This window comes from Mastacembelus armatus, chromosome 2 (assembly GCF_900324485.2).
Source record: "Mastacembelus armatus chromosome 2, fMasArm1.2, whole genome shotgun sequence".
Taxonomy (NCBI): Eukaryota; Metazoa; Chordata; class Actinopteri; order Synbranchiformes; family Mastacembelidae; genus Mastacembelus; species Mastacembelus armatus.
The window spans coordinates 5,033,243-5,089,025 of record NC_046634.1 but is presented as its reverse complement, the minus strand read 5'-3'; the positions used below and the strand labels follow the sequence as shown (position 1 = coordinate 5,089,025).

General features: G+C 39.6%; 3 protein-coding genes across 4 annotated transcripts; 1 reads left to right on the top strand and 2 right to left on the bottom strand.

Moving 5' to 3' along the window:
• Nucleotides 1–1,018: 1,018 nt before the first annotated feature.
• LOC113127497 (sodium/potassium-transporting ATPase subunit alpha-1-like) lies at nucleotides 1,019–13,077 on the bottom strand. 2 transcript variants are annotated; one of them, XM_026302159.2, is made up of 23 exons: nucleotides 12,930–13,077; nucleotides 9,780–9,893; nucleotides 9,143–9,202; nucleotides 8,866–8,967; nucleotides 8,646–8,747; nucleotides 8,429–8,542; nucleotides 8,087–8,221; nucleotides 7,702–7,819; nucleotides 7,302–7,570; nucleotides 6,871–7,179; nucleotides 6,037–6,171; nucleotides 5,599–5,791; nucleotides 5,312–5,487; nucleotides 5,046–5,182; nucleotides 4,616–4,766; nucleotides 4,325–4,493; nucleotides 4,057–4,211; nucleotides 3,819–3,942; nucleotides 3,132–3,277; nucleotides 2,888–3,018; nucleotides 2,468–2,569; nucleotides 1,981–2,072; nucleotides 1,019–1,215 (listed from the first exon to the last, which is right to left on the bottom strand). In XM_026302159.2, exons 1-23 carry the CDS (start codon nucleotides 12,939–12,941, stop codon nucleotides 1,187–1,189), a joined length of 3,075 nt encoding a protein of 1,024 aa, XP_026157944.1. In that variant the 5' UTR covers nucleotides 12,942–13,077; the 3' UTR covers nucleotides 1,019–1,186. The 2 variants fall into 2 exon arrangements, with proteins under 2 accessions (XP_026157944.1, XP_026157945.1); XM_026302160.2 differs by lacking the exons at nucleotides 9,780–9,893; nucleotides 12,930–13,077 and having other exon boundaries at nucleotides 8,866–8,950.
• Nucleotides 13,078–30,713: 17,636 nt separating this feature from the next.
• obsl1a (obscurin like cytoskeletal adaptor 1a) lies at nucleotides 30,714–43,921 on the top strand. The gene is made up of 25 exons (XM_026302103.1): nucleotides 30,714–31,096; nucleotides 32,033–33,317; nucleotides 34,219–34,488; nucleotides 34,896–35,156; nucleotides 35,415–35,723; nucleotides 35,840–36,106; nucleotides 36,193–36,468; nucleotides 36,564–36,678; nucleotides 36,864–37,024; nucleotides 37,156–37,428; nucleotides 37,545–37,820; nucleotides 37,912–38,187; nucleotides 38,288–38,560; nucleotides 38,656–38,931; nucleotides 39,037–39,306; nucleotides 39,394–39,660; nucleotides 39,739–40,008; nucleotides 40,339–40,605; nucleotides 41,127–41,393; nucleotides 41,585–41,697; nucleotides 41,792–41,945; nucleotides 42,224–42,385; nucleotides 42,747–42,851; nucleotides 42,947–43,213; nucleotides 43,409–43,921. Exons 2-25 carry the CDS (start codon nucleotides 32,123–32,125, stop codon nucleotides 43,684–43,686), a joined length of 6,648 nt encoding a protein of 2,215 aa, XP_026157888.1. The 5' UTR covers nucleotides 30,714–31,096; nucleotides 32,033–32,122; the 3' UTR covers nucleotides 43,687–43,921.
• A 1,245-nt stretch (nucleotides 43,922–45,166) lies between these two features.
• Nucleotides 45,167–55,554, bottom strand: ctdsp1 (CTD (carboxy-terminal domain, RNA polymerase II, polypeptide A) small phosphatase 1). Its single transcript, XM_026302208.1, has 7 exons — nucleotides 54,734–55,554; nucleotides 50,410–50,558; nucleotides 50,062–50,163; nucleotides 49,537–49,593; nucleotides 48,922–49,014; nucleotides 48,558–48,743; nucleotides 45,167–48,117 (listed from the first exon to the last, which is right to left on the bottom strand). Exons 1-7 carry the CDS (start codon nucleotides 54,804–54,806, stop codon nucleotides 47,989–47,991), a joined length of 789 nt encoding a protein of 262 aa, XP_026157993.1. The 5' UTR covers nucleotides 54,807–55,554; the 3' UTR covers nucleotides 45,167–47,988.
• Nucleotides 55,555–55,783: the final 229 nt, after the last annotated feature.

Genomic DNA, 55,783 nt, shown 5'->3' with positions numbered 1-55,783 from the left:
AACATATATAAAAACAATTTTTATTCATGTGAGTGGGAGCTGTTCTTAAATCTGGTATCCAGTTACTATAATACTGCACATGGAACATACACAAAGCCATACACAATGACAGCAGATTAACAGGAAATGAACATGGGGGAGAGGACCTTCAATAACATTAATAAAAGTTTAGAACTCCCTCATTCTTACACCCACACACAACAACAATACCTCAAGTGTTTCCTAGGTGTGTGTCAAACTGGTCAGCTATGATGATACGATGCCGTGTATACACACACACGCACACGCACACGCACACGCACACGCACACACACACACACACACACACCCTCACACACACACACACACACACACACACACACCAACACAAGGGGTTGAGGGAGAAGGGGGTGTTCATAATGACCAGGGTAAACATGAAGTAGATAGCACTAGAGTGGTCTCAGTTCATTTTCACTGAGGGCCTCTTTGCATTAGCGGTCAACAGAGCAATCCAATGCAAACACCACTGTGAGAGACTGACTCTTGAGATCATGGACACACACAAATACTTCTCTGAGCTGACTGTCTTTAACATCTGGTGGGCAACAATAAAATCTTAGAAAAATCTGTTTCAAAATTGTGTAATCCAGTGTATTTTACAGTGTAGTACGTGTACTACTACATACTGCTATAGTGAATGTTTTTCACTTATTGGTGGTCACATTTTGCTGTGAAAATGTCCTAAAATGTCTCTTTTTCTGTGACATATAAACAACAGTGTTTCTCTTTATCAAAACTGTTTTATTTTTAATTCTTGCCACCTCTAACCTACCTAACCTACATATTCAACACCAGGCCTGAAGTTTGTGAACTGTTGAGGTAGATAATCCTCTTGCATGGATCAACGGACTTGGTACATCTACTGAACCATGCCACAACATCCTGGATCAAGTCCCCATAAAGCTGTTTTGCCCTATGTGCATCAGAAACCAAAGAAAAGTTGCATTCAAAAGAAACAAATGTGCAGGCAGCCTCAGTGTACAGTTGTGTTTAAATGTTTTATTGTGAAAAACATGAACATTATGTTGTTCATTTATCCATGTTTTGTGTTTTGAGGAGTCTTACTAACATCTCAGTCATATATGTAACTTGACAGTAAATAATGATGAAACACTGACTGTTCCCTCCGTGAGCATGTTGTGTTGACTCAGTAGTATGTCTCACTCTCCAACCAACCTAGAAACCAAAGGAGACAGAATTAGGGATGGGGTTTCTGGGATGTTTTGACTCACAGTTGGCGTCCTAATTATTATTATTATTTTTTTTGTCTTTCACAGAATCCAAGGAAGGCATCTGACAGGACTACTGATTTGGTGGCTCTTAAAAGTCTGCAACCTTTAACTCTGCACTCAGTCTGTAGTCTAGATCGGGGAGACATTTCATAAATCTGGCAATGCCACCATGAATTTCCTGTTAACACCGTTAAGAGATGTGTCCTGAAAAGACACGGACATTGTGGCATTTTTGATTACACTTGTAGATGAGAAATTGTCCTTGAGCTTGATTACAAGAGCTCCCTGACAATAAAAATGATAAATAAATTCTGACATTGTGTTGTCGTCACACAATTTTGATTATTCACCAAATCACCACTGCTCTCCGTTTGCTCGCTGCATGACCAAAATCTAAACTTTTCACAAAAATGAGATTATCTTTCAGCTTTGTGAAAATGCATTTCATGGGGTTTTAAACTGTTTATTTAGTTTATAAAGTTCTTATACCTTAAGAAATAATCATTCCAAGATGCCAAATATATAGATTTGTGGATTTTTTTGAACAGCAATATAATATCATGTAACAAACTATTTAATTTCTAAATAATCGGGGCCTACTCATCCCCTACATTCTTCACCAAATAGCAGAGAACAGTAACAAAAAATGTGTCTTACTACAAATCCACCTGCCTTGGGAAGCAAAAAGACGAGTCAAGACAGGGCTTACCTCCAGGGTTTCGTCTGAGAACATATTTTCTGCCTTCATCATACAACAAGATGAGGAGGGAGTAGGGAAATCCACAGAACCACCAAAATGGCCTGAAGTGTGGATGGAGAGAGATTGTATCACTAAAATGTGACAAGACCTTTGTAAAAGGTCGATCAGAACAGATCGACAATGTCAGAGCACTCTGACATTACTGCTCCAAATTTATGTTCAATTAAATGAATATTTGCTGTGACCAATTATTTCCACTGTATGTGGTAATAGTGCTGCTGAACATATCGCCAGTGCTTGGTGTACAGCTGGTGTTTCTCTGTCCAATCCTTTATAATTTAGCAGGATAATACACTCAGTATAACCATAACCATAACACTGTTTATGCATTTATTTCTGTGTTATAATGTGGGCCCGCTTTGTATTAGTTATGTTCTACTTCCATTTTGACAGAAAAATCGTAGCATGGTTTATTAAGTGTGTGTAGTTTACTCACTTGAGAGGGTACATTCTGAGGGCGACCTCCATACCCGGGCAGTATGACAGGAAAGCAGCCAAGGCTGTCTCCTCAAACAGACCAAAGATGAGGACACGGTTCCTGTGGAAACACAGAGTTAACACAGTTATTACAGTTAAAAATGAACTAAGGTGTGCTTTTTATGTAGGTCTAATATAAAAAAAGGAATACATACATAGTATACAGAGTATTGCTTTAAAAGCTGGGGATATTTCATAGTAAAAACAAATGATGAGACGTAGTTCAAACTAGTGATGTTGCCACTGATTTGTCTATAACCTAAAATATAAAATAAAAATAACAAGAGGTACAAAACGAGAGAGAGAGAAAATATTTGTATGAAAGGATGAGACCCAATACTGTACTTTACAGGTCCACAATGTGACCATGTGCACCTACGTCATTCCCTGGTGAATGATGGAGTTCCTCCTGGTCTTGGCAATGAGCAGAGTGGCCCAATGGACGACCACGACGGTGACAAAGTAAGCTGTGTGGCAGGTGAACTCTATAACCTTTCTCTGCTCATATGTCTGGTAAATAACATGAAAAACAGATTAGAACATCAGCAACATGTGACTGAACTATTTATTTATTCTGATAGAAGCATTATGACAGAATTACTAGTAACGTTACTGTTACTGACCCACTGCTGTCCATAGCTGTCTTCCAGGTCATCTATTTCTTTGCTGTTCCAAAACACTCTCAGCCCCACCAGATCCAATGTGCGGAACCCATTTTCAGCCATGATTACAAAGTATGTGTAGAACCCAGCTGTGGCCTGAATCATACCTACCAAAGAAAAGCACTAAAGCTTCAGCGAGTGATTATTATATGCAGCACTTCCAGAAAATGATAAAAAGTTTCAAATGAGGACAATTGTGTCTGCTGAACAATAATGAAGGAGACACTTGGTTTTTTTTCCATATCAGGGAAAGTAAAGAACAAGCAGATAAAGAACTGATAAATGCAATTAATGAATCTCGTTAAAGCTCTTAAGGTCAACAAATCCCATGATATGATCAATACAGAGAATTTATCCTAACAGTATTACCTACATAAGCAAAATCTGATATATATGTTTCTATGTGCCATAGGGCTCCACTGTTTTCCAGAAATCTAAAAAAAAAAAAAACATCAGTAAGCCACACGGCTGCAAAATGAAGAAACGTCACCCAGTGACTCAGTTTCTAATGGCCCAAGTACTAAACATTCACTGTTACTTTGGTCTTTTCACAGGACCTGTTGATGGTACACAAAAAATATTAAACCATCAACATTATCCTTGAATCATGCTAGGTAAACTTAATGTTAGATAAAAAATATTGTTTACCAATTTGTCCATAGGCCACGCTGATGAGTTTCTGATTCACTAGTTTGTCAGTCTTTGCATTCCTGGGCTGTCTCTTCATGATGTCACTCTCAGCTTTTTCATAAGCCAGGGAGATGGCAGGGACCTGTAGACAGCACAGATGTGACATCATCATGGCTGTCAGGGAGGATTAGTGGGCAGTAAAGAAAGGTGAGCAGCATGACACATTATCAACTCAGTCATCAGTCAAAGAGCTCACCACATCAGTTCCCAGGTCAATGAAGAGGATAGTGACGGTTCCCAGGGGCAGAGGGATGTCAGTGATGACGAAGAACAGGAAGGGTGACATCTCAGGGATTTTACTTGATAAAGTGTAGACAATGGACTTCTTTAAGTTGTCAAAGATCAGACGGCCTGAGAAAGTAATTTAGAAACTAATATTATTAGGAAAGTGAAAAAATCTACAAGGAACAGTGACACTTGTTACACTTTGGATTTCCACAGTTTAGTCTTCATGCAGGTCTGACCTTCTTCCACACCAGTCACAATGGAGGCAAAGTTGTCGTCCAGCAGGATCATGTCAGCAGCCTGCTTGGACACATCAGATCCAGTGATCCCCATAGCAACACCAATGTCAGCTTTCTTCAGAGCTGGAGAGTCATTCACACCGTCACCTGTTACAGCCACAATGGCTCCCTAAAGACAAAGGAAATAAGGGCAAGGTTTAGGTATTTTATAAAGGAAATAATTAGACAACACACAGCTCTGGATTCCAGTTTCAGTCTGTGAAAATGTCTGAAATTAGACTTTATACTGACCTGTCTCTGGCAACCTTCCACAATAATTAGTTTCTGCTGAGGGGAGGTTCTGGCAAAGACAATTTCTGTGTGGTACTTCAACACATCATCAAGCTGCTCTGGGGTCATGTTTTTTAGCTCACCACCATGGACAACACAGGCCTTGGCATCTCTGGAGAGAAAATCACAGCAGCAATAAGACAAAAGCTGGAAACCAACATCCTGCTTCTGAGGATGGGGTACAACCAGGACATTACACAAAGAGAAGACGCCAACTGGGAAAACAGTCTGCAGCAAATTGATGGTAAAAGGCGACTGCAGGGCTTTTTTAGTCAACTGTGATTTAACTTTGCATTTATTAGTACTGGTATTAGTCAAAGTTTGAGAACAGTTTCTACAGTTCAACTCACACAGAAAAAGATCCTTACTGCACCTTAAGAAGTAGACTAACCTGGGGTTGACCTCTGAAACTGGTACATTTAGGCGGGCAGCAATGTCTTCAACTGTCTCATTGCCCTCTGAGATGATCCCCACACCCTGAGCAATAGCCTTGGCTGTGATGGGATGGTCGCCTGTGACCATGATGACCTGAGGGAAGAGGTAAGATAAAACAATGTCCAGATCTTGAATCATTATCCAGACACAGGAAAGCCTCATATTTAAGATATCATAAAGGAGCAAAGTAATTCATCAATTAAGAAGACCACTCTCTCATACCTTGATTCCAGCGGTTCTGCATTTTCCAACAGCATCAGGCACAGCAGCACGAGGAGGGTCGATCATCGACATGAGGCCAACGAAGCAGAGGTTCTCAGTGGGGAAGTTCACCTCGTCAGTATCAAAAGCAAAGTTCTCTGGGAACTGGTCATCAGGCAGGCTAAAATGGCAGAAACCTGTATAATATAACAAGAAAATATTTGTCATTCACTCAAAGCACTTAACAGAGCTTATCACAAACTATTCAGGACAAGAGGCTTTAACAATGTAATATAACAAGATCATACCCAGTACTCTCTCTCCAAGTCCTCCCAACTCAACATAGGCATTCTGGAAAGCCTCTTTCATCTCCTCATCCAGAGGCTGCTCTTTGCCCTGCATCATGATGGTGGAGCAGCGGTCCAAAATCCTCTCGGGGGCTCCTTTCATCACCAGGAGGTGCTTGGATTCTCCAGGAGTTGTGTTCTTGTGGATGGAAAGCTGTGGGACAAGAGGAAAGCTGGACCTAAATTACTTTATTACTTACTTTTATTGTCAGTATCTAAAATGTTAAAAGCAATGTCTATTTTAATCGAGTTGATTTAGACAGTTACTAGTCAATAACAGGTCAATGACGGCATACTTGACCCCAGGCACCAAAGGGAGAATGTAAAAATGTATTACTAGTAAACATTTATTATTGTAGTCATATTTTTACAATGCTGGACTGTGTGTGAATTATTAACCTGATATTTGTTGGTGGAGTTGAAGGGGATCTCAGCAATCTTGGGGTATTTGTTTCTCATGTCATTAACAGATCCACAGCACAGTTCAATACACTTCAGCAAGGCAGCTTCTGAGGCATCACCAGCTACTTCTCTCTGTGAAGTCAAAGAGAAGACAAAGAGTTGGATCAGTGGGTTTGACCCAGATCAGAAAACATATTACGCCTCTTATTTATTTACAATATACATGACAACTAATGCAACAAAGTCAAACATGTTTCTACAAGAGGCAACAAGACTGACAACAAACTGACAAGAATTATACAAAACAATACTGAATACTGGAGTCTGAAGCTGATTGTGACCTGGCTTGCACAATAACATTATTATCACCATTTTAGCAATAATGAATATCTCACCTGATAAATATTCAACTGTTTTAATAGTATAATAAGTTTAACAAGTTTTAATAAATATTTATTACATTTAATGTACTTGCTATGCAGTTTGAGAAAGTAATAAATGTCCCAGCATTCAAAAACCTCACTGGATCTGTCTGGCCATCTTGCTGTATCACTGGCTATAAATTTCCAGAAAGGTCTTTAATTACATTGAGTGCTTTTTATAAACATCTGTAGTGCAGTTTGGCTGCGTTTGTATTTTATTGGATCAAAAATGCTCCTTGCCGAGTCAGAATGCCAAGACACCTCCCACACAGTCACTGCATCTGAGGTTTCATCTGGCTACAGGATCCAATTCAACATAATGTTGAAGACAAATATTCCATGAGGTACTGGGTGCAAATTCAGAAGGGATTATCAAGAGCAAAATGTGGTTTAATTAGAAGATGTTCACCTTCAATATAGGAATGTTTTCCTGCCCAGCGAGGCAGACGGCACGGTTGCAAAGTCCAGCAATTCTGGCCAAGGCAGCCCAGGTCATCGAACTGCTGTCGAAGGCAACCCTGCTTTGGTTCTCAGTGGTGTCAGCCTCATGGATCTGGTTGTCAAACCACATATGAGCCACAGTCATCCTGTTCTGGGTCAGGGTCCCAGTCTTGTCTGAACAAATGGTGGAGGTGGAGCCCAGGGTCTCCACAGCTTCCAAGTTCTTCACCAGGCAGTTCTTCCTGGCCATACGCTTAGCAGTCAGAGTCAGACACACCTGGAGACACAAACCAATGTTAATAGTGATAACATTTTGAGTTTCTACATCAACAAAATCATTGTGGAATAACAGAAAGTGTTGTGAGCAGAAAACAGTGTATCATACACAGCATGACTCACAGTGACAGTCGGAAGGAGTCCTTCAGGCACATTGGCGACAATGATACTAATTAGAAAGATAATAGCCTCCAACCAGGTGTATCCAAGGACGAGTGAGAGAATGAGGAAGGTAACACCCAGAAAAACAGCCACAGCAGTGATGATGTGAATAAAGTGTTCGATCTCAATGTTGATGGGAGTTTGACCGGATTCCAGACTAGAAGCCAAGGTGGCGATGCGACCCATCACAGTACGGTCTCCAGTGTTGATGACGATCCCTCTGGCGGTACCTGGACAGAGAGATTTTTTGAGTAAAATGTTAAAGTGACAATATGAGTTAAATATTATTTGACCAGCAGTATAAGAGGCATAGATAGTTGATGGACAGATGGATTTCTGTGCCAACCACATAAATCTCTACCTTCAACACAGTTGGTGGAGGAGAAAGCTATGTTCTTGGTTTCTAGTGGGTTGTCGTTGGAGAAGTCTGGAGTACGACTCTGTGGCTCAGATTCACCAGTCAGGGAGGAGTTGTCCACCTTGAAGAAGTAAAATGAAACAAAAATGTATGAATGAAATTTATTTTTAATGAAATGTTTCTGATGTTTGAATGAAAACGAAAGAAAGAAAAACTATTCAGAAAGTGTTTTAGAGGAAGTAAACTAATGTTTAATAAACACATCATTTCCCAAAAGACGCTAAGCAACATTAACTATGATGTATAGACATGCTGAGTGGGTAAATCAGCATTTCTTTGCCTTAGTATTTATTTGATCAGCATTAAAACAAGCCTTTGAGGTTCAGACCTTGCAGCCGTGAGCAGAGACGATTCTCAGATCAGCAGGAATCCTGTCTCCACCTTTAATCTCCACCACATCTCCAACCACCACGTCCTCAGTGTTAATACTCTTTTTCTCACCATCACGGACAACCAGGGTTTGCTATGAGGTCAAAGGTTAAATATACATTTTTAAGATAGTTTCTGAACAAAATTAGATTTCCTGAGTATTTTCTCATTTATCCCCAAGAAGCCAGGTAATAAATGCAAAATATGTCTACGCAGTAACACTGATGATTCTCCTTAGCGTTGTGCAAAGGCACTATTCCATTATTTGACTTTTTGTGTTTTGTTGCCAAGAAACTCTAACCTGTGGGACTAGGTTCTTAAAGAAATCCATGATCTTGGAGCTCTTGGCCTCTTGGTAGTAGGAGAAGCAACCAGTAACAAAGACAACAGTAGCAAGCACAATACCCAGGTACAACTACAGGACGACAGAAATGTTATGTTAGCTCACCCTTGGAAGTATTATTGATTGAATTTAGTTCATAGATAAATTGCATATACACTAGCAAAGTCCTCCTCACATTATCATGGACTGGTTCCTCATCGGTGGTAATCTGTATACTAAAAGCAATAAAGCAGAGAATAGCACCGATCCACAGCAGCATGCAGAAACCACCAAACATCTGCAAAGAGAATAAAACAATTTCTAAACTTTGATGGTTTGTCATCATGATTTAGCATTGAATTTTACATGGGAATGTTGCACTACTGACTGTGAATTTCAGGAAGAAGTGACTTTACCTGTTTGCAGAACTTAACCCATTCAGGTGTTGTGGGAGGAGGTGTGAGGACATTAGGGCCATCTCGGGCCAGGATCTCTTTTGCTCTGGAAGAGGAAAGACCCTAATTAGAGACAAAACACGAGAAAAAAAACATGGTTTAATTTTGTACTCTGGCTAAAACACAATAAGAGAGAAAGATGAAATATTCACCAGCAAGCAGTACAACTCCCGTGAGTTACTATCAGTCTGTCACACTTACACTGAAAAACACACCAACACACATGCTGAGTGCTCACCCTGTGCAGGTCAGTTCCATACTTTTTGTTAAGTTCATCCAAGGTTATCTTGTGATCATCCTATGCAGTGAGAGAGAGAGAGAGAGAGAGCATTGCATAAATCTGTTTATCTTTTCTGTTTATGTGTTTGACAGTTTGATGCAGTGGAGTGGACTTTTCCAGACTCAGTCCAAGTTCACATCAATATTAAGATGATCAAAATGAATCTGGTGTATGATGTGATCTGCTACAGTGTTGTTCTCAGGCCAGGTCCTTTTTCTTAATGATGATTTGGGAATAGATATAACTGTCAATACACTGACTCTGATATGTCAGTTGATTAATAGGTAAATTTTACGAGCTCCACAGAGACCCATCTGCACCCTTACTGTTGTACTGATGCCCAGTGCACCTTTAAAACCACTGTTCATTCAGGAAGCTGCGGTTTGTCAACACACTTGACAGTTAATCACTATCAGACTTTCTTTGCATTTCATACGACTAACTGTGAAGTCAAAGGAAAGGTTTATAACAGATGTGAGCAATGGCAGTGACATACACTGACCAACACATGGCCTGAATGAGATTAAGTATGAGGCAAGAAAAACCGATCCACTAAAATAAATAAGATAAATAATGATTTTTTTTTTTAACTCACCAGTTCAACTTCTTTCTTCAGATCGTCCATGTCCTTCTTGCTCTTTTTACCTTTCTTGCCTTTCTTGCCCACACCGTCTGAGGTTGGTGCGGGTTGGTATTCATCCTTACCTCTCTGGATCAAAAAAAGTGAGACAAAATGACTCAGCTCCTAAATAAGGCTGCCCTGATGCTTTTTGCTGCATTTGTAAGAGCATAAAGCAGTATCAACCAAAACATACTGTAAAACCTGTTAATTACTGTAAGGACTGTGAATTAGTTAAAAATATTATTGTATTATTATTAATAATAATGAGAACAAAAACATATTCAATAGCTGGTGACCAAACTTGGCAGTAGTGTTTAGGTAAATGTTTTGACCTATGACCTGTGAGCACTGACCCAGCCAGGCAAAGGGCTGTTTTCTACTCTCCCACTGGCACAAGCGTGACCTGTGTGTGTTTTGTGATCTGTAGACAATCTACAGGATAATCCATCCTCTCTCCATTTTCTATTGCTTAACTCTCTTTCTAGGGCAAGAGGTGTGGTAGACAGATGACTAGTCTGTCAAAGGGCTCACACATACAGACAAACACTCAGACTCAAATTCACACCTACGGGCAGAGTCACCAAACAACCCAACCTGCATGTCTTTGGACTGTAGGAGGAAGCTGGAGTACCAGGAGAACACCTACACAGGCACATGATTCAATCCTGGAACCTTCTATGCGAGGTATTAACCACAGCTCCAACATGTCACCTATCTACAGGATAATGTTAAACTACATACTTAGGTTTGTCCAGATAATATTCATATTGTCATAGCTATGGCAGAAGGCTGGGCCCTGTTGATAACTCATGGGTTTTACTGAGTTGCCTCCAATTAAAGTTCCAGAAGCTATCAAGACCTAACCACTGATGACCCCAAAAATTCAATAAAATAATTCTGTATCACATAGCTGAAAAGACCATCATTATCAATGTCACGCCCATAGCCAGAGTATGGACAAAGACCTATGGGAAATCCTCGACAGACGCAATATATACACCCAGAAGCATCTCCAGGAACAACTGAGTATCTGATGATGGGCAGTTGTATATGTACGTGGATAAAAATGTCACCTTCTAGCCCTTTCGTGATATTCTCAAACACGCATTCGTTTTTCGTCATGCACACACCCACATGTTGACACTCTCCTACTCTCTCTTCTCACATAGTCATAAACACTAGGTACATCCATTCATTTGCTTCAAAATTAAATCTACTTTGAACATTGAACATTAATCAGGTTCTACTCTTATGTCTCAGTGTGCTGTGACCTGCACTAAACTCCTCTTTGCATTTTGATTTAACTTTTTTTTAAATATTTTTTGCTTATTTGTTCATTCATTTCAATTTATTCGGACTTGGACATTTCATTATAAATGCTAAATAAAGTATTCTTTATCTCAGCTGTCATGCATTTTCTAAAAATCTCACAAAAACAAAACCTAGAACAAACAAACACAACATCTCACAGTAAAACAGTCAGGGTTCAAAGAAAAGGAACATGCTGCCAGACTAACAAAAACATCAGCAAAGTATAGAACATTAATGCAAAATGCAAGTAACCCAGAGAAGGAAACAGAATGAATTAAGAAAATGTTGAGGAGATGAATTTATAAATAAAAATAAAACTAACTGGAAACTTCTCCAGTTGTGAATAAGTGTACAAAACAGCACTCAATCAGCTCAGACATAATGCCACTGTATGACCAGTCTGCACATGGGTTGTCTTAGAGTCACTTCTAAAAGTGTCCTGAACTGTTAAATGTTTTGTACAACATTTCAAACTGTAGCAAGACACTGAGAAATAATTCCATAATGAGTTAGAATTAATTTAGCCACAGCTGCATGTTGAAAACTTCCATAATAGGAATTCAAGTTCCTGGCCCTCAATATAAGACCAGTCTTTAAAAAAGCATCAGTCATTATTGCAAGGAATCATGATCATCACTGAATCAAACTCTAAAATTTTTAACTGCTCTATTAACCAAACTAAATTCTGTGTAGGTTAAGATGTGGCAGACCACACACCACCGTGTTTTCTGGTCATATAAAATCCACAATCCCCTCAGCCTAACCTCCAGCACTGGATGGAATCACTGTGATCAGCTATGGGCAGAATATTGACTGTTAAAATGCTCTTGAAAATAACGTTTTCTCACTGCAATTTAACTCTTCACTCATCTGGTTAAAATGCTCTGGATCTATGGGAAAGAATCATACAAGTCACTCCTTAAAAAAACAAAATAAACAAAAGCAAGAAGGTTTAGACAACCCTCACTCCTTCCATTATCTATCAAACCAATAATATTGTTATATTTAAGTTCATCCGTCCTCACCAGTCAAATGTCATATACACACAGAAAAACACTGTGTACAGACATTTCTACATGGCATGTTTCAAAGCATTAACCACCCTCTTATCTAAAACAACCCTGCCTTTCTAGATAACCAAACACCACGGAATTTCTCTTCCTGCCACTAATATCACACTTTTTTTTAATAACAACACATGGGACTCTTTCTCTTCCTTTATCCAGAAGTATTCACATATTCAGCCTGTGTTAGTGTTAGCACAGTTTGTATCACCTTTGTTATTTTACATTTACTTAAAAAAAAAGAAAAAAGAAAATCAAAACTGCTAGTGATACGCTCATGGTGGCCCAGGAGTAAAAGTCTGAAAACAAAGTGTCATAGGCTCCATCATCTGTCGACATTAGAAAACCAACAATCCAAACTTCCTTACTGACATATTTTAATCTGGACTAAAGTGGTTGGATGGATGAACCAGTGTAACCCCTTTTATGCCAGTGAGCTGGTCTGGATCCAGTGGAAGGTCAGAAATAATACCAGTGAGTCATTTTGGTAGGGAGATGGTCAAAAACCTCGACCTGTGGGTTAGTCTGATGTGAATCTCAGGCCAGAAAATGCAGCCGGTGAAGTCACTTTGATTAGAAGATGATCAAAAATTTGGAGGCAGGTCAGCCACAAGTCAAAAAATATCCCCGACACGTTCTCAAATTTGGTCTGAGCTCAGAAATTTAAAAACATAACCAGCATCATTTAACCCAACATCCATATAGTCTAGGAAACCAGGCAAAAACGCGACAAAGGTCCAATACTTACTCCCAGCCCCATGGTTGCAATGTAAGTCTGAAAACAGGCAATCCACTTTTTATTTTAAATTGCAACTTTCCTATCCTGACCTCGCTCTCTTACACACACACACACACACACACACTTAGCCCTGCTGTGTCCTGTGTCTTCCACACTCCCCAGAGCAGAGAAGATAGATTGCTCCACATTAACTCCCCTTTATACCCACAAATGACTCATCTGCCCTGAGTGGAGCAGCCTGTGGGAGGATAGGTGGCGTGGGGTCAAGCTAGACAGGTGAGAAGTAGTGTTGTTGGGGAGAGGGTGTGTTCAAAACCAAAAGAGTGGAGAAAGAGCACAGGAGAAGTTCAGTCCCAATGTCATCACACAGTCTATGGCAGCCACTGTAGCTGCACCAAAGGACATTCATGACCCTGAAGTCTCTCTCGAAACCAAGACATTCCTGTTCCTGTTCATTGCAGGGAGTAGGAGGGAATGTCATCATTGGCTGGTGGGCGGATGTGTTTGATGTAAACTTCCGAGTGCTTATAGTAACTGGACTATTTTTAAAGGTAAAGACTGGCTCAAGTTACTTCTAGTCTATCAAACCAAACAGCACGGAATTGAAAACGATAACCTGAACCCAGCGTCATTTCTCTGAAGACACACTTGTGTAAACTGTGTTGTGCAACTCCCTGTTAATGCTGCCTCAAACTTTGAAGAACTGACTGGTGAGACCTGCAATTCCCATGAGAGCATCATTGATGCATTGATGTTTTTGCAACACACAAACCAAATGCTGGCTTTGCCACTACTATCACTAGTACTGTCTTAACCATTTACTAACCAACGAAATAAGTCTTTTATTTATAATTATTTTGGATAAAACCAAATATGTACTTTTCATAGCTAGGTACAGTTTTTTTCCAGTGTTCTTGCTCACAGCAGATGTGGAAAAATTACAAATCTTCATTTGATAAAAAAACAGCTTCAGTCAAAAACAAATCAATTGGTGTTAGACTCTAAATGAAACAAAACTCAATTACAGAGATTACCTTTTATCACTGATAATATGAACTAAGAATCTTGCCCAACTAAGTACAAAACTAGGCCGTATGGACAGTGAAACTAGTCCCACAATTAGTTGCTGAAATATTGTCCCAATCTGTAAAAATCACTGGCTGTGTAGTCTGAGGATTTGTCCTTAGGGGCAATTTGTGAATATTTAGGGACTAAATACAAACCAGCAAAAGACATGACATTACACCATTTACACATGACAGTGGTTTGATTTAGTTGCTTCACAAATTGCTGCACATTATTTGTCCAAGTAAATGTCAGCACTGGTTTGTACTTCTTGTCAGTTTTAACCAATGTGCTGATGCCAGGGAATCGAGTAATGTCTGAAATAGCTACACATCGTCCATTCAGACCACAAATACAGACATAGAGCCTGCACATTGCTCTCCCCCTCTAATCTGGCCAAAGATTACAGCTGCAATTAGAGGAATGAGAACGAGATGGAGGGGAAAAAGAGAAAGAGAGACAGTGTGAGAGATGCATTTTTCTAATTCTGATTATGTTTATTGTAATTGCTTTATTGTATTTGCAGATTTTTAAGGTCACTGTCAAAGCTGCAAACATGCATTTAAAACCAAACTTGGAATCAAATTAAAAAATTGTTTTTCATAGCTATGGATGCTGAAAAATCATTAAAATGGTCAAATGCAAAATTCTTTTGCCTCGAAATACAACTATGTCCTGGAAGCTTGGTATTTGAAATATCTACATGTGTCCTTTTAGTTTTTATTTTTATTAATTTCAGCACAAAGATAAACATGATCCCTAGTAACAGCAACAAAGAGCATCTGTCTCTCAAGTCTCACAGCACATACTGTACTTCTCTTCACAAGCTTGTGAATAGAAACACACACTCCCTCTCAACAGGTTAACCTGATACTGTAAACATCAGATTCTCATGTTGAATGGAGGATTAAAATTTGAAAACTGATCAGCACCTGCAACTCCATTGCAAACTGCCCCAAGTACAGAAGATGAAAGTTTACAGCAGCAGTGGTTTAGTAACAGTGCAGTGTTCTTATGTACACAAGGAAAGAAAGTAATCATGCTGGAACCACCTCAAGGCAATAGATGTTAAAGCTGCCGGTTTTTATTTTATGCTAGTCTCTTTGTCAGTCAGCCAACTGCTTTAAACAACTCATCTGCAAGTCCATTTCAATTCTGTATTATTTTTTGTTTACTAGTTTGCAGTCTTCTTCCTGCTTTTGTTGGTGCATTGTTTTCCAGGCATGGTGATTACAGACGTAGTGTGAAAGCACTAGTAGGACTGTGTATTGCATCACCCGCATGAATGGCAGCTGGACAGAAAATCAGCTTCATAGTGCAACAATAGCTCTAAATGTCTGCAGGGACCCTTCGAGTCAAGAATGCAACAGCTGATCAACTATTAGATCGAAAGACCACCAGGAAAACCTGTGGTAACTTCTCTTCCTGCTCCAGCAGAGCATAGTTTGGCTGAACATTGTAGCATACTGTAGTTCAGTACACTTGTAATGTACTGGGCTACATTACTGCTATTAATAGTAGAAACAAGTTGTGGAATTAAAATACAAATAGTGAGAGAAAAGAGACTTTTCAGGGACCATTAATAAAGACAAAATACATTTTTTTCCAGATTTTGTGAAAAGATTTTGATGATGCTTTTAACATGTTTCTCCTCACTAACATTGTTATAACTCTTATCTTATAACTTTTTGTGCACCTCTATTCCACCGTATGACATTGTGAGATCTAGCAGAACAGAAACTAACACAAAAATCAGATCAAAAGGGTGGAGTTGAACAGACAGAGGAGTGTCCTCACATTGGTGGCCTGTCTCCTTGTCCTTGCAAAGGGCACCTGCATTTTATAACAACAATTTCATTAAGGTCAGGTTTTCACAACTTCACAAACTCTACAGCACACGATGACGATACTCTTCTCCATTAGGAAAGAGCTCCCACTGCATTTAGGCCTACACAACCAAATGGTGTAACAGTTCTTTCCCATGAGCCATCACATTTCTCAGTATCTAAGGACTAGACTAACACACACACACAAACATGCATGGAAACCTGGACACTACTCACTACACACTACTTTTTAGTTGTTGTAACAGCTATAACCCATTTAGGCTATAGCTGTTCCATTGCCACTGAGTATGATTAACCACATCCGTGGATCTTAGCTAGCAGGATTGGACCATCTCGTCTATTGATTCACTGGATGCTACACACAATAATGTTGTGCATTATCAATCTGTAAAATTATGAATCTAAATTACAGCCACACTACTTTATTTTGTACCTTACACACTACATCTCTGTACTGGTTGGCACTGCACCGCCCTTAATTGTCCTTTGTCTTGTACATTTTGTAATGTACTGACTGTACTGCTTGTATATGTGCACTTGTCCGTCTTGTGGTATACACAAATACTTGTTGTAGAATTTGTATTTGTTTTGTTTGTTTTATGTAGCACCATGATTCCTGGAGGAACATCGTTTCGCTTCACTATGCATTGTATTCACTTTACATGGTTGAAATGATAATAAAAAGCCCTTGAATCCATGAACCCTCCTCCTTTACCTCAACCCTTGTTTAGGTAAAAATCCTCCTGGCAACAAAATAAATAAAACCCTCAGGAAAAGCAACAGAGGGGCAGATTTCCTTTCTGCGTCTCATTCACTTTCTTCACCCTACTCTTTCTCTACTCTTCTCCTTCCTCTTTTCACTTCAGCAAACTTTTTGTCTTCCACTGTTCTGATGTGACAGAAGGATCTTTGCACTTGTCTATGTGTCAGCTTCTGCAGCAGCAGTGACATTAGCATCACACCACTTCGTTTTCTTTCAACACACACACATAAAACACACACAAAAATGACTCACACTCCTTCATGCTTTGGAGTTTTCCACTTTCCACTCCACTGTTGTGATTGCACAACAGGGATTTCTACACACACACACACACACATACACAGACACACACACGCGCACAGGCACACATACACACACAAGCACATACACCTGCAATTCCTTTGCTGACTTCTCCATTTGTGCCCTCACAAGCTTCCCTCATGGAAAACTACCAGTGACCACACACAAAGCCATAACCAGATCTGTGCTAACTATGGACAGCAGTATAAGGTGAACAGAGAGAGAGGGGGTATTTGATCTTATTAATAAAATGTGATTAAAAACTAATCAGTTTTGAAAACTCACCAAGTCTTGAATGCACCAATATTTACACTCCCAACAGCCTTCAAACTATGACTGATGGCTTTAAACTACCATGCATGTTAAGGCTCCCTGCCAAGGAGTCTGTAATGGTTGTTAGAGGAATTTCAGGGGTTTATAACTTAATGGTCACATAGCAAAAATTTTGCTTTACTGAAAAAACTGTTGCTTTTCCACTAGTTATAATGTGCTTCCACAGGCTATTGCTTAGAGAGACACAAATTTTCTCAAAATATGTAACAGAAAAACAAAAATATGCAAGAAAAGATCAATACTAACATCAATGATAAATGTGATATTGAATGTGAAAAAGATTAACATGATTTGTTTAAATCCTTTTTTATAGAATTTTTATTAGAGCAATGTTTTTAAAATGTCCTGGCGTTTTTGTTTGACCCATCATTTAAACGTTCATTCCATTTAAAAGGAATAGAGAAGTCGAAGTACAACCAGAGGAGAAAGGTGACTTGTTGAATACTCACAATAAAACAACAAACACTGAGCTGCACTTGCATGTGGGTGTGTGTTTGTAATTCCATACTGTAGCAACAAACTACAGAACTACATTTACTGATCAACAGATGTCTGTAAATAATCATATTTAAAAGATTACATTCACACTTGGTTTATTTCTTCCTACAGTATATAACAAAACTGAGTTCACCCCTTGGCAATATCACTAAAATGTTAAAAGCAGCAAGCGGTACAGGAAGAGCCAATGCCATCCACATTTCATTATTTCCATAAGAACGCTCACAGAATGTTTGGCTCCACAAACAAATCAGGAGTGCTTAAGCATTAGAACAGATAATGTTAACAAACCTTTTTATCTTATTCTAGTTCAAATGTGGATCTTTGCTGTAAAGTTACATTGGAAACATGGAATTATCATGTTTAAGATACTTTATGTATTTTATATTGAAAGTGATTTTGTATTCCTTAAGTAACTTTTTTCACTGATAAGAATTTACAGACTTAAAAAAGACATCACAGTAGTGGAACACATCCATCCACCCACTCACCCACCCATCTACACAGATGTCCTCAGGTCCACTCCACCTGACCTGTCTGATGATTAGCAATCAAACTAGTCCACCCACGTTTACTGTAGTGTTATGAGAAAACCACAAACACACACACACACACACACACACGCTGCGCTTTCTGAGGTTGGTCGCTCATGCAGGGACATTCTGACCTAGGCCAGTGCAGCCTAGCAGCAAGGTCTCACGCATGATGTTCAAGGGTAGAGGTGTACTGTCCATACTGCTGGCATTATGGTGTGTGTATAAGTAGAAATTATGACTTGATACACCAGATCTGTGGTGTATCAATTGTACCAACATACAGTTGGTTGGAGAATAACTGGGTTGGCTACAGCTGCATTTGCAAACTCTCATTAAGCTTCATATCCCAGGACAGTTTTTAAATGGTGTGCGTTTGTGTGGAAGCAGAGTCCTGCTTTGAGCTGCCTACCAGCAAAATGTGCCTATGATGGATCAAAACAATTAAAAGGTTAACATCACATACTTTCCCAATCAATGCAACCAACCTGATATTCCTGAAGACTGGTAAAAGAGTGTAAGAAGGGGAGAATTTGTGCTGAAGGAGCCCTTGGGGTTTGATTTCAACAAGGAAAGTGCAGGAGGATTCTTTAAACACACATACACACACATGTTCAGAGGAATGGAAATGGATTTGCACTCAGTCTCTAGGGGCCAATATGATGCTGGATGCAAAGTAAAATATTTCCAGATCCCCTCTGAGCTTGTACTGTGGAAAAACCTACTTTTAGATTTAGACTCCTCTTACAGCTCTGCTGGATCACTTGCCTGGCCACACACACAACAACATGAGCATAGATATGAGTCGGGACAAAAGCATGGATTTCTCTCAGGGCCTGAGAAACCACTCTTAGCCTCTTAACAACAGAGCAAGAGAGACAAATTTTCTGTGGAGGGAGAGAGAGCAGCCCTGATGGATATTTGCACTACAAATACACACGGTCAGCAGAATTGGATAATTGCTCACAAGAATCAATATGTCTTACAAGCACGAAAGTCCTGACCTCCTTGCTTTTTTCACTCACATCTTATCAAAGCACACACAAACACAGTTTTGTATATTAAGAGTTATTGGTGATCCTTTAACACACTTCTGAAGAGACGCTCCTTTTGGGGAAAAAAAACGACCCACAGACACACACATGCACATTCGCCATCTTAACCCCATTACCCAGTTGCCATGGCAACAATCCACACCCTATGTACCAAGATAACCATTTCAGCAGTGACACATTTACACATGACCACAGACGGTACAGCATGTGCACAGCATTTTAGCCTAAAAAGAAGACAGTCAGCCAGGCCTGTGAACATGTTTATCTAGTATGCGTATGTGTTTGTGTGTGTGCGGGATTAAAAGGTTCCATATGATGGTGAGATTAGTTTAACTTCAACCAAATGACAAGATGTCAACCGCATCAGCTACTGCACTGTAACATTTAAGCAGTAATCTATTACTAATTTTGTTCAGCTAAATATATTTTCTGCTATATGCGTTTGTTTCATCATCTGTGTTTGAGAAATATGAGCAAAAGCCACAACTGTAAATTACATTTGACAATACTTGATCACATGCATGTACTAAAATTTGTGGATATTCACCTGATATTCCTTTTCATAACAAAAGAAAATTACTGAACATTTAAATTTATATTTCACAGGTTTTGACAGTTATAGGAAGATTTACTCTGTTGATTTACTGTTGATGAAACCTTTGTCTCCTACAGAAGATATGTAATCTATTTTGTATTTTGAAGAACTCAAATCACCACTGGATTATTTAAAGTTATTTATACACCTGAATGTTGCGTGGAGGCAAGGCCGTAGCTAGAGGATTCAGGGACCCCTGAAAAAATATTGATGTGGGCCCCCACCCGGTAACGAAAAAAAATGACAGTACCTTTCCTGATAGCGGTAGACAGTACTTTTCCTACAAAAATAAATCGGGCAGCAAAATGACAGTAGGCTACATTAACCTGTCATAAAGAATGTCTTGATCGACTGGGATACAGCAGCTCTTCTGGCCTCTCTCTCCTTCTTTTCAGATGATTTATGTTTTTGTTTCATTTTCAATCGGTCAGTCAGTCTCCTTCTCTTCTACCAAGTTCATCTCTAAGTTCAGCGGCTGTGTCAACACTACTTGGTCCTATTCACAAGCTAGAGTGGGACTAAATATTTATTGGGTCCCTCAGATGTTTGTCACTGACTGAATAATTAATATATGCCTCGTATTGGACTAAACCATTTTTAGGGAGGGATGAAGAGCAGATATTTGGAAAACTTCCTTCATCAAATTTCATGTTTCTGTGGTTTTCATTCAAATCTGTGGCATACAAGTAATATAAATATTAGAATTATTCACAGAACAGGTGCCTATAGAGTATAACTCCCAAAACTCCCTCCGTGGAAGCAATAAAAATACACAACTTTGAGAAAATTTACTAAAACAAAATCTACTTAGCATTGTTGGAATCAATTTTCATTTGATGATTGTGACAAAGATGAGAGACACTGTAACACACTGAGCAATTCATGTATTATTTTAATTTGGACTGATCAATATATGTATGTTTTATTTCATTCTTTTACACCAGCCCCACAGTAAAAACATGAATGTATTTGTGGGTTACATTTGGTCAAAGGTCTCAGAACAGCTTCAGTTTTGGAAAACTTTTTCAATCTGACCATGGCAGGATTTCCAAGGCACTATGACATTGTGAAGCTGGACATTTTTATTGGTTACCATTGAAATGAATGAGCATGTGTGTGTCAGAGAGGTTTTATACTCTGTCTCAGTCTGTTTAATTTGATAAAAAATTTACATCTTGTGACATTATGTAGGCTATTGATTTTCCCCCTCCCTGCTTCCTCTCCAGCTCTCATCCCATCTGTTCTTCTGCCTGTTCCTCTGTCACTCTTTTACACACACTTTTGAATAAAGCACTGACAACACACACATAGCCACACACACCCTCACACACACACACCCTCACACACACACACACACACACACACAGATATGAACACACATATAACAGCAGCACAACATGTGCCTATGGGATGGAGAGCTGCTATTTCACTCTGTACTCAGAGTTGGATGTCCTCAGGCAAACACATATACAATCATACAGACTCGTACACGCAAATCTTTCCTCTTGAACAAGCACACATGTGCACTGGATTCATATTACATAACTTCATTCCCTAATCTGACTTCCTGCCATTTAGTTATCCACGTGTGCAATGAATCACCAAGCTGCCCCAGTTTAACGTGGCATGAATGTGCAGCATGTCACATAAAATCTGATTATCATGCAATTATTACAGTAGCTGCTGTTACTTCCTGTCTGCACAAGATGCTTAATGAACATGATTAAGAAACAATAACAGCTTATTAACTGGTAGGAATTATAGCAGTGATGACAACTCACCTCACCGATACATCCATGATAAACACACTGTCAGAATAAAATGCAGAATGCTTAAGGCAATGTGTGTGAAAACTTGCAGCAAATTACAGGTGAGCTATCAAACATGATTAAGAACAACAGGATAGCCAATCAGAGCATTTGTATCCCAAATAACACTCATACCAAGAGGCAGCTGGTGGCAAAGCAAAGACAGAGCCAATATTAGGATCAGACGCTAACACATGAAGCACATCTTTAGCAGATTTCACACTGAGGCTATATGTGGATACAAAAGTTATACATGACATCACTCCCTTATCAGGTTCAAGATCATTAAGTTCAGAAAAACAGAACATCAGTTTAATTATGACAGCTGTTCACTTATTTCTAAAAGTACATACTGTCCCTCAAGCATCATTACCAGACTTCTTATTCAGCCATTACTGGTCAAACAGAACAGTTGGTCTTTGAAATTGCCAACTGCTTAGCCTTTCATGTATACTGCTGCCCAGGCACAAGGCAAATGTTAGTACAGAGTGCACATGGATGAGTAGGAAGCACGACTACATGAATATAATCTCATACACTTTATCTTTATTGTAAAACCTTAGTGAAGGATTTCGCTGCATTTGTTATTTAATCTATTTCTGCTGGTAACATAGGATTAAGATATTTAATGAAGCTTAGCAAAAGTTTAATCTGCAAAAGTACTTCATTCAAACTCTCTTTCAAACTGTGTCTTCATTCATTGTTCTGTCAATGCCACGCCTAATGGCTCCTTGCTGCTCTCCATTCATATTCTCGAATTCAAGAAAAAAATGTTGCTAGTTTACGTTAATCAAATAAAGCAACCGCTACTTTACATCAATGACATGGTAATATAAAAGTAAAAAACTAATTTTACTCTTGTTAGAATGTAATAGCCACTTAAAGCAACAACAAATCTGCCATGCTTTTTCGGAAATGCCAGAAAATTGCCTGCATTCAGGTCTATCACATTTTAAATAACATAAAAGCAGTTCTCTTTAAAGTTCGTTTGCAGCTCAGAAGAAATATAACTTGAAGGAACAAGCCAATCTGGAGCTGTTTTCTCTCTTTTTGTAAGAATAACAAATGTAAATTACATTTCAAGAGCTGTGATTTAAAATGCTGTAGTGGGATTGAGTTAAAAAAACGAAGTTCTCGCATGTTACATAAGCATGGCTGTGTGTAAATTGGTAAGATTTTGGGTTTTATGCAAATTTTTAAAATTACTGGACTCACATTTTCATAACACGCTGGAAAGTCAGAAGAAACTGCTGTTGAAGCACGAAATAGATTTTTTGCCTATTTTAAACTGTGTGTGACTATGTCTGAATGTGATAGGTGTAGATGTAACCATGGAGATCAGATAACAGGAGTGGCAAAGGATGTTTTTAGAAACAGTCTAATGAGAGAAGAAAATAACGATCTCTTTCTGTCTGTTCTCTTGGCATTCTGTCCTGTCTCTGCCTCACACACACACACACACACACACACACACACCCTCACACACACACACACACACACACACACACAGGAAACCCTGACATGGCAGATGACACTTCCTTTCTCTGTATGCTCTTTTTTCCTGATGAATGGACACTTTCAGTCAAAGTACACTGCATTAGTAAAACACTTCCAGTGTGTGTGTGTGTGTGTGTGTGTGTGTGCGTTTCTAAGAGCAAGAATGCTAACAATGATACACAATGTGTGTGTGCAGCATCACCTAGGGGAAGCCAGAGTTTCATGCTATCATTAGCTCTCCTCATGGGAGCAGCTGAGAACTGGGCCAACCTCATCTTTAATGAAACAGCAAGGAAAGATGTAGAAAAAAAGGTTTATGTGAAGCAAAATAAAGATCTACACTCAAACAGGAGCAGGTTAGAGGAGAAAATGTAACAAATTTGAGTTTTATTCATTATGTTTTCTTCTGTTCTGTGATTTCTTTACTGAAGGAAAAGATCCCAGCCAAATGTTTACTTTCTTAAATTGCTTTTAGAATCAGGTTTCAATACTTCCAACAAGAAGGAAGATTGCTGTTACAGCCACAGACATAAATCCATCCACTTAGAGTGCATTTTGAGAGACAGCTTTTGCAAGCACCCGCAGAGGAACTTTATTAGGTTTAGACTTGTGGCTAAAGTTTGATTCATGTGATGGCAGAAATCCCAGGTCTGGATCACCACCAGCAACGAATCAATTGTTCCTTGGCTCAGTGACCATCTGTCCAGCAAATTTCACAGAAATGCTTTCATATATTTTTGAGATGTCCTGCTGACAGGTGCACCAGTGGGTGAAAATTCAGCAGCTCATGTAGTCCTGCATGCATGTACATCTGATTTGAGTGGAATTACATCTCCAAAAACAGAGTTGAAAAACTACAACACTGGCAGAGCACCTTTAAATTTTCCTTTTGGTTTTACTTATGCTTGTTTTGCTGGTAGAGTTTGGAGAATTTCCATTCTGTAGTTATACATAAACAGCAACCTCAGACACTGTATAAGGCATCCTATTGGATTATGACATATCCTTCCTTTTTGTCGAGACAGACTAAACATCAGAATGTAGAGATTTTTGAGGGCAAAGGTTTTTTTCCTAAATCTGAATTGAATATCTAAGTAGTGGGAGTGCGAACTAGCTTCTCTCTGATCAGCATCCCTTTCAGAAAGTAAACTGCAATAAGTTCATGTGGAGGACAGTTTTGCTTGCATTTTACTTGCACACACTCACACAAGTTAGTTGCCATGGTAGCAGCATCTAGATTGAGCATCAGGAAGTGCGCCTTAAATAACCATCACCTATAGGGGCTGCCTATTGATCTATTCTTAACTGAGCATCTTTTTTTCCAAATAAACCAAGTGAAATATTTTTAATTGGTTTATGCATAAAAACTAAAAAGTCCAAATTTTCATGCAGGAGCTTTTACAGTTGTGTTTTCACCACTAACTGCACTGGCTTCACAATGAGCTGCTGTGCATGATGGTGACCGACAAGTGGTGGGGGTGTGGCTAAAAAAGTGCTGCCTCAGGACACAGACATACAAGCCTGCTTTCTAAAACTTTAGACACATAAACTTAAAATGTCTAAACTTCTATAAGATCCTTTCTTGAAATGTACAAAGAACTTTGCGTTCTCTGTCAAAGGAAAATATGAGACAATATGAGAACAGAAACAAAAACATGAGAGGACGTGAGAGTGGAAGAGGCCGAGGAGACAGATCAACTGAAGGGGCAGCGTCTGGCAACTGGGAGCCACAGGCGACCCAGTGACGTGACAGCATCTACTGCTCATCCATCTGTGTGTGTGTGTGTGTGTGTGTGTGCACTGTGATCATATGAAATTTACATCCACATCTGTCACTAAAGCCCTTTGTATATCATATGATGTTGCTTCAGTACAAATAACCGTGTGCTTTAAATCGCTCTCATCTCTGCTGCATTCAGGACAGCTAGCTCCCACTAACCCTTCACATTATCAACAGAAGGGCCATAAACTATCAATGTATTGTCATCTGTGCAACTATTTACATAAATATGAATGCATCAATAATTACCATCCAAAACTACATTTCTGGGCATCATTTCTGCCACTTTCTGCTTACAGCCACTTTCTCACCTGTTCATCACCCAGACCATCTTATGAATCTTTCCAAACTGCTATTCTTCACCTGTCCACCAGATGTCCTTGTACTTTCCCCAACAGTACTAATAAACAGATTCCTGCCTGATTTTTCTAGCCACTGGTTTCTACACTTAATAATTTACTGCTTGTACTGTAACTGATCCTGAGCCTGTTATCGGCTCCAGCCAACAGTCCCCCTCCCTGCACTTAGGTCAGCCACTGTGTGCTTTGTAGTCCAACCTGTGACAGAATTTAGTACTAGTAGTTTGTCTATTATGGTATCACTACTTTACTTTGATGCACAAATAATATTAAAAAAATCTTTAACTTTCTAAGACAGGACTTCTAGATTTATATGATCTAATTGATTAACATTGCAGACTATTATTTTTTTTTAAACACTTTTTGTGTTTACTTCTTGCAACTCTCGGTCATTAACTTTTGACTCTCCACAAAGGAAATTCCAGCCAGAAAAGGATCTACTGCAAATCTGAAAACTAATCCACACAGTCCTTCAAATTGCTGGACAAAAGCTGGTAATGCTCTGCCCTCTATCAGCTGTGTGTGTCTGCTTTCTCACTGAGCATTCTTCCATGTTGTTCTACATCTGCTTCTTATCTTGCATAGTCATGCAGTATTTAGCCAATACAACAGCCGACTCTCATAGGTCTGTATTTACACACAATGCAAACCCGAACTGAGCAGAGCTTCAGAGTAATAGCTGGCGAGACTGATATCTTAACCTCCTCTCCTGTGAGCTCAGCCATCGAGATCAACCACTGATTAAATGTAAACAAGAGAATAAATCTGCAATTAAATCTACATGCCCTCTTAAAAACAAGATTATAATCCAAACAGACTGAGACCAATAGAATATTGATTATTTTTAAACGGGACGGAATACCTTTTTGTGTGATTGTGAGTTTCTAGTTTCTTCTAAATAAAGAAAAATATGTATATATGTCTGTATCAATGGACAGATTAGCTGGACATAATATAGCACAGAAACTATCCTCAAGAATTCCACATTTACAGTGGGTATGTCTCGTTACCAGCCACTGTATTACAAATTTTGATCTGTCATTTTGGTTTCTTCTTTTCATACAGTATAAAGTCACTGGTAGTGACGACTAATTACCGAAAATACTGATATGTCTGAAAAATACGACTGGTCCAGTAAAATATGACTGGTCCTGCAAAATACAACTTTCTCTTCCTTTTGGCTACTCTCTTCAGGAGTCACCATGGCTTTTTCTCCAAACCATCTAACATGAGCTGTCCCTCTGATGGACTCATTCCTGATCCTATCCATCCTCATCACTCCCAGAGAGAACCTCAACATCTTCAGCTCTGCTACCTCCAGCTCTGCCTCCTGTCTTTTTCTCAGTGCCACTGTCTCTAAACCAGACAACATGGCTGGTCTCACCACTGTCTTGTCCACCTTTCCTTTCATTCTTGCTGACACTCTTTTGTCACACATCACACCTGACACTTTCCACCACCCGTTCCAACCTGCTTGCACACGTCTCTTCACTTCTTTTCCACACTCTCCGTTGCTCTGGACTGTTGACCCTAGGTACTTAAAATCCTCCACCTTCTTCACCTCTACTCCCTGTAACCTCACCGTTCTACTTGAGTCCCTCTCATTTGGACACGTACTCTGTTTTACTGCGGCTAACCTTCATTCCTCTCCTTTCCAGAGCAAACCTCCACCTCTAGATTTTTCTCCACCTGCTCCCTTCTCTCACTACAGATGACAATGTCGTCTGCAAACATCATGGTCCACAGAGATTCCTGTCTAACCTCATCTGTCTCCCTGTCCATCACCACGGCAAACAAGAAGGGGCTCAAAGCTGATCCTTGGTGCAGTCCCACCTCCACCTTGAACTCCTCTGTCACCCCTACAGTAGACCTCACCACTGTTTTACAGCTCTAATACATGTCCTGCGATCCTGCAAAATACAACTGGTCTATGAAAAATAAAACTGGTGTTTGAAAGATATGACTAGTGAAAAAAAAAAAAAAAACACGTCTGGTCTCTGAAAAATATGACTGAGCCAGAAAAATATGGCTGATCTCTGAAAGATATGACTGGTCACTGGAAAAACTACAAATGGTCCAGTAAAATATGACTGGTCTCTGAAAAATACAAGTGGGCCAGAAAAATCCGACTGGTCTTGGAAAGACTACAAATGGTCCAGTAAAATATGACTGGTCTCTGAAAAATACAAGTGGGCCAGAAAAATACGACTGGTCTCAGAATTACGCCTGGTCTCTGAAAAATACGTCTCTTCTCTGAAAAATACGACTGGTCCTGAAAAATATGACTGGTCTATGAAAAATACAACTGGTCCTGAAAAATATGACTGGTCTCTGAAAAATACGACTGAGCCAGAAAAATATAACTGGGATAGAAAAATACGACTGGTCATCATATCATATCATATCATCATATTAAAATTTTTCATATAAAGTGTGCAAACTACAATAATTTTCATTAAATTTAAAGTTTTCTCATATGCACACTTTCACACTTTGTTAGGAAAATGGGACTCACCAGCGCAAATTCACATACTTGCAATACCATTCACGACCACTAAGGGCACTAAACACAAATGTCCGGAAAATCTACCCTCTGTGGTCCAATTTTCTTTTAAAAAAAACTGCACTAGGCATATCAAGAGGCTGTTTTCTATTGATTGCAATGCTTGTGCCCGTGGGGACCGAGACCTAGTCCCCATGGGGAAAACCAGTCCCTACGGTGTGAGTGATATGTCAGGTGGTGGTCCCCACCGGAATAGAAAAACAAGAGCGCTCACGCACACGCACGCACACACACACACACACACACACACACACACACACAGATGTTGTTTATATTTTAAAAAAGCCCCCCTCCTGTCTTTCCCAGAATCCTGTGTTGTTGCTCCCAGCATGCATGAAAGTTGCAAGGAGAAAGGGGAGGAGCTTAAATGTCAGGGGTCACCTGACAAAATGTTTGATCTCTCTTTACCCTGCTCTGCATGTCTCTCCATCATCTACCAGCTCTCCACCTCCCCTTTTGTGTTTCAGTTCACATCCATTCTTCACTTTCAGCACTGTAATCCAGTTCAAGATAAAGGAATGGGTTTCTGCTCTTACATGTTTCTTGCCTGTACATGCACGTTGACAGGCTTCTTGTCTCTGGGGTCATACATGTTTCATCTTGGGAACAAAATACTTTTACACAATTCCAATATATTTAAAAAGAAAGAGCTTTCCTCTTAATTAGATCCCAATGACAAATATTAATTCAGTAATGCTGTTTCATCTCTAACATGCTTTGTTGGTAAAAATATTCTTTGTCTTTTTTTCTTTTTTCTATATTTGACATCATTTCAGATTTCAATTCAGTTAATGACTTTTCACTAAATGGACAAAAATGACTGACATTCTAAATCTGGATATCAGCTCTTATAAAAATTCTCAATGTGTGCACGTAAAACACTGCACTGGTTTCTGTGTGATGCAAATTCTCAATTCTTTCTTTTCCTCGGGTAAGTCAGAGAAAACTTCACTCATCTATTTCTTTTTTATTACATAAATCCAACATCTCTCAGGTCTAAGGTCTTAAAATAAATCTCTAGCTCCATCTATTGGACAATGTCATGCAAAACAGTTACACCTGGATCCCTGCTGCTTTTAATAAACCAGTCTAAAACAGTTTGAAAAACAATTGGATGCCTTTAAGATCACACAATCTAAAAAAATACAAAACCACAGGACTGCCCAGCACCAGTGTGGATCTATTTTTGATTCCTGAACTAAAGAACACTGTATATTAAGGGCAATGCTTTGAGGTTTAATGAGAATAGCTTGATAAAATAGAAAAAGCTTCCTTTGATTGCAAATCCTATAAAGACGCCTGTAGTCTCTGTCAGCTTTCGACACTGAAACCCAATCTGTGGACAAAGAGAAGCCCTGTGTTTGTGATTCCTGGTGCGGTTATCATACTCACAGGAACAGCTGAAGGGATGACTACATGGATGAGAATGTCAGAGGTACCAACAGCCTTAAATGGAACAGCTACTGTGGTCACCCAGATGACTCTGCTAATCATTTAGATATACCTGCTAGTTAGCAGACATCATTTGTTTCTTTGGACTCCAAAATGACTATAATAAACATTTGTTTCTTCTCTTATAATACGGCTTTAAGACAGTTTTAGAGAGCCTTTGTGTTTGAGATAGTATGTCAAGTACAAATTAGAAACTGTCACAAAGGGATCGAAACTATGTGACCTGAATTGAAGGTCAAATATTTCTGACGACAATTTGTTGTGTGCATGAGCGGCTTTGGCTGTCCAAAACACTCCACTTGAAGAGACAGCTTAGAGGGCTATCTTCTGAGAATGCAAAATGTCAACGCCAGATTCAAATCCGTTATTTCTGAGAGGCCATTCTTAAAAACATAAGTGCTGACACTTGTTAGGGGATAAAAATGTTTAATGCTCTGGATAAGTGTCCAAAAATAGTTTAGTGTGGATAGCTCAGACACCACAGTTCGGATTTTGACACTACTTGTGCAAATGACAAATAACCTGCCATTTAAAATTCACAAACTAAACTTGTACACTGAAGTCCATCTAACATAAAATGGACTAAACTCACTGAGCCATGTTAATAATGCATCCTAAAGGAAGGGACTCTAATGTCAGTATAGAAAAACATTAATAAACTGATCCTATGTTATACCAGTGTATGTGATATCTTCTGTCTTTTACCTTCTGTGTCTTAGTATGATCACAATGATCTTCTGGTACATACAGAGCTAAATACACAGCTGGATATTAATTGCTAGAAAATACAGTAACATGAAAGGCTTTGTAATGTCACGTGTAAGTCTCAAGGTTTGGTAAAGTCCAAACTCAAGTCTGAGTGCTCAACAAGCCATTATTTCTAATGACTGCAAAATGTGCTTTTCCATTGGATCAGACAAAGACCAAATGTTCTTCCTAATTTGATTAATCTGAAGAATTTTAAATCACCTAAAAGGTGAAAAAGTCTCTAATGTCAAAATAACTATGTTCAGTTCATTCTTTGGATCACTGCTCCAGATCAAGCTTTTTAATAATGCAGTGACCCTAATTTGACTAATCTTTATTTTATTTATTTATGGGTCACTATGACTCAAGAAGCACCAGCAGGCGGGGTGTCCTTGCTCCTGTAAGGTTTATCTCTGGATTTCTGTTGATCTGAGTGATCCATCGCAGAACTCTGCCTCTCATCTATCTTTAGTGAGCAATAGTCTGTGAATGGACAGCCTAACTTATCTGACCCACTGGCATCGAAGCTGCTACTATTTATAGGGGGTGGCTTGCAGTGGTAGCAGCTGCAAAAGCATTTAATACCCTCCCACTCCAACGCTCACTCTCTAGCTGTTAGACAATGTCAGTATAAGAGCCGATACGTAAACGAAGCACTCCACTGAAAAACTGGGGATTTTTCTATTGGACACCTGCAACCTGATGCCAAACCAATGGGATGGCCAAGATATCACAGAAGCCAACACGTATGAAGGAAGATTGATGTGACTTGTTTGTACTCTCAGGGACTAGTAGATGTTTCAAATGTGAACCTCTGTCTACAAACAACAAACCAAACCAGAGAAGCAGAAACAAGACCTGCCATTTCTACAAGTCAAAGAACTATTAAAAGAAGAGGCCGTATGAATGAAATGCTTTAATTTTTAAACAAAATATTATATTTGTGACAGGATGCTCTAAAGACAGTAACTCACAGGATTGGTAAGTTTAGTCTTTGTTCTTTGATAACTAAAACTAGAACATTGTCTAGTTTCTGGTTAATTTTATAAACTGCAGGATGTTACTTTCATATCTTACTAAATATTTTTCTCTTAATATTACGAACTGACATTTAGGCTTTCTTCATGGAAATATTTTCTATCCATATGTGTCTGTTTCTTTACTAATCAGATTTGCTAACTGAAGAGCTATTCTGTAGCAGAGACATGGGCACATGACTATTTAATCCAAGCTGTTCGGAGGATGTGCATCAGAAACAGCAGTGTGATGCGTCACACAGCACAAACGGCTGCAATTCTTCATGCCAAACAAAGATAGTTTAGACATGAGGCAAACAAATGAGCCACGTGAAGACTAATGTTTTCCAATGACTGCAACAAATTCAAACCTAAAACTGTCAGAATGTAAAAAAAGTCTTTATCATGAAAGAGGAATTACAGTACAACAAATACACAATAACTAGGAAATAAAGACAATTACGCTACAATTAACATCCATGCTCAGATTTGGCTCAGCTCTTGACTGCAGGTGTGTCGCTGCATAGATTGTGTTAAGTGACACATGGACTCCAGTGCCTTTTTTTGGATGGACTACTTTATAAATATACTCTTCAATGAGCTACAGCACCAGCTGTGAGCCTACCATGAGTGGTTATGTTTGCTCAAAACCCACTTAACTATTATAGACACCCCATTACAGATATTTACATCAGTCGAGCTTTGGTACTTGGGATATTTGAAACATTTCAATTAACAATTTAGTTAAAGCATGAAAAGTCCACTCTAACCAGTATAACCTAGATGCAAAGTGTTTACCTAGTCCAGACTTACAGACCAAGGAAGTTCCGCAAATATTTAAGATTTTTGGTAGAGTTTTTTTTCTATTTAAGCTTGTAAAACACTTTTCTTTTTCTTACAGCTCCTTCACCACAGATAAGAGAGTCATTCTCAGGCTATTCCATCACACAAGAAATTAGTTCAAACACCCCAGAGAGAAGGTGACATCACAATGGATATTTTTGGAGGTGCTCCTCGTGTTTTGGGCTACCCACGACCAGTAGTGGCAAAATGTGGCACAGATGCAACACTGAGGTGCCAAATCATTGGAGACCCTCGCCCTGATGTGATCTGGGAGCGTAAAAATGTCCAGATATTAAGTGAGGGACGCCACATGCTCAAAGAGGAAGGGAAAGCTTATATGCTGATTATTACTGGAGTAACCCAACAGGATGCTGGTCAATACATCTGCAAGGCTAGAAACAACATCGGTGAAACATATGCAGCAGCGTCCCTCAAAGTGGAAGGAGAGAACGAACCACAGGAAGAGGCAAATAGGCAATTAGGCGTCAATGAAGAAAAACAATCCATGAAAGAAAATGGAGACTTTCAAGACCACATCAATGGTTACTGCACAATGAAAAACAGTGAACACAAGAAAGAAGATGGGGAAGACATGAACAAAGAAAACAAGTGGACCAGCAAGTTAATTGCAAGACAAGAGGAGGTTGATTTAACGACTGATAGCAAACCACGATTTCTCATCAAGCCCCTCTCTCTGCGTGTGGATCGTGGAGAAGATGTTGCCTTCTCCTGCAAAATCTGGGGCACTCCTCTGCCACAGGTGACATGGGAGAAAGATGGGAAGAAGCTGAATGACATCTTTGAAAGTTCACACTTTAGCGTGAGCAATCAGGATGGTGGGTGGTTCCAGCTCAAAATCTATAGGACACGCATTCCAGACAAAGGTGTCTACACATGCAAGGCCATCAACTGTCATGGTGAAGTCCTGGCCGGTGCTGTCCTACTTGTCGAGCCCGTACCGGAGCGGAAAGAGAATATAATGTCTTTAGACAGTCTCACTAACAGCCAGTGGTCACCAAAGCACAGAGGCGGGAGGCTCAGTTTGTCAAGGGTCACGGAGGAGCCACCTGTCAATGTGTCTAAGGTCAAGAAGTTTGCAGTAGCAGAAGGGAAACATGCTAAGTTTCGCTGCCTTGTGACAGGGAAGCCGAAACCAGAGATAATCTGGAAGAAGGATGGGATTCCCCTGGAGCCTGGGAGGCGTCATCTGATATTTGAGGACAGGGAGGGTTACTACACACTGAAGGTTCTGTACTGTAAAGTGCAAGATACAGGGTTGTATGTGTGTGCAGCATCAAACGCTCTTGGAAACACCCTCAGCGTTGTTCACCTGACTGTCAAAGGTAGGTACAAAAAAAAAAAAAAAATTTAACTGGATACACACAGTGAAATTTATTAATGTAAACTATTTAAAAAGATATGTATTATTGATTGAAATGCCATTGGATGAATGGGTGGATAGAAAACAAATGCAAATATTATTAATATAAAACTGCTCTAGTGAATACTCTGAATCAGTCATTTTATCACTGATGCTTAAGATACTTATCCCCGACCAAAGAGATAGTTAGGTCTTTTAGCTGCAGTTGCTGGGGCTAACTGCTCTCTAAGCATTGTTTAAATCACAGTTATTCTTTGCTAATCCCTTCATAATGGGAATAAAATTCTTAGGGTCAAAAGATTTTTCATTTGCAATGTCCTACACTCTCCCAGCTGCCTCTATCATAACTGTCAGTTTAGTCTTGGGGTCAACATGTCAGTCAGGTAAGTGCACCAAAGAATCAAGTGAACTGTAGAAGTTTGGTAGAAAACGAACAGACATTTTACCTCCATTAAAAGGCAAATATTAAATTAGAACATTATTATGGCGTTATTTCAAAACCCTTACCAACAGTAACTTCAGATGTGAGTGTTAACGTAAGGTGGAAATCTAGTTTTCTAATGATAGTACCTGGGGAATTCATTTGTATCAATGACATGTTGCCATAGCCAAACTTAATATTCAACTAAATTCCCTTAAACATTTACATACTTATAACAATACAAAGCAACTCTTATTTTTTTGTTTTAAATAAGTGCATGTCAAATGAATGTTAAATATACATTTAAATATGTTGTAATTTGTTGCCAGTTATGTGTTTTAAACTATTGTGCACCATAAAATGAGACTTACAGTATAAACCAGCCCAATTATATTTGCTAACTTAAAAAGTGCTGTAAATACCTGTTTCCCTTGTTCTTCAGGCCCAGCTGTGCAGTTCAGGCGTCCATTAAAAGACATAGAGGTGAAGGAGAGGGATGTAGCTGTACTGGAGTGTGAGGTTCCTGACGAGTCGGTCCCAGCTGCCTGGTACCTTGAGGACCAGAGGCTGATGCCCAGCAGTAAATATGGGATGGAGCAAAAAGGAACCAAACGAAGACTCACAATCCATGATGTAGGGACAGACGATGATGGAGTGTATCTCTGTGAGATGCCTGATGGAGCAAAGAGCATTGCAGAACTCTCAGTTAAAGGTGTGTTGTACTTAATACAGAAGTGCAGGATTTGTAAAATGATATAACCATCATATGTCAAGTAACAGAATAAGCAACTACATATTCATTAAGTCTTCAATGGACACAAAATTCCTGCTATCACTCAGTTCTCACTCTTGAGGGTATTGATTTCAGCCTGATGAACTGAAGTTAAAGTTTAAAAGTTAATACAAAACTTTCCCCTGCTCCATCCAAAAACCTGATATATAACTCTTGGGTGGTGAAGTTCATAAATTCAAAATGATCATACTGCCTTTAGTTGCTTTCAAGATAGTTTTTTAAGACATAATTCACTGTTACTACTGTGAGCATTTGAACAGCAAATTTAAGAAGAACAGTGATGTACAATAGAAATGGACAAATAGAAATATATATATATTTCATAGGCACAATTGTTCGTAAACTTCCCCGGAAGCTGGAGGTCCTGGAGGGGGAGAACGCAGCATTCTGTGTGGAGGTGGAGGACGATGACATGGAGGTACACTGGTTCAAAGATGGTCTAAAGCTACATGAGACGCATCAGACAATCCTCAAGTCTTTTGGCAAAACCCATATTCTGGTCTTTGTTAATGTGGCTTATCAAGACTCAGGAGTAGTGACATTTGTCACAGGAAGATCCAAGACTTCATCACGCCTCAAAGTCAAAGGTACTTTTAACTTCTTTTCACACCTTCCTGGATTGGTTTGGAAAAATATAGTGAGGTGAGAAAATCCTCTATGAAAATAACTAGTGCTAAACATTTAAAATGATATTCACCTTTTTCTTTTTCTTCAAACCAGTTCTTCTACCAGTGTAGACAAAGACAGTGTTTTTTCATAGTTAGACTGTGGACAGTTAAAATGTTCTTAGTCTTCAATAATGATTCACTCTTACATTCTTCATCCTGTTTCTCTCTGTATTGTAGCCATGAGACACTGTCCCCCTATCTGCCCTGTGGGAGTCAAAATGGATGTTGACCGTCCCAACAGTGCCCTCCTCACCTGGGTCCCTGCCCCCAACAGCCAGACCTCCACACGCTCCATCTTTGTGCTGGAGAGACAAGAAGTGGGCTCTCAAGAGTGGCAAAAGTGTTTCACCTCAGAGAGCAGCAGCACCTCAGCGGAGGTTGCTGGTGACAGTGTGCCATGTGAAGGTGACTACCGCTTTCGTGTCTGTTGCATCAACAAGTATGGACGAAGTGGCCATGTGGAGTTTCCCAAAGTTGTCCATCTGGGTGAGTTACACACTGTGAAGTTGTTTTTTGTCTCAAAGATACAGTATGAGGCAGTGATCAGCAATGATGTGAAGAACACTGAATTTTTTTGTTGTTTGTTTGTTTGTTTTCTTCAGTACCTGGGCCCAAGATTCGCAGCCGCCTCCAAGAACGTGAGGTTGTGGAAGGAGAAGATGCTCGTTTCTTCATTGAATTGTCTGCCACAATGGTTGGAACATGGTTTCTCAACAGCACTCAACTGCAGCACGGTGGACGATATTCAATTCAACAGGAACAAACACAGCACACATTGGTTATCCATGAAACACGTGTGGCAGAGAACACAGCAGAGGTCACATTCATAGCCAATGGAGTCCGGGACTCAGCTGTGCTCAAGGTTAAATGTAGGTGAAAATAAATCTCTTATTTCTGTTGTCTTTAGCATGTGATGGGTGGTTTTCCTGTATTTATTATGCTTCTTTCTTTGCAGCTGCTGTGGTCAAATTTAATCCTTTGTCAGAGTTAGACAGAAATAAGAGAGTCCACATGGGTGACACCGTAGTTCTCTATTGTGAAGTTTCTCACCACTTTGCAAAAGTATTCTGGTTAAAAGATGGCCAGGAACTCCAGCCAACTGAGGACCTCAACATCCAATCAGATGGGAACATGAGGAGGATTGTGATCCAGTCAGCTGATGCATCTCACTCTGGAGTTTATACATGCAAAACATCATGGGATGTCATAGATTTCAATATTGATGTTGAAGGTAGCTAAAAAAGCTGAGATATTTCAAGTCTTGGTTCCATGTTCATACTCGTGTACCTTTTAGTCCAGCTGTTAACATCCTTCCTGTTTTTCCAGGCGCCCCTGTAGAGTTCTGTCCAGTCCCAGAAGAAGAGCTCCATAAGAGCAGCATGGAGCTGGACCCTGTAGTGCTGATCTGCCATGTTTCCAAAGATGATGCTGAAGTTGTGTGGTAAGATGATAAAAAGTGAATTATCTCGAACAAATGTAACATAAACATCTTTTTATATCTGCACTAACAACAGGTGAGCCATTATTAAAAGGAAAGGTTTATCCATGTTTTAACAGGCAGTTATGAGTGTTATAGTGAATTTGGTTTGTTTTACAGTTGCCTTTGGCTGATTTGGTGTGTCCTAGGTATAAAGATGGCTTTGAGATCGAGCCCAGTGACAACATCACTTTGCAAGCAGAGGGAACCATGAGGAGGCTAATCATCCGCTCTGCAGAAGCCTCAGATGCAGGCAGCTACACCTGCCAGGCGGGAAACAACAGTGTGGAGTTCACTGTCGGTGTGAGAGGTACTAGGACTTTTTTGAACTCTGTTAATCTGATTACTGTTTAAAAACACACTGAGGTACAGAACATCTACCTCACACACACGTTAGAAACAGAGCCAACTTCACTCTGCTTGTACTATCTACATACACAGAGCCACCAGTGATGATTGTGGAACCTAAGAATGATGTTGTGATGAAAAGCTACATCTCAGAGGATATCCATCTGCAGTGTGAGCTGTCCCGCTCCAGCGGGAAGGTGCGATGGTTCAAGGATGAACAGGAAGTGGAGAACAGTGACAAAATCCAGCTGATATCTGAGGGTCCTTACAGGAGGCTGACCATTCTCTGTGCATCAGCCGAGGATGGTGGAGAGTATGTCTGCGAAACAGATGGAGACACTGTCTTCTTTCAACTTACTGTCTCCGGTTTGTACTCACTTTTGTGAAATCTCGAGTATCTAAAAACACCACAAACACAGGTCCATAAAATTTCCAGTCCTAACCTTGTCAAATAAAAGTTACATTTCCTGTTTCTGCTCCAGAGCCACCAGTCCGAATCATTTCACCTAGTGAATCAGAGCTGGAACTGACCCATTTGGCTTCAGAGCGGCTGGAGCTCAGCTGTGAAATCTCCCAGTCAGATGCACATGTCCACTGGTACAGAGATGGCCTCGAGGTAGAGGAGGGCCCTAATCTGATCCTGGAAGCAGATAGGCTTCATCGCCGGCTAGTTATTCCCATGACCAACATGAATGACAGTGGAGAGTATGTTTGTGACACTGAAGATGACTCTGTTGCCTTCTTTGTCACAATTATAGGTAAGAATGAGGACATAAGGGTAAATGCATACACAATAAATTGATAGCATTTTTATAAATATTCTGCATTTTCATTCCTCCTTTGTTTCAGAACCACCAGTGACGCTGAGTCGTCCCCGAAACACACCTGACAAACTGGAGTGTTCCACTGGCAAACCAATTGTGCTGGAGATAGAGGTGTCCCGTCTAAGTGCACAAGTCAAATGGTGGCTTAATGGCAGAGAAATGGTTGAGAGCAGTAATGTCACCATCACAGAGGATGGGCTCATCCGTCGCCTGACCATACATTCTCCTAGCCCAGCAGATTCTGGGAGATACACCTGTGATGCTGTTGATGAAAAAATTGATTTCCAGGTCAAAGTTTCAGGTAAGAGGCAAAGTTTTGGGAGATGATTTCTGTTCCATAAAGAAATTTTCAAGACACATAATATCATAATGTGTGTCAATATGTAACTCTATATCCTCAGAGCCTCCGGTGAAGATATTAAGGAAGTCAGAGATCAAGACAAATCTAAAGTCCCTGATTTCTGATGACATTGTGCTGGAGTGTGAACTGTCCAGAGCCAGCACTGTCACCAAATGGTATAAGGATGGCTGTCGTGTTGAGGGCGAGAGGTTTTGTGAAGAGGAAGAAGGTGCTTTCCGCTCACTGGTCATCCTCAATGCTGAACTTGGAGACTCAGGAGAGTACTTCCTGGATGCTGGTGATGACAATATCAGCTTCCAGGTTATGGTAGAAGGTGAAATTACTTGATTTATTGTTTTACTGAAATTTGTTTTAAAAAATGACCTGAATAAGTCACCTGTCTTTTAACTTTTTTTGGGGGGCCCCCAGAGCCTCCAGTGACCATTGTAGGAAATTCATTTGACACCGACTACCAGGAGATGGTGGCAGGTGATGAACTAATCCTGGCCTGTGAGGTATCCCGTGCCAATGCCCCTGTCCAGTGGTACTGCAATGACAGACTGCTCTCCAGTGACGACCGTACCTACATTGAGAGCTATGGCGCTCTGAGGAAAATCATTATCTCAAATGTTCAGCCCTCAGATTCTGGGAAATATATATGTGACGCTGTGGATGATAAGATGATCACTGTTGTTCGGATTCATGGTACAGTACACACACACACACAGGGAACAGATGACCATTTTCTCTAAAGAAAAAAGAAAAGGCCTTATAAAAAAAATTAATACTGCTTCTTTTTTTCCACCAAAGAGCCTCCAGTTGAATTTGTGAAAAAGGAGGATGACATTGTTGTCACAGGCTATGAAGCAGAGAGTGTGACACTGATAAGCTATGTGTCCAAGGAAAGTGCTCTAGTGCGTTGGTTGAAAAACTGGACACCTGTTGAAGGTGAACGTTTCCAAGCATTAATGGAAGGAAAGAAACGTACACTTACCATTGGGCCTTTGAGGCGCTCTGATGCTGGCGAGTACACCTGTGACGTCAACACAGACCAGATCCACTTCAGCCTGCTGGTGAAAGGTTTCAATTTAGCTTAACCTTGTCATTAGCACTATACCCCACTTCAGTGTGGACTGTAAAAAGTCACAGTAACTGTTTTGCTCACAGAAATGAGAATCAAGTTTGTGAAACCACTCCGAGACACTGTGGCTCATGCTGATGGTATGGTGACTCTTCGCTGTGAGGTGTGCAAGCCAAAAGCAGATGTCCAGTGGCTGAAGAATGGAGTGGAGGTTGTTGCAAGCAGGAGGTTCTCCATTCGGGCAGATGGAGTAGAGAGAAGCTTGACAATCCATCGTTTAACCAGAGAGGATGCTGGGGAGTATGTCTGTGAGTCCAGGGATGACCGGACTGAAGCAATGTTGAGAGTAGAGAGTAAGTATGGCTGGATTTGCATCTGATTTCTGTCTTATGGTAGGAATCAGGTTAATGAACAGTCTTTTTTCTCTTCAGTGCCTCGAGTGGTGGAGTTCCTCACTGAGCTTCACAACACTACTGTGCTGGAAGGAGAAGATGCCACCTTCAAATGTGTGGTTTCACCTGAGGATATCCAGTTGATCTGGCTCATGGACAATGAGGTTATTACCTTAGGTGACCGTTTTCAGGCAACCCAGAATGGCCTGTGTCACACATTAGTGATTAAGAAGTGCCAGATGTTGGACTGTTCGAAGATTACAGCCGAGGCAGAGGGCAAAATAAGCAAAGCCAGCCTCAAAGTTCAGGGTAAGATCACTTAAGCGACAGGAGCGCCCGCGATCTCATTGGCATATCTATTTTTAAATGCTTGTAGAATTGCAACCAAATAAGATCGAGCAATAATTCTTTTTCCATATAAAATCGGAGATACACTTTCATAACATGTATTCAACTTGTCCCAGAGTGCTGTTTCCTGCCGAAAATGAGTTTGCATAAATCTAAGTGTATGCACAACAAAACTATTATAATGCAAACTGTGGCTTTGCTGTAGATCTGATCCTCTTTCACACTGTGGTTTTAATGAGTTGCAGTTCATTGTTCATTGTGACATTTATTCTCTCTCCTCAAAATATTCAGAGGCTCAGGTCATGTTTACTAAAAAAATGGAGGCTGTCATGGCAGAAGAGTTTGGTGATGCCACCTTGGAAACAGAGATCAGTCTGGAGACAGGAGAAGTCCAATGGATGAGGCAGGGGGTGGTCATTCTCTCTGGCCCACGACACACACTGGGCCAGAATGGCTGTAAACGCAGTCTGACCATCCACAACCTGACTCTGTCAGACCGGGGAACCTACCGCTGTGAGACACTGCACGATCGCACGCAAGTCAAACTCAATGTAGAACGTAAGTGGCCCAGGGTGGGGTGTGGATGTTTGATGTGAACATGGTACAGGCAAAGGACTCCTTAACTTTCATGGGCTTTTTATTACTATAATCTCTATCTGCATTAGGGTACATTACTTTATGACATTGAATGCATAACTTTTCTTTCTAATGTTTAAAGCTTGTGTAGGTGTTTCTGTACGGTGATAAATTGAGCTAGGTCTATTTTTAAACCATCTTTTGTTGTCCTTGAAACCACGTTCTTTCAAAATACAGCAAATGCATTAGCTATACCTGAAAGCACAGTGATTCTATTTAAAATGCAATGCTACCAAAATATGTTAATCCCAAAAACTCACCTCTATTTTTAGTATTTCATGCTTATATTAGGAATTATTTTTATCATTCATATGTTTGTGATTATATGGATGGTATTATTTAATTCTGACACCATTCCTGAGAAATACTACATTATTGTGTGTATTTAAACACTCTTCTCACAACAATACTCTTAGTGACAATACATTTCTCTTCCAATCAAGCCCGTAAAATCTCCATCCGAAAAGGCCTGAGTGACCAAGAAACCTTTGAACGAGAGACTGCCTCCTTCGAGGTGGAGCTCTCTCACACAGATGTGGAGGGAATTTGGCAGAAAGACGGCATCAGGGTGAAGCCAAACAACCAATGGTGGGTGAGCACCAATGGGCGAGTCCATGGTCTCACGCTGTCCAACCTCACTCTGGAGGACACAGGCACCATTGTGTTTTCAGCTGAAGGGCTGCGGACCACTGCCAGGCTCACCGTCAAAGGTAAACACTGGACAGTAAAGCTAAGTGGGTTATCTAACAGTTAGAGGTATACACTCAGGGTACTGTAAGAGGCCTTAGAGCTCAATTTTGAGAAAAGACTTGACTTTGAATTCCATTTGGAAATATTTTGGAAATATCCAGAAGGAAAAGACATAACTGTGAAACTGCTGATTTGTTGGTTTACTCGACAGAGACGCCAGTGTCGGTCCTGACAGCACAGACTGATGTGCGTGTGGAGGAGGAATTTCCTGCCACTCTGGAGTGTGAATTATCCAGGCAAAATGTCGAAGTCAAATGGTTTAAGGTAAAAAAAATAAAAAAAAAGTTCTCACTGTGCTTAACTATGTTGATTGTACTCATGACTCCTGACTTTTGTCCATTTGCTTTCTGTGAATCAGAATGGGACGGAGCTGAAGCCAGGGAAGAACTGTCGGATCTACTCCATGGGTCGTAAGCGGTTTTGTCAGATCTTGCAGTGCTCCCGGGCTGATTCTGGCACCTACACATGTGACACAGGGGATACCAGCACTTCCTGTTCACTGGAGGTTTATGGTAACTGTCTGAAAAGATGCTAACATAGCACCCATTCATTTAAAACAACAGGCTCTGCATACGTGCACTGATATGACAGTCTACGTTTCTGATGACATTTCATATTTCAAGGCTCTTCTAAAGCTGAATATTGTGCCAACAATGAAAAGGATGCTGAACTTATACTATACCTCCATCTAGTGGTGTTAATGAGAAGTTTAATCTGTTTTTTTAAAAACAACATGCCTATATCTTCCTGTTTGTGGCAGCTGATCTAAATCTCTTTACTAACCTCACAGAGCATGAGCTGGAGATAGTGCAAGATCTGGAGGATCTTTATATCCAGGAGGACCAGAATGCTGTCTTCATGTGTGAGGTTTCTCTGGAGGATGTGCCTGGGGAGTGGTACAAAGATGGTCACAAGATCCGGCCCACCAGCACCATCAAGATCCGCACTGAAGGTCAGAAAATGAAGAATTACTTACTGAGAGGACTGGGTGATTCTGATAAGTTGGAGAACTGAACATCCACAACAACTTTGATCACTTACATAGTAAGACCTGCTGTCTTACTCTAACACAACCTCAAAGTTTAAAATTTAAAGTTTAAAATTACAAGTACAGTCATAGTGGGTGCAGTGAGTGAAGTATGACTAAAAACCTCCCACAGGTGGACAATGAGGTTGAGGTATGTTGACTGTGAGGGATTTAAAACATTTTTCACATCATTTCCCAAAACAAAACACTGCATATTAGGTTCTCCACTCATTTATTTACATGTTCTTGTTTATCTGTGAGAATGATGGTTGTTGTTCTTTTCCAGGAACTAAACACTTCCTGCTGATATGTAACATTAAAGCTGAAGATGCTGGAGAAGTTCGCTTTGTGGCCAGAGATGTTGAATCCACAGCCTCCCTCGAGGTAGAAGGTAAGACCTTTTGTATCTAGAATGTTTTCTTACTGACATACTGATAGTTTAGCAATGTTCTATTCCAAATCCTCAAAAGTTTCCTTTCACTTCAGAACGTCCAGTTTCCATCATTAAACCCCTGCGAGATCGAACAGCCCTGGAGAAACACCGCGTGATCCTCGAGTGCACCGTTTCCTCGCCTCGCTGCAGTGCCACCTGGTACAAGGGCACAGAGGAGTTGGTTCCTTCAGATCGAGTGGAGATTGTGGATGACGGCTGCTCTCAAAAACTGGTCATCCAGCAGGTGGCTGTGGAGGATGAAGGCACCTACAGCATCGAGGTTGGGGAGCATGTATCCAGAGCTAAACTGATGGTGGAAGGTAAGTTGTTGGAGAGCTAAGGATGTGTGGTTCAAAATGAAAAGCGAAATACGTAGTTTTCTTCTCAAGCTTACAATAAACAACCTAACTACTGACTAAACTAAGAAGTGTGGCTGGGTGTGATGTTTTTTTTATCAGTACTAATGGATTAAAGGGACCTCTCTGTGCTTACCTCATACCTTTGCACTTCTGCAGCCCAGGCCCTTGTTATTGTCAGAGCGCTAGAAGACGTGGCGGTGAAGGAGCAAGAATCAGCATCCTTTCAGTGTGAGGTGTCTGTTGCCATAAACAAGCCTCCTGTCTGGACTTTGAATGGAGAGACCCTTCATCCGGGTCCCTCTATCCGCATGGAATCCCATGGGACGGTCCACAAACTCACACTGAGAGACACCACAATGGACATGAGTGGGACAGTCAGGTTTATAATGGGCAAAGCCAAGAGCAGTTCCATGCTCAGTGTTACAGCAGAGTAGAAGAGAGAGAGAGAAAAGCAAGAGAAAGTAGTAAGTGACTGGAAAAATGGGAAATCCTCAGAGAACTTTTTGAAATCCATGTGTTTTGTTTGGATGGCCTGGATTTCCCTCTTGAGATTATTTCACACTTTTGTTACACTGTAGATATTTAATTTCCTTATAAAAATTGATAGTTAACTGTAAATTCTTGTATCCTGAAAACCCTTTCAAAATAAAATCTACAGTAAGTGGTTAATTCCATAGAGTGAAACACTTTTTTGATATTTTCTGACTCAGGAGTCTTCCATGAAATTCCATTGGCACACTTAAAACTTCTCAACAAGATCTACTGTAAAATGTACTGATATACTGTAAAATCCATATACCAATTCTAAGATTAGATTTTGCATAATAACTATGACACTATGGCTAAAACTGTAGTGTTAGGGCTTAAAGGTTACTCCATTCATTAGTTTGACTAATTAATCTGCAACAATGCCAAACATTCTTTGGCTACAGCTCCTTCAAAGTGAGGGTGTGCTGCTTATATATATATTTTTATATATTTTAAGTTAACAGTAAACTTTTAATCAAGAAAATATATTAGTTACAGCCTCGATGAACACGTCGCTGCTTCCGTATAACGTAAAGAGCATAATTCTTCTGTGCCATGACGTCAGACTCCACGATCAAATCCTTCAATTTGGAGAAGAAAATGCAGCGCGTTTCTCTGCGTTGTTAATGGTCGTGCTTGTGCCTTTACGCACAACTAGAAAACAGTAAACGTTTACAGGCATTGAGTAGCATTAAGAGACGGATATTTCCCTGAGGTTGATGGAGACCAAAGCAGAGCTAAAACGAGAGCAAACGCTGGACTCGCCTTCATCCACCGAAAACACGGCTCTTCGGAAACGTGGGCTGATTGTGTAAACGGTTGCAGGTGGCGAAGTCAACAGCTGATTAACTGTGTGTACACACAGAGGCGGCGTCGACGTGACTTCTAACATTGTATATGCATTGTTTTATCAAATGTAACCTCTACGTCTATCTTGGTTGAAATTAAAGGACATTTGGGGATATAGGAACCTCACAACAATTTTAATAACACATCTCATTTCTGTTATGTATTAATATATTCTATAAAATACAACAATAGTGTGGAAAATGCCACCTTATTGCTAGATATGTAAGAAAAACTGTTCAAATTATAATATTGTTGAATAAGTATCTCATTTGACAATAGAAAACAACAAATCCTCAACAAAGTGAGCTGTAACTGAGGAGTATTTCCCATTCTTAAAAACACTGATCAGAATTTTTGCTGATTATTTGTTATTGACTGTTGATCAATGAGAAGTTACCTTATGTATTACTTCAGATTTTCTTGTTTTTACACTACATGGGTTCCGTGTTAACTGTGTTCCCAAGCCCAAGGGCTTACTCATGTGCTACTATTGTTTTCATTTTGTTTCTGAACTGAAGAAACACTCAACAAAACAGCAGCTGGCCCATCTTTCATTTAGCATTTATGGAAAAAAAATTACATACAGTCCATTTATAATTTGGTATTATAATACAAGTCAAAAAATTAGGTTACATCTATTGAATCATGAGTACAGTAACATGAATATTCCATATATTAATGAAATTTGTTTGCTTTATTACTGTGCAAAACAAAATATACATATCTACTGAATGTGTAAGAAGTACAGTATCAGCAAATGGGCCCCAAAGTGACACATTTATTTTATATGTAATTAGATAAATGAATATTCTGACAAATACTCCTCTGCCAAATCCTGACTTTAATCTAACTGACCAATGTTATGATGGCTTACATGAAATAATTACCCTGTTACGTGCCTACAATACTTTTCCTTTTACTCATTTGTTCTGGTTTCCAATCAACATATGACCTGTTAATGAGGTAACCAACCAGGTTACCTCATTGCTAAAAATGGCAAGAACAATATTTCCTACAGGTACAGTATCATTTTTGTATGGATTTTACATCTGTACTTATCTAGAAAAGAAACAGGCTAATTTGATTGACAAGAATTTGTTAAACACAGAAAAAATATGTAATAGTTCTTAATATGGTGGATTTTAATTGTCTTTCCATTGCCTTGGCAGAGTCACATCACAAACCTGCTATCGAGGTTCTTAATCAAATCCACCGTTTCATTCATCAGTGTCAACACATGGTATTGTCAACGCAAATGAGGGAGACAAGTCTTGAAGACCTGCTGGAGGCCTTAAAACTGGCCAGCTTATCACCACATAGCGCTAAAAAAAGCAGTATACACCAAATGTACTCCATGTCTGTTATCATTTTAAAGGAAAATTTCACCCTTGTATCACCCAACACTGCTACACACCATCACTTTTTGATAATGTATATTTGCAAGTAATTTTTTACATGCCAAAACAGTATGCAGGGAGTAATGCATCATTTTTACTCCACTGCTGCAAATGTAATTTTAAAGAAGAACACTGAAACTGATGATTTAGATCTAGTAAACTCCATGGTAAATGCACTGAAATTGTCTTCCAACAGACTCTCAGAAAGTCCCAGAAAGGGCTCCCAAGTGCAAGACTGTTTAATAACATTTGCTGGAAGTGTTTCAGGGTGAATTTCTCCTTTAAATCTGGACTGAATTAAAGTACTGTTGTTTTCAAAGGTATGCCTGTTCACCAGGTCTGGAGTCCTCATGGCAGCTCCCCCCTCAACACATATAACATAACAAAGTCCTGAAATTGTTTCCAGCCAAGGTGTACCGCTTAGGTAAAGAAAAAAAGCAAATGTACTGAAGCTTATGGAAACCAAACTGACAAGCCAAAAAACCTTTTCACAACTTTCTTTAGCCATTCAAATACCGACTGTAAATGCTGTGAGAAATTCAAGTTTTGTGTGTGTTGCTTTAAAACAAGTAACAAACCCAATCACACACCAAAGGAGCCACTGTTTTGACACAATATTAACAGCGTCCGATTCCCAGGTGGTTTGAAGTCAACCCTGGTCCTCTCGTTTCTAGTGTCAACTGGTTTAAAATGTGTTGACACAGTTGCTGATATATTATTGCATGATAGGTATCCATCAATCTTTAAACCACCTTTGGAAAGTCACAGCTAATAAGCATAGCAGCTGTCTGTCATGTGAAGATGGTTTGATATTCATATTAGTGTCAGGTTTTTGGAAAAAAAAACACTGCAGTAATTACCTGGTTTAGTGCTGACACTTCTATAAAAAAGCTCAATGTTTTGGTATATATAATACCAAATTTCACCAAGAAGAAAACTTAAAAAAATGAAAACTAGACATTGTTTTTTCCATTTATGCATGTTCTCAGGGATAAGAAAATGTACAGTTTCCTGCAGCAAAAGGACACATTTTTTTTCACTTGTTTCATTAGATACTAAAAGTAAAAATCAAAAAGCCCAATGATCCCCATTTATTTATGTAATGCTGTTTTTAAAAAGATGGGCTTAGTAAACAAATGGGGGTAAAATTTCTAAATTGCAGTGAAAATGGTACTGTGGACTATGCTTGTGAAGGCCTGTCTAATGAGTCACTACTGAATTTATCAGCACCTAACATAAGACAAGAAACTTTTTTCAGATTCATCCATAACACTGACATTAATATTCTAAAATACCTGAACACATCACCTTAAAACTCTAAAATGACACCCGAGCATCACATGCTTTTGACTGCAGACAAATAGTGTGATAACTGACAAAACTAGGGTGTGTGACAAAGATAATGCTATGCCAAAATGCTTAAAATATATCTACAGTACGTATAAAACCATCTGTTCTTTCAATGACAAGACTGATCAAGTTTATTTGCATGTAAGCCTCTCCAAAAATTCCTTTCCTCTTGATTCCTGCATTGGTTTGCAAAATCAGACTGCTGAATCCACGGGAAAAGTCTATGTCCAGTACCCATTATGTGTCCAGGGGATTCATGGCTCCAGACCTCCGCTTTGTTAACTCTACTGCAAATTTAGTGACACTGTAGAAATGTCCCAAAGCATTCATTCATCCTTTCATTCATCTACTCACATCAGCTGGTGAAGCGTGGAAGTTACAAGGCAATTTTCAGGCAGGTTTGACCAGAAGGTGGCAGTGATGATGCCTGCAAAGTCACTGAAGACTCTTAAAGACTCTTAAATGTGATGCTGGTTTGATACTGGGAAGGTGAGCGGGCTATGTTCTGGTGGGCAGCGGTCGCTGAAGCTGGTGCTAGAGCCTCGCTGGTCTGTGTATTTCTGTCTTTCTGTTACCGTTTTGTTCAGAGCTGAGATGAGAGGTCCAGCACTGTTAGCTTGTGGTCCCTTGGGCCTTGAGGACTGTGTAGACGTTGTCCACTTTACTCAGTCTCTCGAAGAATGGGATGAGGTCCAGCAACTCAGTGTCAGACATATCATCAAACCACGAGGCCACAGGCACCTGGACAAAACACAATTTCACACCAATAATAATAGTTATCTGTCAATAATACAACAATACAATACAATAATACTTTACTGTCTCTATAATTACTTTGCAAGATTTTTTTATATTGTGGATCCTTTGATTGAGTGTTGACTTTTTCATGACTAAACAAATAATGTAACATACTGAATTTGCCCACATCATACAGCGTAACAGTTTCGCTTGTATCAATCAACCAATTAGAACAGAGGAAAGAGTGGAAACATCAAAATGTACATTTTGGCAGGACATAACCTTGAATTAAAAGTGGATAAGGCAAAAGAAGAAATGCTCACTAAAAGTTAAAAAGTCTGAGAGAACTGGTACATTTCAGGTATCACAGCTGTTCTTTGTTCCACTCAAAGACATTGTCACCACCATGACTCAGGTACTGTGATCTTTCCAGTGATACTCACTGCATTGTCAGGGTGGAAGATGTAGGAGGCCGGGGAGTTGTCCACGATGATAACCTTGTTCAGGTCACGACCCAGACGACTCAGGTCTTTCACATAGTTTCCTCGGTGGAATACACATGACTCCCGAAAGAGGCGACAACGGAAAGCACCCCACTTGTCCAAGAGATCTGAAACTGGATCTGCATACTGAGCAAAGACAAAAAAAAAAAAAAAAATCAAGAGATAGAGTAGAAAATGGTACAGGTATACAGGTACTGCTATATTGCTCTCCCTCAGGCATTTCATCATGTTAACCTATATTGAGTCATCATATTAACTCACTTGCAAACTATTTATGGGGAAGCAGTTGGTAGGACTGTCTTACCTTGGCTAAACTAGCGGTGAAAAGGACACACTCGAACAGTTCTCCCATCCTCTTGAGGAATTCATCGACATGCGGTCGCTTCAGGACATACACCTGGAAAACACAGGAATCTTGAAGCCATACATTTTAAGGTACAACATGTTCCTACAAAACCTAACTGCCTGAGGATTGTGACTGTTTTCTGTGCTAATGATGAATGGATGATCTGAAGGTTTACTGGGCTTGTACAGAAAACACACTCCTGTAGAACACTGACACATAAACACTTGGCTCCAAAAGTAAAAACTGTTTCCTTAACGTTCCGCCTTCATATTTTTTCTTTCTGCTGTGTCGGCAGCTGAGGGTAGCGTTCCTGAACCAAGTCATCCGGAATAGGCTGTGCTTGTCTGAACAAACCTATCCTGGATTACTTGAATCAGGCCCAGACCCATGGTATGTTTTCCATCTCCAAGCGGCCATACCTCCAAATCCCTTAAATGCCAGCAGCACCTACTATACTCAGACTTTAAACTGGACAACTTCAAAGACTGTGAGACACTGACAGTGGAAGACAACAAATTACATTATGAACATTTTTTCTGAGTTGACAGAGTTAGAGTGTCATCTTAGCATTACCTGGTGCACTGCTCCATCTATTTCCACAGGAATGATGAAATCTGCATTGTTCACAGGCTGTTGGAAGGATAAAAAGGAATGAGTTTAACAAGGCATAGATGTTTCTAGACATAAACAGTGGAGAAAAAAAATACACCTTTGGTACTGTTTAAAAAATAAACTCGTGGTATTATTGAGGGCAGATGCAGGTTCAGTCTGCACTGTGTGTGTGTACATGGAGCAGCAACTGTGTTTATTCTGGTTAGGAACCTGCTAGTTTCGGTTTGGCATTTACTAACAATGACATAATTGTCACTGTCAACAGCCAACAACAACTATAGTGCAAAATGCAGAGCTCATAGTTTCTAGCAACCTCACAATGTAATGTGATCAAATGGGAGAACTATGACTATTAATAGCCTTTTGGTTTGAAATGAAAACATCTTAAAATCCTGCATCAGCTAGGAAATTAAATAAATATGTAATGTTCAATCTGCAAAGCTGCTTGTAGCTAATGCAGCAACATTTTCCCTTTACACTTCTTACCTTAAAGGAGCTGTGAACCAACGTCTCATCCAGATCTATAACCACACAGATCTTTCCAGAGTCTTTTGATTTAACAGGTGGTAGCAGGGGCTTCACCTGGATCTAAAAATGTCACAAAACGATATTTACCTGAGCCTGGACACAGCAATCTGAATTGCTGTATGCAAAAAAAATAAAACAACACTCGAAAGATGACAAAATTTGAGAGAAAAATAACTAGATCTAAAATGCCTGTGGACATCTGTTTTTTTTGTGACCTTCACACCACAGATTTTATCTTCCCATTTGCTGTCAAAACACAAAAACAAACAACCTCATGAAAATCTAGTTAGACAAAGGTCAGCACACCTTGGATACAGTTCCATTCTCTTCAACCAGCAGAGGGGCGTTATTGTTGACTGGTGGTGGCTCTGGCTGGTCCCGACACAGGCAGCAGAAAAGGCTGGAGAACAGGCCTCCGCTCCTGGGCTTCTTGGTGGACAGAGAAGGAGAAGAACCTGGAGAAATGTCACCAAGATTAGTTTTAGTCTCACACTCTTATCTCTATGCATCACTGTGGTATGACAGGCAGAACCTGTGCAGCTCAACAGGCACAAAACACTGCTGCTTATAAAGTCATATGGTAAATTCTAATATATTTATTTCTAAATCAATTATTATTGTTATTAGTAGTAGTATTATATTATCTTATATGCATATTCAACATCTTAAATAAAGACAGAAATAAGTACAGCTCTACTGTAATCCTTTAATCCACTATAATCCTGATGATGATTTTCCAAAAGTAGAAAATGTAAAAAAACAAAAAAACAAAAACGTCTTAAACATTTCTTCAGAACCCAGTGGTGGGAAAACATGTTTAAGAGGTAAATATGAACAAACCAAAATTAGCTTGTCTATAAAGGTTGCATTTTTGTCATGCAATCAGCTCTTTGAGAGGTCATCATGAAAGTTCAGTAGAAATAATGCTGCACAAGAAAACTTCTTAGAGTGGAAGAAATGTTAAGAACTTCACAATTATGGTTTTAGGAAACTGTGGCTCTTAAGTTTATCTCAGTCACTGATGTTATTTCTGCTCCTGCAAATGTTTATATGGTCAAAACTCCAATCAGCTGCTTTCCCTGTCCCATAAATATCTCATTAACACTCCTACGCACTTCTCTATCTCACACGTCTCTTTATGCCTCGCACTCCCTCTCTCTGTCTGTCCAGACGTGACTGTGTTACCAACACACAAACCTCTGTTGTGCGTCTCTCACGCCTCTTTCATTCCCTCCCTGACATTCCCTCCTACTCCATTTGTGGATTCAAACCCCGTCTGACCCTGCGCTGGCCCCGCCGCACTCAGGCCAAAACAGGAAGAGGAAACAGACGGGTATCAGCAGAGGAAGCTACTTGCCATAATGTTGAATAGTAGTTGGAGTAAGCTTATGATACTATTCTCCACAAAGTTTCTTTTTCATTCTAAGCAGACTTCTTGTCAAATCAGGTGTTTAACAGGCAGATTTTTATTTTGCTCAGGTATTTCAGTGTTAAATATGAGATACCAACAGAAAGTACAATTGAGGACATCTACAATTCTTAAATTTAAAAAGTAATAAATATTTGATAGAAAAATTATTGAAATGAGTAATCAATTATAAGTTTTCTGTCCATTTATCTAACCCCTTTAGCTGTAGAAGATTTCAAATAGGAAAATTTATGGACTGATTCTGGAATAAACACATTCATACTGGGCGTGACTTAGTGTTGAGCTTTATGTTTGTATGTATATAATGAAACTGTACTGTACTGAGTTTTGTTTCAAACTACTGGACTTTAACCATCATCTCCTTTAGCTTAAGGGGGAAAAAAATGAATAATGTACAAATGTTAAAAAGACATGCAAAACAAACACCATAAGCATCGTAAATGTTTAAGAAGCACCATTTCACTATGTAGTCATGTAAGTTGTGGTTTTTGCCACAGTGCTGGAAACTCTTCAAACTAAGGTTAATGTGTAAAGTCAATGTAAAGTCTGCAAATCCTTTTTGAGCTCTCACAGAAAACATAAACACTTTTACTCTTATTGACTAAAGCACTATTAACACTTACATAAGGCAAGAAAAACCTAAAAAAACAAATACCAAAGCAACTAAGACTTGAGAAACGCTATCAGCTGAACTGCAGGATAACTAGTGTTGCCAGTGAGCAAACACTAACCTTAGGTAATCATGAATTACACTGTTGTCATATCGCTGCCAAAAAAAAAAAAAAACCCATCAAATGCAGACTCCAGTTTGTCCAATTCAAACTACAAGATTTAATGCAGCACCACCTGCACCAAACCTGTTTCCTAAACATCGCCTGCAACTTAGACTGAAATACCTTTCAGCATGTAATCTCCTGTCGTGTAACTCTATAGAAAATGAATAATTTATTATATCACTAAGTCAAATAGTGAAGAATGATTTGCACTCCATGCACTCGTGATGTTTGTCTTTATCAGATATTTTATCAGCCTAGGATCTATTTTATATTCTGACAGTGTCACTGAGTTCCTGCAAGTGATGCTTCCATGCTTCATCCCAGTCATTTTTACCTCTCTGACACCTGAGCTTTAGTCACATTGTAAATTCAGCTATTTTCTGTAGCTGCTGCGGTGTCAAGCATAAGGAAACCAACCAACACCACCACAAGGATTTTTCACAGGTCTTCCCTTCCTGGCTGATTTATTCGCAATGTCTTAAAACCTACAGTGTTATTAAGGCAGAAAAGCTTGATAAATTTGCCTTTAATGGGGACAAGGATTATACTGGTTGAGTATTTAATTCTTTGGCTTAAACAGCCTCTAAAATAGCTGTGAGGCTCTGATGAGTAAATAAAAGTCCTGATGTTAAAACACTATACTAAACATAACAGATAAATGCAATGTGCAAATAACTACAGTTCAGTTCAGATTTACAGCTCACGATCAAGGACATGTGTGTGTTTGTTAATTAATTAGATGCTGACATACGCCTGTTTGATATTCTGAAATATGAGAACACACCACCACGGCTGCTTATAGAATCAACGCCATAATTAGTGGTGAACGATGAACTGATCGGACAGCTGCCTTATTTCACAGATCAAATGGAAAATAACAAATGCAGAAGAACAAAATTTAAGATTAGTCTGATGATTTTAATTTTACTATCCACTAAAGTATATTTCGCATTTTAAGAAGTCTGTTCTATCAGTGGCTGGACTGTTCCTTCAAATCAGAAAAAGAAAAAGATATTTTAAACAAAGGTGAACAGTTACTCGGTGACCCATTTACAACCTAAAATTCCTACTGAAGTTGTATAGAAAATAAATCTACACAGATAACATGTACAGGCAAATGTTTGTGTATCGGTGAAGTGATCTGGAGTTACTCTGTAACCATATTAAGCAAAAGCTGGTGCATTTCTGACCCCAAAGCTGAGGGACAGTGACTCACTATATGTATACGTCATTTGTCTTGTCATTAATTTAATTTTTACTCTGAGATACATACATATAATGTTAAGTTAGATTTATATGCTAACATATGACACTCTCATATGCTAAAGTAATATGCAGACTGCAATGCTTTTAAAGCCATTTAGTCCACATCTGTAAATGATGTAAATGGTCTATTGTGGAATTGTCTCTGGATTTAAAATCTACCACAAAACCAGAACTGCAAACACCCCCTAACTGCAGCCTGATCCAACAATAAAACTGAAACTGAAAGTGTTTTTTTCAATTTAATGAAGCTATCAAACTGGCTTTCATGAAGTCATCTTCTCAGGTAGGACTGAGCAAAGCTGCTGTTTCAGTGCAATGCTGAGTAAACAAGTGTGGGGGCACAGTCAGCCTATGTAATAGATTACTACACATTTACAAGCTGCTTGACATTTCAGCCTATGATCCTTTAAGTTTAAACAACAGTGCTGTTTGCACTAAATGTGACAACATGCAGGCTGAAGTGTCACTAGACATTAAAAATACTGGTCTACAAGACAGTTTTCTCACATCAGGTGACCTGTCACCTGATGATTCAGTAACCTGCATTTAGACTATGTGGTATCTCATTTAGACTGTGTGGTTTGTGTACAGAGGCCACACCAGAAATCCATGCTAGTGAACACACAACTGATAAAGTTAGTGTTACTTTGCAGAAAGCAGGATTTCTCAGGTCAAAGGTCATTTAGTCAGAAGGGAAACAGTTACACTGAAATTAAATAGAGCTCTAGAGATCTTTTGACATTCTTTCTATGAAGATTAGAAATAAATTTAATCAATATTACATATATTTTTGAGAATATTTAATGTGCTGCTTCACTTTTTCATTACCAGATGTAATGGGTTAAAAGGGTTTAAACTGGGCCTGTGGTGACTGTGAGGCTTTTTTTTAATTTATGAAAATATGGTCTTTGTCAAACATTTGTACGTCACTTCCTTTACTTTTATCACAGGCCAAAGGGCCGCAGCCATAATCTGTGCAAAACAGAAACTGACAGTCTTGGTGCTATAACACGTTTTGAATCCACATTTCTCTGATATTCGCATTTGTGCAGCTAACTTCAGTGTAAAGCAGGTTACTGTGCAGAATCGTCAACCGTGACGCGGAGCTGCAAAACTTTTTTTGGACGACAGTGCAGGACCCAAAAATAACGAGTCTTACCCCGCTCTCCCGCGGCTTTACATTCCTCTTCATCCCGGCTGACTTGGGTGATCACAGAGGACGGATGGTCCATAACATCCAGGTCTGGTCCAGAGTGCTGACCTCACACTTTAAAGTTAAGAGACTGTTCGCCGACTCGGTGCTGCATTCAACCAACTTAACATGTACGAAAACAAAGCTGAAGCGCTCCGGAAAACCGCGCAACAAGTCGCCTACAGCTCCTCCATTACACTTTGGATGTTGTTGTCCGCTCGGTTTCCCGCTGAAGCTTGAAGCCTGAAAGTTATAAAACATTTGTCAAGGAGTTGGCAACTTTGATTCAATATGGTGCTCAACTCCGCTCGCAATTTCAAGATACAAACATGGAGGTTTCAAGGCTTCCCATTTCACTTAAAGTGGCGCAGTAAGGGAACGGCCGTGTTCAACACTCCCTCTGCTGGCGTCTACCACTTTTACGATGATCCCTTAAAGTAGCCTCAAAGTTAGTGAAAACTTAGCTAAGCTAGCTGCAGCGGACTTTGGTCGAATCTTCTATTATTAGATATCACCAACATATACACATACCGCGGCATTTACACTGCGAACGACGTATAAGGTTTGGTTACGCCATCTAAACCCTACTATATATCGTTAAAAGATTAAATAAACGACTACGGATAGCGCAGCAAACTCGGTAACTTTAAAGTATAGTCGTGCAATTAGCAGATGAGATTAAAGTGTAGCGGCAACCAGACCTCAACGTGACACGCCTACATTAATATATATGTATGCGTGTGTCTCTGAACCTCTCTAAGTGTTGTATAATGATCGCTGTTAGTCAAAACTTGCTCAAGAGCAAAAGTTTTGTGGGTGTACAAGCAAAGAAACGCCCAGTTCGGGCTCCCTTGAAACTGCCTACAGCAAGGGACCGTCGCACAAGTGCCCTCTCTGTAGTTAGTGCAAATATTTTCCCTTGTCCAATATACAAAAGAATGAACTGTTATATAAAAGGTGATATTTTCTCTACTGTTTGATCATTGTGGTATTTTTTCTAATAAACTGTATGTAAGA

Bases quoted from the DNA above. Each gene is read 5' to 3' on its own strand.
- LOC113127497 (XM_026302159.2), bottom strand. The intron at 7,180-7,301 runs GTGAGTCATGCT...TTGTGTCTCCAG, and splicing joins GACTCCTTCCGACTGTCACT to GTGTGTCTGACTCTGACTGC. The intron at 2,570-2,887 runs GTAGGTGCACAT...GTGTTTCCACAG, and splicing joins ATCATTCACCAGGGAATGAC to GAACCGTGTCCTCATCTTTG.
- obsl1a (XM_026302103.1), top strand. From the start codon at position 32,123: ATGGATATTTTTGGAGGTGCTCCTCGTGTTTTGGGCTACCCACGACCA. The intron at 39,307-39,393 runs GTTTCAATTTAG...TTTTGCTCACAG, and splicing joins CTTCAGCCTGCTGGTGAAAG to AAATGAGAATCAAGTTTGTG. The intron at 40,606-41,126 runs GTAAGTGGCCCA...CTTCCAATCAAG, and splicing joins AGTCAAACTCAATGTAGAAC to CCCGTAAAATCTCCATCCGA.
- ctdsp1 (XM_026302208.1), bottom strand. From the start codon at position 54,806: ATGGACCATCCGTCCTCTGTGATCACCCAAGTCAGCCGGGATGAAGAG. The intron at 50,559-54,733 runs GTAAGACTCGTT...ACATTTCTCCAG, and splicing joins TAAAGCCGCGGGAGAGCGGG to GTTCTTCTCCTTCTCTGTCC. The intron at 49,015-49,536 runs GTAATGCTAAGA...TGTGTTTTCCAG, and splicing joins TAGATGGAGCAGTGCACCAG to GTGTATGTCCTGAAGCGACC.